The following is a 55,759-nucleotide window of genomic DNA, read 5'->3' on the forward strand; positions in this document are numbered from 1 at the left end:
TTTCGTTCTGTTGGCTGTATCAACCTTTCTGCCATCCAAACGGCTTTCGTTCTGTTGGTGGCACAATCAGTCTGCCAATCAGGCAACTTTCGTTCTGTGGCTGTACGTCGCTACCGCTCAAACAGGCTTTCGTTCTGTTGGCTGTATCATTCTGCCACTCGACAGCTTTCGTTCTGTTGGCACAATTTGTCGGCCTTCTGCCACTCTGAGCAACTTTCGTTCTGTTGGCTGTATCGGCCTTCACCACTCAGACAAGCTTTCGTTCTGTTGGCTGTCAGTATTCTGCCACCCAAACAACTTTCGTTCTGTTGGCTGTATCAAGCCTCTACCGCCCAAACGGCTTTCGTTCTGTTGGCTGTATCGGCCTACCTGCCCTCAAACGGCTTTCGTTCTGTTGGCTGTATCGGTATTCTGCCACCCGGACAACTTTCGTTCTGTTAACTGCCGTCGTCTACCACCCGGACAGCTTTCGTTCTGTTGCTGTATCGGCGTTTCTGCCACCCGGACGAGCTTTCGTTCTGTTGGCACCAATCGTAGCGTTCTGCCACTTAAACCAACAATTCTGATGGCTGTATCGGTAGCCACTGCCGCCCCGGACGGCTTTCGTTCTGTTGGCTGCGTCGGTAGCTTCTGCCACCCGGACAAGCTTTCGTTCTGGTAACTGTATCCGGTAATACCCTTACCCCGGACGGCTTTCGTTCTGTTAACAATCAGTACCTTCTGCCACCTGGACAACTTTCGTTCTATTGGCTGTATCCTTCTGCCACCTAAACAACTTTCGTTCTGTAACATCGGCCTTCTGCCGACAGCTTTCGTTCTGTTAACTGTATCGGCTTCTGCCGCGGACAACTTTCGTTCTGTTAACTGTATCGGTACTGCCACTCAAGGCAACCGTTCTATTGGCTGTCAATCATTAGCCACCGCGGACAACTTTCGTTCTATTAACTGTATCGGTTCCTACCACCTTGCAGACAACCGGTTTATTAAACACTATGTACCCTCGGGTCCACACAAAACACCACTAACCCTAAACTCTCATGTCCACACAACTTTGAGATCCACAGTTTAAAGACACTATAATAAAATAACTAATTTACATTTTCAAGGGACAACAAGTAATAATATTCCAGTACAAACTATACACACAAACTCCTTTCCTTAATTAATCCAGTTGTTTTTTTAAGTGTGATCAGCTTATTACCATCTCATCAGTACTTTACTGAAGTTAAAGAGAGAGAGTTGATTATTTAATTTATTTATTTCTTGGAGCTGTGTGTGCAGGGACAATCTGGAATAATCAAACATTAGTTTAATCATGATTCCTAAAATATTGATGCAATTTCCTCATAAGTATAACTTTTTTCAGTTTACCACACCTAAGAACAAACTATTCCGGGTGACTGATCTATTAAAACTATAGCACTTCCTTAATGGAGTTGTGTCCAGTTTTTTACTATTTTAAACTTGTGTCCACTAGTCTTCTTTTATGTAGTTTTAAAACCTATCATCCAGGTATGGGTAGTTGTGATCAACACATAATTTACTTAAAACCAAGTGCTTTGTATAGCTATAGTACTAGTCCAACCACAAAAATATATTAAACTTGTTGTCTAATTACACTAAGATTTGTAGTAGAATTGACCCAGATCTTCTTTGGCCATCCTGAAAATTTGAGATAAACTAAAGCTAGGTTTAATATGCCAAAAGGTTTACAACCACAAAGTTAAATAACCAGAAATTTTCTCTATATACAAATCACTTGTTAAGCCTCGCGGAATAACATGTACAGTTTTGGTCGCTTATCCAAAACAATACTGTCTTATTGGACAGTGTTCAGTAAAACCATCCATATTATTCTCCTGATGGAAGTTGTACAGTTCTTTAAATATCAATTATGTGGCCTACTTTTTTTTTGCTTTTTTGCTCTTTGCCTAAATCAGTGAAATCATCCTGCTGCAGTGTAAAGTTCTACAACAATTGTCTTCACTGTAATGCATATTTTCATGAAAACAAAGTGACAAGGAGATGGACAGAAATATTATCTTACAGGAATCAGTTAGGAGCATTTAATCTATTTACCAGTGAAGAAAAAAACAAAACAGAGTAAGAAAAGTTCTTTTGAAGTTTAAAAGACTATATGGGGATTGACAGAATAACATGATTTACTACATGAAAACAGCGGGATAAGAGGACACAAAGTTCTGTTTTGGTAGAAAACTGACAACCTGCTATGTTCTAGTTAAAACAATTCTATTTTACTAACAGATGATTGAGTTTCCATTGGTAGTAGTGGATCCTAGCATTTTAAAAATGTTTAAATGGAAAACTGATATCCTGGAAATTCCTCCACTCATCTTGAAGGTTAAACACAATTTATACAAAGTTCTGAGGATCAAATCCTACAGATACCCGACTACTGTCTATAGCTTCACTTAATATCAATAAAAGCGAGAGAACTAAACCAAGAAAACTTCCACTTATATACAAGCAGAGTGTGGACAGACTTCATTTGCTGGACCAATCCCTTATTAAAGAAGGATGTTCAGTATATTTCTTAACTTACTAGACTCAAGCTTCAAGTAAAATGTACAAATCTGTCATACAGAGAAAATCAGATCTGTTACAAAATATTCATATTCACGATATGTGAACTGAAGAAACCTATCTGATTCTGTCAATCTGGAGACCAAGAAGATGTTTAAGTTAAGAATAAAAATAGTTCTGTCCAATGTGCAGTTTGCAATTCCATTTGGATAACCTCTATACTTCAAATGCATATCTATGTTGTTTTGATTTGTTTTCAGTATTTCTGTATAGTGTATCTGGTAGTTACTCTCTCTACAAGGAAAGGTCACTGAATCAGTAGTGAAAACTTAAGTGATTAGTTGATAATTTTGATATTACATACATAATACAGTGTTGAATGGCACTGTAAAAGTCATCCTTTGAACACTGTGAACCCAACCTATGCACATAACATTAAGGCTTAGCTTACAAGCTAATAGCTGAAATAAATAAAGTAATATTCCTATGAATGTGATAGAGTGAGTATAACTATGCTAATAATACAACAGCACAGCACAGTTTTGTTCTAACAATTTCAAGTCCATCACATTTCCAATAACAGGGCTAATAGTAATACTAATGTACAGTGGCAGACTTAGAAGGAAAATTACTTGTGGCCTATTTAGTAAAGGTCAAAAACACCTAATTACAAAACTTTAATTTTTTTTTAGAAACCTTCTTTTGAGAACCCAGATCATTCATATAATAACAATGTCACTCTTTCATGTCCACTTTCAAATAAGGAAAAATTACACTGTTAGCAGTGTTACCACAGAGACTCAACCATTTAGTACCACAGGTCTACCAATAAAGTACAAAACATGTATTAAAATTATAGAAAACATACCACTAACCTTAAATTACTTATCTGGCTACTCCTTGTTTCTATCAGATAGTTCATTTGTTTGATAATTAATAGCTTTGAAGTTCTTTTCCAAATTTAAAAGTAATTATCTTACCTGTGTGCATTAAATATTTCATTAATGCATACAGTTAATATCTTGTGGTACAGTACACAATATTTAACAACACAGGGTAGCATGGAATCATGTAGTGGGATCATAGTCAGATGGGTGTGAGTTTCAGGATGGCCTGTTATGCATTTTTGTCACTTAAACAACACATTATGTCTTACTTATGTAATCTAGACAGCTATATGATGATGGGTCCCATCTGTTAGTTGGGTTAATATTCTAACATGTTTTGAGACAGCATGGAACCTATTGGTCCATTCCAGTTATTCCACTCTTTAAACTAAATTAAATTGTAACAGCCCTTATCAAGCTTTTTTAAACCCACTTAAATTTACTGCCTCTACAACATCTGAAAGCAACCCATTCCACAAGTTAACCAGCCTGTTAGAAAAATAAAACTGTCTTATCTGAAGATGACTACTTCCTTGCCAACATTTATATTTGTGTTCCCTGGTCCTACTGTCCTCATTGATAAGTATAATAAAAGTGATGCATCCATTACCTATACAATGTTAAACATCTCAATCAAAATAAACAATTTCAGAGATTTCAGCCTCTCCTTGTAAGACAACTCTTCCATTGCAGTTACCATTCTACTAACCCTTCTTTGAACCCTTTCTAACAATTCAATGTCATTCTTTAGATAAGAGCTACCATGAATGAACACAATACTCCAAATGTGACCAAACCAGTGAGTACAATGAAATTATAACCTCTTTAGACTTGTATTCAATATTTCTGTAAATACAACCTAAAGTCCTGTTTACCCTACCACTAGTAACAGCACACTTCTTGGATAGCTTAAAGACCAACCCACTTATGTCACTTAAAATTGAGTTCAAAAGCACCATCCCTAAGTGTTTCAAGAAGGCACAGCAAAGATTTAACTGCCTAATAATATTTCACACTACATGTTTTCCTGTAATAGATTATTAATATTACCATTAATCCTTTTAATGTAATATAGGACTACAGCAAGTATCATATCATATTCCCCTATGTATTGAAGTATTTTTCTTTTAAAATGCCATACACTACACTAGGAGGAACAGCCTATAGCCAGAGTTGTTGGACTTTGTCAGGGCAGTTTATTCTTCCTTCCCAAGCAAATCTGCTTAGTTAATGGCTTGGATTATTATTAAATTAACTGACATGATTATGAAATAAACCATTAAACATTACAAGAACGTAATGTTTGAATATGGTCCAATTTAAAAACTGAACCTAAATTTGGAAAACTGATTCTCAGGTTTGGAAGTTAGCTGGTTTTCCAATTGTTGGAAAATTGTTTACTTTTTAACATCCTGCCTAATCTTATATAAGTTAGTTTATTAAAACATTAACTAAACTTACACTAACAATGTAATTCACAGTATAATTGGTATTGACTGCAGGGAACTTGCAAGTAAATTACAGTCATCTCATTGACATGATATATGGTAATAAAAATAAAACTGCCCACTCTTGTTAAGGATAACTAGTTAGAAATTCAGGCATAGTTTCACATATTTTCCAAATTAATAAGTTATTTCACTTATAAGTAAGTACTTGCATGTTTCTTTCTTCAATCACTATAGTAGTAACATCCTTGAATAACTACAGCACAGATATCACACAGAACAAACCTTTTAAACAGTATGTTAAACATACAATTAACTGAACATAAAACGTTTTGCGTTCATATCTCATAATCATGCATTGAATGATGTATAGCAAAATACAAACATAATTCAGAACATTTACTTAATTATAAATAATTTATCAAATCAAACATTAACAAAGTCATTAAAATAAATGAAATTAACTAACATTTCATTCGCATAACATCATAGCAAAATTATCAAAAGTACCAACCATAGAAACACCGACTGTTAATATTATTGTTATTAGTAACTACGATTTTATCAGTTGCTACATACCTGTACAGTTCCATATACCCCTTCAAATAACTATCAAACTTAATCCACCGACGTCCTCCATACATCTTTCAAACGATTCACAGACAAATCTAGCATCAAAATAATCATTTGTTCCTGAGGTTATTAGTTACCTTTTCATAAAAGGACATTTCCTCAACCAGACTAGTAGCATTCGAAATTCATAACATCACATTTCAGCATCGTGTACTATTTATTAGCACTACGTTAGCTTTAGTTTGCTCCTAGTATACGCCATCTAGCCTTACTAATTTTTTCATTAAAAGTAGTTTTAATTAACTAATAGTAACATTATAAGGAATTTAATTACAATTAGAAAATATTTGAAAAGATTTTACTCCTACGCTTTTAGTCATAATTATATACACGTATATAACTTCTGAGTTAAAATGTAAAATAAAGCAGTTGAAAGCGAGATATTTTCTAACATCGTATATCTCTCGACGACTGATATTAACACAGGTATTAACACTTTTATTAATAAAATAGAAAGCAACGCTTCGATCCTCTTAGGTCGTCTTCAGGTTACCAAAGGGTATCATATGGTATATTAGTGTCTGAAGAAGCCAAATCAAATTGAATTTTTTTTATCTACTCACTAACTTCCCTGAACTGTTGTGATAGTACGATAGTTTTAATGTTTTTATTTGTTATTGTTTTATTCAATCAGTGTAATGTTATTACTAGACAGAAAGTACTTAACAAATTAAAATTTCAGCATACATAAAGTTCAATATAGTACAAGCACGTAATATATATATATTGTTTCCTTTAATTTAATATTTAAAAGTCAATATATATGTTATTTTTAACAGTTCTTTGGTTAGGTTAAATTTAAACGCTGACTAGTAGACCTAAAAACTGTTATACAAATAAAATTCACTGCAGTTTTTTTAAAGATTCCTTTTAATTCCACGAACGTAATTTTTACTATATTGTATACATAAATAGCATTTCATAAGGTATTTGTCTCTCTTTACTCAGTACAAATGACGAATTCCGGTATTGAACGAAATCTTTCTGGGTAGCGATTTATGGGAGATAAAGTTAAATCTAAAATGCTATTTTTTTTATAAACCTCAGATTTCGAACACCAATGGACAAATTAAAAGGGATGAAAAAAAAAAACACCTCAGTTAAACTGTTATTATAACAATTTTTAGGCCTATCGATTTTCAATATTTCTCTGGCCTTCGACTTTTAAATTGTAACTTTATAATTAAAAATACTGTTTTAATGGTGTGTGTGTGTGTGTGTGTGTGTGTGTGTGTGTGTGTGTGTGTGTGTGTGTGTAAAGCTACACAATGGGCTACCTGCAGTTTATTCATCACGAAATTTTGCGTTGTAAGTCAATAAAGAACTTAGTGCTAACACACTGGGGAACTAAATATAGTTAACATGAAAAATATACATATTCTATTAAATTATTAATTTTAAAACATTTTAAGAGAGTGAAAGAAATGTATGTATTTTATTCAAAAATTAAATATCTTACTTAATTTCTGAATACCGTGAAAAGCATTTTCTAAAGCTTATGTAATTACTAAAACTGCAAACAATTAGATACAATAATAATGCACAGCAGATGGCCCAATGATGCTTTGCTCTACAACAAACAAACAAACGTAAAAATGGAATCGTAGTATTACTTAGTGGTAGGGCCCGGGATGGCCAAGCGTGTTAAGGCGTTCGACTTGTAATCCGAGGGTCGCGGGTTCTCTAATTCCGGTCGCACCATACATGCTCTTCCTCCCAGCCGTGGGGACGTTATAATGTGATGGTCAATCCCATTATTCGTTGGTAAAAGAGTAGCCCAAGAGTTGGCGGTGGGTGGTGATGACTAGCTGCCTTCCCTCTAGTCTTACACTGCTAAATTAGGGACGGCTAGCGCAGATAGCACTCGAGTAGCTTTGCGCGAAATTCAAAACGAACAAATACTTGATAGCAAATAAATTCATGCCAAGCAAATGCGCGTTGTGTGGGCTGTGGGGAGAATCATCACATTACACATTGTACAGAACCCCAAACCCAAATGCTGCAATTGTGGGAAGAACACACGGCAAATTATAAAGGTTGCCAGAAATATAAATCCATAAAAACACACTTATACGAAAGTAAAAATCCCAACATGAACAAGCCGCCACCACCACGAACAATGAAGGAACCCACACCTACCACTCCAGCACCACAAAGTACAACTACACAGACAAACACATACGCTGCAGTGGTTAAAAATTCATCATCCCGACAGGAAAAACCATTACCAAGTGAAGAGGAAATACAAAACCACCTCAAAATACACAACCAACAACAATTGAAACAACATTGACATCTGCCATAACTTCCACCTTCTCGGAAATAATGGCAGAATATACAAATCCCACAAACACCAACAGTCTCACAGACATAATTGTTAAAATCATATTGAAAAACATACACAAGTTCTTGCCGCAAATTTTAACCTCCATCATAAACTCTACTAGACATGGATAACTTCACAGTTCTACACATCAATATCCAGGGTGCTCTTGCTTCCAAGAAACATGAGATTGAAGATACAACAAGCTCCATAAAACCTGATGTAATCATAATTAGTGAAACTCTTCTATATAACTTCCATAGATTTAAATTAAACGGCTACTCTACTATTAGACATGACAGGAAGGATAATGAGATCCAAACAGAGGTCTTTATTATTGTATAAGACTGAACTTATAGTTCAGGAACTTACTATCCCTTCCAGTAATGAATCTATAGTTATTAATGTAAAACGCAAAATCAGACAGACGTTACTGTGGCGGGCATCTGCTCTCGCCTAGTACAGTGTTAGATGTAAATCTATTGAATATATTGTATAATAGCAACTGTAATCTTATTATTATCGGCGACCTAAACAGTAAACATATAGCATTCAACTGTCGTTGCTCAAACGCAAATGGCAAATTACTTTATCAATTTCTGGACGAATCAAACATGACTTTATTAAACGATGCAACACCGACACATATCTCGTACGCACATGGCACCAGTGAAATACTGGACCTATGCCTGTGTTCGTCAAATATGAGTCGCAAATTCGTAAATTTTCATGTTGGTCACGATATAGATAGTGACCACCTTCCAGTTTGGTGTATCTTCAATCACCCCACTTAAATAAAATCATAGTGAGAGACCAACTGAACTACAAAAAAAAAGCTAATTGGCCAGTTTTCCAAACTATATTAAATGAAACCTTACCTCCCGAAGTTACTACATATTGCCGCGGACGCATCAGATATAGATGCATACTGTCATATCATCTCTGAGTGTCTAAAACATGCAGCCAACAGTTCGATACCGAAACAAAAAACTTCACAACAACTCATTCATGGCAACCACATAAAGATATAATACACTTAATTAAAACAGACGTATACTCCGCAGACAGTACATTCAAAATCGCAACCCCACACTTAAAACTCAGATAAACACAATAAGGAATAAAATACGAAACTTAATCAGACAACAGAAACAAGAAAACTGGGACACCTTCTGTTCCGATCTAAATCATAAAACTGATCCTAAACAATTCTGGACACATTTGAAAAGATTTACAAACACAGGAACAACAAACACAGTATATCCACCACTGGAACTGGATGGAGAAACAGCATACACTAACACAGAAAAAAGCCGAGATATTTAAAAACACCTAGAAAACACGTTCAAAACACATCATGAACCAGACATGAATAGATACTTTTATAATACAGTCACAAACTTTATTGACCAAAACAGAAGCATTTTACACCTAAATTTCCAGTCAACACTATTACACACCAAGAAAAAAAACAAAAGACTGGAGCACTCATCAACTGGTAAAACATATCACTGTTACAGAAGTAGTAACTGCTATTAAAAACACAAAACAAAGCTCCTGGAGAAGATGGTATTCAAGCTATCCTCCTAAAACAAGGCACTCAGAGATTATATGAACACCTAACAGCGTTATTTAATCTCTCACTATCAACTGGATATATCCCCGTTTCTTGGAAGGAAGCAATAGTATTAATGTTCAGAAAGAAGGAAAGCCAGCGAATAAACCAAACAACTACCGCCCGATTAGCTTAACCAGTTGTACTGGCAAAGTATTAGAGAGGATAATTAGTAATCGTCTGTCAGTTTACTTAGAAGAAAATTCAAAATTACCAGAAATTCAAAACGGTTTCGAAAAACCGCCAAACTACAGACCACCTGATTCGACTTACAGAATCAATTACCGACAGCTTCAACAAAAGAATGCACTGTAGCTTGCTTTCTCGACATTGAGAAAGCATTTGACACAGTGTGGCATAACGGCTTACGACATAGATGCTTGAAATGGCATTACCCCAGGAAACTATTCGCTGGCTGTCCAACTTCCTGGATAACAGAATGTGTAGTAAATGTAAATGGGGCCCACTCAGGGTCCTTTTCACCCGAAGCAGGAGTCCCGCAGGGAGGGTTGTTAGCCCTATATTATTTATCATGTACGTGAGTAATATGCCTCTGTCGGACCTAAATTTAGGTTATGCATCACAGTTCGCTGACGATGTAGCAGTCTGGAAAAGTGCCCCCACTCCGTCAATAGCAGCAACGAACCTACAACCAGTCTAAATAACATCGAAGAATACTGCCAGAAATACAGAATCAAAATTAATATTCCAAAACCCAAGTCATAGTATTCAGCAGACTGAATAAGCTGAAAAAGATCCACCAAAACTCTATATGAATGGATCACTTTTACTGACTGCTACTTCTGCAAATTTCTAGGTCTAACCTATGACTCAAAATTAACGTGGCTACCACATATTAAAAATGTACTGATACGAATCTGGAAAGAGCAAACTATGCAAGAAGTCTTTCAGGTAAAATCCAAGGAACATCACCAGACAACATACTTAAAATCTACAAAACGTACATTAGACCAACAATAGAATATGCATCACCTGCCTGGATTAACATAGTACCCACACATGTATAGAAACTTCAACGTATACAAAATTCTGTACTAACTTCAGCATACAAAGTACCACGTAGCACCTCAACCACATTCATGCACAAGTATGCAAACATAGATACAATAGCTGAAAGACTCTTGCATAATTCTCTAAAATATTTCAATAAGAATTGGCACAAAATGACTTAATGTGTGATCTCGACAGATATCACGTACATGATGTAAATGGTCCTAAATACCTCTCCCTTTTAACATATATTTAAGAAATGTAACACAAGCTGGCCACTATGCACTAGACACTTAGTCCTTGTTTCTTTTTCTTTTTATAATTATTATTTTCTTTTTTAATCATTATTATTATTATTTTTTCTTCTCTTTTTGAATTATTATTCAAGTATTGAATAATAATAATTATTATTACTTTTCTTGTGTGAGTGTTTGTGTTACTACAAGTAGTAGTAGCATTCTCTCAATCGAGAAAAAAGGGAGAAAATACAAAAAATATATATATATGAAAATACAAAAAAAATTAAATGAAAAAAAAACACAAAAAAACACCAAAAAACTTCTTGTTCGTCCATGCATGGACTGAGCCCTGAAATGGACCTGAGTATGATGTTATACTTTTACTCTGGCCCAAAGCTTTAAAAAAAAAACAAAAAAACCCTAAAGACAGACGCTATAATCGTTCGGGAGGGAGGAAGAGGTCAAATGTACCTGACCCTCCTGGGTATTTAACAACATCAATACCCAAATACCCACACAGTCAAACTTGGAAATAAATTCACATACAAATGTATTTATATTTGACAACAGATGGCAGCAGTTAAATCTATTTCGGCTTAGCTGTTGTGGTTCATTAAATCCAGGTAGAACTTAACAATTTAAGACAACATTGGACTTATTATAATGTTCGTCTCGGTTAGTTCCACTCTCTGAACTAAATTAATTGGAAAAACACAATAAGCTTTAACGACAGTCCCCATTCATAAACTTATCAAGCTTTCCCTAAAACTCATTTAAAGTTACTGCCTCTACAACATACAAAAACAGCCCATTCCAAATGCCAACCATCCTGTTAGAAAAATATGACAATCTTAGCTGAAGATGACTCTTAACTTAACAAAATTTATACTTGTGTCCCCTAGTCTTAAAATTCTCGCTATTAAATATGAGAAAAAAGATGTATTCTCAAGACGGCTGGTATGGGTATTAAAACTGTAATTGAAATAAAATTATGTGCTTTAACCTGAAAATGATCTAAGAAGGTCGAAATGTCGTTCTGTACTCTATTTTAATTACAGTTTTAATATCCATACCAGCCGTTTTGAGAATAAATGGTTTACTCAAATGGGTTTCTCGCCATCATGAATTATCAAAAAAAGATGATGGATCAACACTATCAATTTCTCTTTTCAATCTTAAACACCTCAGTGAAATCCCCCTAACTCTTCTTTTTCCAAGATAAAACAATTTTAAAGATTTCTGCCTCGCTTCAAATGAAAACCCCCCAATCCCAAGTACTATTCTAATAACCCTTCTCTGAACCCTTTCCAACAATTCGTTGTCTTTCCTAAAGTTAGGAGTACAAGACTGAAAACAATATTTCAAGTTTGGCCTAACCAGTGAGTTGTATAATGAAACTATAACCTGTTTAAACTTGTGTTCAATATTTCTGTAAATACAACCTAAAATCTTATTTGCTCCAACACGAGCAACAGCAAACTGCTTGGATGGATTTAGAGACTGATCAACTATTACACCAAGCTCCTTTTCTTTCATGTCTCTGTTAAGGTTATTCCCATCGAAATTTTACCTATAGCTCAAATTATGATGACTTACATGCACTATCTTTCATTCATCATAGTTAAAACCCATCTACCATTTATTTGTCCAACTCGCTAAATGATCTAAATCTTTTTTGTAAATCAGTAACATCCTCTTCACATCCGAGACCTTAATATCATCAGCAAATTTAAGTAACTTATTGACTAATCTTTATTCTAGGCCATTAATGTAAATCAAAAAAAGCAAAGGCCTAAGATTGAGCCCTGAGATACACCACTTGTGACATTAATCCAGTTTTACTGAATTCCATTTGTAACAACCCTCTGCTTTCTTCCATGAAACCATTATTATATCTAATTTGTTAATTTATGTTCCACATCTACAGATACATTTTTTTCAAGCATTTTATATGACATCTTGTCAAATGCTTTCTAAAAATCCACATACATCAAATCTACATCCTTACCCTTATCTCCTTATCCAGTAGCTTTTTCAAAGAATGTCGAGAGATTTATAAGGCAGGATTTTCCTTTAGTGAAACCATGTTGATTGTCCGATAAAATTCTAAACTTTATTAAATAACTTAGCAAAACATCTTTTAATAGACTCTTTAAAACTTTTTTCACAACTGATGTAAGGATAATTGGTCTGTAATTACTGCGATAATTTTATTACCTCTCTTGAAAAGAGGAGGTAGCTAGCATCCAATCCTCTGGTAATTACTCACTATTCAAGAACTGACAAAAAATAGCGGTAATTGGCTCACATATCCAGTCTTTAACCTCCTTTAAACCCTTTGGGGAAAATTATATGGTTCAAGAGCCTTACTGTTTTTTTAAACTTCCCAATTTTTCTTAACTAGTTCAGAATTAATGCGGTCACCTTGTTTGATCTCATTCCCATTTATAAACTGTTCAAGCTATGGATTACTGATTAAAGAAGCATGTTTTTATAATGATTTTAATTAACTTTGGTTGTTCAGAAAAGATTTGTAGTATTATTATCCAAAGTAAGCCATATAAAATAAAAGATTTTGAGCACACAGAAATAAATATATAAGTTTCGTAAACGTTATTCGAAAGGCAAAATATTCTTATGTTAAAAGCGGTAATAAACAAAGGTTCTCAGTTACATTGAATATTTTTGTTAATACGGAAGCGAAGTATATAATAGAAGGTAAGTATTAATAGTTTTTATTCTGTAGCAATTAAAAATGTTTTCATCGCATGTGACAGATTTGGAAACTTTATAAGTTCATACTAAAATTTTTTGTTCTCCCTATTAACATTTCTTGAACGAATTAGGTTGAGTAGGTGGTATATCGAATATTTTTATTTTTATCTTTTTTATATCAGAACCACAAGTTCTTGCGATTAAAACGTCGTTTTACAATTAACATATATTGTAACAACTAAGAATTGTGTTTAGAATTATAACTAGTTTTTTGGGTTTTTTTAGTTATTACTTTTCTTACAAATAAGTTCTTGTCCCAGCTTACTGTTGTCTATCTAATATCAATCTAATAGAATTATGCTTCTAGTGTATAAAAAATATTCGAATACTTCATGCTTAATACAAGTTTGGAAATCTTTATTGTTCATTTAAACAGCTGAACTTCGTGCAACTTTTTCAAAGTAAAAAAAAAAATGAATAAGAAAAATTAACTTGGTTTTATAGAGCTGTATTTCTTGAACCCCTTCTTTATATAGATTAATTGTAACAAAGGCTTGTTTGTAACTGTATTAAGGAAATAAAAATAATGGAAAAATAGAGAGTCGTAATTTTTCTATTAGCATCAGTGGTCGGTATATTAACTACGTTAGTTATGTGTATTAATATCGTTTTGAGAAATGGTTTACCAACATCTTTTGAACGGAGTCAAATTTATTCATCGAAACGTTTTCGAGTTATTGTAAACGAAGGTGTAAATGCTGAAAAATACTTCCGATGCGAGTAAGTGGTTAAATTTTTATATTTTGATCATTATTAATGTTTCATCAATACTGTTATTTAAATTTCATAAATAACAAATAATTCATGTACAATGTATAACGTTGATATTTTTAGGGTAAAGAACTTATGTCTGTGACTATAAAGATGTTATTTTATTCTTGGAAAATTTGACTTTAAATCGTAGGTTGGTGTTTAGATTTTGACAGTGAACGGTGAATAAAAGTTTGTGGATAGCCTTGGTCAGTTTATCATTTATATCACGATTGTGCTTTAGAAGCAAAGGCGTGGTTGAACTTTATAATTTTAATATTAGCATACTATTAATAATTTTTTACGCTGCCGTTAGTTACAAAGAGCTTGTCTTTTAAGTTTTAATGATGTAGGAACCAAGCCTTGGTTACGTAAATAAAATTTAAATCTACAGTATTCTTTGGTTTTTTAATTCCATGCACAAGAAACTACTTGATCGCATAGAAGCATAGATGCAGATTTATTAAAATATTATTTGTAAACAAAAGACTTAAGAAGTTAAAGTAAATGCTTTGGGGAATATCGTACATAATCACGAAATAATACTTTAGGAAACTGAAAATAGGCCTAAAGCTATTTTCATTTTACTAATAATACTAAGCCTAATTGTTAAAGCACTGTGATACTTTAGGAATAATTTAAGTTATTCAAATTTATTTATTTTTCTCAATATAATTTTAGTATCTGGACATACATCATATACGAGTTTTAAACGAATATTTCTCTCAAACTGAAGTCCACAAATTCTTAACTCGTTTCTGTTTGTAATTAAGCACAAAGTTGCACAATGGACTGTCTGTTCTCTGCCCATCACAGGTATCGAAACCATTTTTAACGTCATAAGTTCGCAGACATATCTCTGTGCCATTGGGGGCGTTTGTATGTGTGTGATAAGTCTTTTAAATTATAAATTTTCATGTTGTTATAATTGCGCATTTCGATATTGCAAGTATGAAGTATAATTGATACTGTATAAATAAGTAAAAATATAATTTTGAATTATTTATTGGGTTTTGAGAGTATCGAACTCATAACTTAAGAAGTTGAGTTTATTACACCGCTAGGAGCTGATCACACGTTGAAACCGGCTTCGCCGCAGAAAATAGAATGATTAGTTTCCTTTATTCATATTACGTTATGTCTGTATGCTGTCTTGTTGATTTCCCAAGTTTTCTAATCTGCACCTTAGGGTACTTTGCTTTCCAGCAGTTTCATCATTTCTGAATTTTGATGAGAAGTTTTCGCCTTACAGGAGCAGAGGAGGAAGATACCCCGCCAGTGGAGTTGTGTTAGACTTGATAAGGTGCTACTAATACAATAGTGTCAACTTCCTTGTTTAATTTTACTCTTGTAAAACCCAATACATACTTCCAGGTGATGGTCTTACCGTAAAGGTTACTTACCTTGCTTTCTTCCATCTATCTGGAGACCAACTACCCTGAGATTTATGTAATATTGGCTGTGAGTCAGTCACTCACAAATATTATACTGATGATACTGTCTATTTGTGGTTCATTACTTTCAGGAATCCGAAGTAGAACTTATTTTATGACTACCGGTTTTATCCTCGTGTTACTTCTGGGAAGATGTAATGAACTAACAGTTTTATAGAGTATAGTTACTCCATGTAACAAACTATCAGTGACATAAGATTTATTTCTGATGGTAACAAATGGTTTGTATAGCACTCGTCCACTGAAGTTTGTCTCTAGAACCATCTAATAGGTAATTCCCTTCTTGGTTGATGTAAGTGGGGTCATTGTAGAGCTGGAATGTCCATTTGAAAGGAGTATTGGCTCGATGGTGAACTACATAGTCTTTACACTGCAAGGTCATTATGAATAATTTTGCTTGCAAGCTTTGTTAGTATTCTACAGTGTGAGTGAGGTTTTGTGAAATGTAAAGGACATTGATGAAGAGTGGCTAAAAGTACATCCCTTGACCGTTCTTCAACTTATGTTTCCAGTGTTATCTAGTTGTGTAGCGATCATACTGATAATATGTATTACAAAATCCAGAAGGGAACAGCTGAAACTGGTAGAACATAACCATCCTTATACAGGAAAGAAGAAGGATAATTTATTATCCTTATGAAAAACAGTAAAATAATTTTCCATCTAACTGTTAAAGATATGCTAAACATTGATAGAAATAGTTTTTTTTTTTTCATTTAGCTTTAAACAGAACAAAAATGTAAAAAGCTGGTAAAACGCTTTCTTCAGTTTTGGTTGTTAAACAAAAGCAGTCCGAGTGCTGATGGTGGGTTCTATTGACTTTCTGTATAGTGTATTAATTTAAATGGACGACTATATGCAGATGGTTGTGTGCCTTTGCACGTAAATTGTAAAACAAGCAAAATTAGATTTTTTTATCAAACTTTTCTTTACCAGTTTTATATTTATATTGATATGTTGATTTTTAAACTTTTATTCCTCAGTGTAAGTTTAGAAAACACTTGTGAAATAGTTATGTTGTTTTAGTCTGCGGTTGAGAATGTCTTCTTTATTGTAGAAGTTTGCCGTTAAGTAAGAATAGTAAGAAGAAATAATAATTTTTTTTTATTACATCATGCACGGTGGCCACTCTGGATATATATTTCCTCCTGAGATGGAAATCGTTCAAATCTCATTAACCAGCAGGACCCATTGCCCCATTGAACATTTTTGTCCAGTCTGTCGACCTGGCATGGCCAAGTGGTTAAGGCAATCGACTCATAATCCGAGGGTCACGGGTTCGAATCCCAGTCACACCAAACTTCCTCGCCCCTTTAGCCGTGGGGGCGTTATAATGTGACGGTCAATCCCACTATTCGTTGGTAAAAGAGTAGCCCAAGGGTTGGCGTTGAGTGGTGATGACTAGCTGCCTTCCCTCTAGTCTTACACTGTTAGGGTCGGCTATATAGATAGCCCTCGTGTAGCTTTGCGCGAAATTTAAAACAAATAAACCAGTCTGCAAAACTGTTTGCAGGTCCATAACTTCGTTTGTAACAGCGTTCCTAATATAAAAACCCTAAACAAACAAAAAGTAGCATAAATAATGTAATTAATCATACTAATTATTGAAAGACACCCTTACTTATTTTACCTTATAACCATTTGATTTGGTCTGTTGTGTTCACTGATTTAAAATTACTCACTATGATTTATTGTGCAGGAAACTAACTTGAGAAACTGCTGCGCACGTGCATGTGAATTTTGATTTTGGACATTGTGTTGTCTTTCCTCTTCAGGAGGGAGAGGTCAAATGCACCTGACCCTTCCAGGTCTATAAAATCTAAACTCTGATAAAGATCTGCCAGGTGGTTAGGGCGCTTGACTCGCAATCTGAGGGTCGCGAGTTTGAATCCCCGTCCCACCAAAAATACTCACCCCTTCAGCCGTTGGGGCATCATAATGATACAGTAAATCCCACTATTCTTTTGGTAAAGGAGTAGGCCAAGAGTTGTTACAGAGTGATGATGACTAGCTGCCTTCCCTCTTGACTTTTACTAGTAAAGTTGGAACAGCTGGCGCAAATAGCCCTCGTGTATCTTTGCACGAAATTCAAATCAGGCCAATAAAGATCACAGACAGTTTCCTCTCAAGTATTTAAGAAATTGTTGCCTCTAATACAAAGAACATTTGTATTGAAAGTTAGCTTTAGTATATCATAACTTCAAGTAAATACTTTTGCAAATAATGAACCAGATTTGATAAAGCTTTTTGTTTTGTAGTCCATGTAAATTTTTATTTTCAATATTTTCTGTTTTATTTAATAATAAATCTCCAGAAGATTTCTTTAATAAACACACACATACGCTTTTGATAAAAAGTAGCTACTTTAAAAGATATACAAGTTGTTAAAAATCTCTCTCTCACTTTACATATTCGTTATTAATTATTTTATTTGTAGTTCAAAACATTAGTGCCTTCTTTTGATAAATTCTACTTACTGCAGATTCTTGAATATGTGAAAGGTTTTCCATGTTCATGTATTTTAGGCCCGGCATGTCTAGTTGGGTTAAAGCGTTCAAGTCGTAATCCGAGGGCCAGGGTTCGAATCCCCATCGCACCAAACATGCTCGCCTTTTCAGCCGTGGGGGCATTATAATGTTACAGCCAATCCCACTATTTGTTGGTTAAAGAGTAGCCCTAGAGTTGGCGATGGGTGGTGATGACTAGCTAGCTGCCTTCCCTCTAGTCTTACACTGCAAATTAGGGACGGCTTGCGTAGATAGCCCTCGTGTAGCTTTGCGCGAAATTCAGAAACAAACACATTTTTACTGTTTATATAAGTTTCCTTTCTTTTTAATACACATGCGTTGTACAACATGAGCGATCTGTACACGAAGTTAGGAAAATGCGTAAATTGGTAAACGTCAATTACAGACAAAAACATGAAATCGTATAGTTAGAATTTAAAATTTCTTTTTTTTTTGCCAATTGTCAAAGTAAAAGGCTTTTACTTACACTTCTTAACGATATATAAATACATACTGTGTTGTTGTTGGGCTTACGATGCTTGTGACTTGTTGATGGTAAATTTAATGATAAATGAATAGTATGCAATAAACTGTTTTCAAAATAATATATATATACGGAACCTAGGTGTAACAAATGCTTCACACTACAGAACTTATGAACATTTATGAACACTATATATATATATATATATATATATTGTTCTCCGATTCATCTTGTCAAGTCTGCTTAGGCCTGTTCAATTATATTGAATATTCTGTATGTAATTCACTTACATTTGTAGCACGAGTTACCGTAATCGTTTTGCATTCTTTCTTCAAAATATCCTCTGTTTCTTTTGTAAAAAAAAATGTACTCAGGCTGATTCAATTACTTTAGAACCACACTTTGATGAAATAAATTATTCATCTTATCTTGTTTTCTATTGTTAGTGTTACTGTAACATATTAACCATTAGGCCTATGACTTCTACTGTACTTAACTTCTCTCCAGACTTTTCCTTGCCTTAAACTTTATTCTCTTCTACTTTTGTTTTCTCACACTATTTATATCTTTATCACTTAATCGTTTGCCCGCCTTCTAGAAACCTCTATATTTTCGATATAAGTGTATTGCACGCAACGTTCGATTCTCTCAAAATCAATGAATTATAAACATAACTTCCTACAATCATCTGCTTTTATGTCTTATTATAACAAAAACTAAATAATAATGAAATATTTGCTCACAAAATAAATATATGAATAATATCTAATGTAGAGAGTCTTTCTTGTCATGACATCTATAACTCGAAACGTTCTTCATCAGGATCAAACTTTCTCGTCTTCCTCTGTGACAGCGTCAAGTATACGGATTTACAACGCTAAAATCAGTGGTTCGATTCCCCTCGGTGGACACAGCAGATTGCTTGATGTAGCTTTGCTCTAAGAAACAACTAAAAGTTAAACCCTTCTAAAACTCTTGTGTTATAGGGTTTCGTGTTTTTATGTGTAAGTGTATATAAGAATCTCTTTTTTACATAGTATTTTTACAGTGTCCTTTGGTGGTTTTTTAATTTTACCGAGTCATTCACACAGAGTGAGCTGTTTATTGGATATTGATAAATTCATCTGGGTTGTATAATAACACTGCACAACAAAGTTTTTGCTTCTTGAACACTGTTGGGTGTTCCTTATAGATTTTTGGCTGCTGATCACGAAAATCACATCCAAATTTGCCCATCACGTACCGTTTCATCGAAATCTTCAGTTTTGCTACAATGGAAAAACGATATCAGGGCAACTGGTATCCGTCAATGCTTGCTGACTACTGTTGGACACTGTAACGTGATGCACCGGACATTGAATACAAACGAAAATCAGGAGCAAAACACTTTTAATTATGTTGAACCTAATAGCGTATTGGAAACATAAACGCAATTAAATACGTTATTGCCGGTAAACAGTTAACTGTCTATTTCTCAGAGTTCCTACGTGATGAAGCAAAACAAAAACTATATTTGTGCATACCCACCAGGTACCTGCCACAATCAGCAAAAACTTTTCAGGAAGCAAAACTTTTCAAAAACGTTGTTGTGCAGTGTAACCTTTGTTGTGCTTAGAAGGAATATCTTGTTTCAGTTGGACTTGTGATAGATTTTAGATATCACAAAATATTCTTCATATTCTAAGCTGTGTGTGCGTTATAAAAAGTGGCATTTAGTCACCTAGCACTGATTGATGAGTGGTATGGTGCTGGTGACTGGACTGTGGCCAGTAGTTCAGAATTAGGGATGGGAGCAGATAGTCTTAACATCTTTGTTATAAATAAAAATGACTCAAGTGCAAACTTTTTTTTTTTCAGCATTACAAATGAATCCACAATATTTTTTTTGAAGTATCGCCGTTTTCAGCACTTTGTTTTCTGTGTTTGTTCGTTTTTTGAATTTTGCACAAAGCTACTCGAGGGCTATCTGCGCTAGCCGTCCCTAATTTAGCAGTGTAAGACTAGAGGGAAGGCAGTTAGTCATCACCACCAACTGCCAACTCTTGGGCTACTCTTTTACCAACGGCTAATGGGATTGATCGTAACATTATAACGTCCCCACGTGCGACGGGGTTTCGAACCCGCGACCCTTAGATTACGAATCGAACGCCTTAACCCACCTGGCCATACCGGACCTTTTGTTTTTTTATTATAGCTGAAGTAAAACTACAGTAATTTGATGTGAAAATGATTTACTAGTGTTGTGTGATTGGTTTACAAACTTTTAGTGGTTTCGGATTGATTATATCACATTGTAGAAGCTTAGTATAATACAAATTGGACTTAATCTAAGCACGTTCATTTGCCAAGGTAGACAGACATCCTACAGAAATCTTTATTTCCGTTTTCATCATATATTTTCTTTATTTTTGCTTAGAATAGGAAAAAAACAAAACAAAACTGTTTGACAGTTATAAATGTATGATAAACCTAATTTTTAGACAAATATTGTTACATTATATCTAAGTTATGGTGTTACAGTAATTATCAATACAGATGTGTGAAAATATAAATATTTCATAGCATCTTTAGGCAGGAGACTTATTTAGTCTTTATTATTGTGTTATTAGGACTTAATCGTTGAAATTTTTTTATCATCACACAGGATAATGGATATTCTCATGGAAATTCTACATATGGGTGTAGAAATTCAAGTTCGTCATTAGTCAAAATTAGTTATGTATATTGAACACTGTATTTTGTGAAATCACCATTGTCTCAATATTATTGAAAAAGAAGAAACTTTACAAAATATTTTTTCAGTGGCTCACTGTGATCCCTGCAAATATGCCAATAACCTTACTATGTTGAATGAAATTAACTTTATGGAAATAACATTTTTGATGCGATTTTCCCATTTGAAGTTATTTTTGGTTTTGACATTTAGGACCTTACATGATGTTCCAAAGAGAAATTCATGAGATAACTTATACATTTATTATGTATAACCCATTTCTTACACATAACGTGTTTTCCATCTTGTCTTAAATAATCTAGCCTTTAATGACAGAGTATTTAAAGTTCAGTTCTGACATATACAGATAAATAAAAAGCAGTACCACGCCAGTGTTGGTGGATTTCAATGATGTTACATTGTTTATTACCCTCTGAATTGAAGAATACACTCAAGTTTCATTTTACTTCTTGACAGCAATGCTGGTTGAGGTTTAACTGAGAGGGAGGGGCAAACGGTCTTGGATGTATTTAAAGTGAGTATGGAATAATATGTGGACTGGCGTTACACTGTACTGTATCTTTACAGGACACCCAGTAAAAATGTACGGTTCGTCAATCTTCTTAGAGCAGGGCATTCAACCCACTTCACCCCAATTTAGTTCCATTGTATTTTGACAGATGTTATCGAATAATTATCTGGTTAGCTGTTGTAACAGAATCCTTAGTATCGTTATATGTATCTAATACCTTACTTTAAGTGATTGTTCATATAAGATAAATCAGACAAATTCGGGTTGAGCTGTTGACCTCATATTGTCTTTTTCATTACTTTCCCCAAACACTAACACGTTTTGAGGTGTATTGGATGGTTGCATGTATTCTCCACTTAATACGGGATCAGTATCCAAGTGTGCTGTGCCCACTAATTCTTCCTGTGATTTCTGAGAGAACTGATTTCCCCAGTGATTATGTTTGTTCTTTGTTTTACACTTTTTGGGTTTTCTTACACGGTTGCTTCGGCCTAGTAATAGAGAGGATCTATTATTCTTCCACATAACCTCTGATAGTTTACCTTCAGTTGCGAAGTGTTCCTCCTTTGAAGATTTTTGTGTTGGACGTCACTTGAATGTTTTCTCCAGGAAAGGTTTGATTCACTTGTTGACTTGTTAGGAGTATTGTCAAAAGGCAAAGGTATTTTGTACAAAGACATCATTGACTCACTCTTCACGGGAACCACAAACACGGCCTCTTCTGAGTCAGAACTGGTAGAGACACTTTCGCCACCAATATGGTCAAGGTCATTCATAGAGAACCAACTGTTTGGAGGGGCGGGTGAAACATTTTACAGAGTTCTTCGGTGCGAACTCGGTATACGTGAAAGGGGATATTGTCATTAGACTGATGTCTTGTCTTCTGCACGGCCTTTTCAGTCTCGGGGCTTCCTTTAACATGACAGAAATCTTTTGCAGAATCAATACGAATCACCAGGTCCTGTACAATTTCAGAATTACTGCTCTTGTCACTTGAGTTATCTGGATATTTCCAGACTTTGTCTTCTGATCCAGAAAGTTCCATCTCAGAGTCATACTTATAAAGGACATCACCAGACCGCACATCTCCTAGGTAAGCATAGTGAAATTCAAAGTCGGCATTCGCAATTGTTGTGAGAGATCCGCCATACATTTCTTCTTCAGCTTCTGCACCACCACGGCTGAAGACATTGTCATCTGGTAGACTTGACTGGTAACTCAAACTGCTGAGATTATCAGAAAGAGTTGCATAAATGTGGGTGTCGGTATCTTTCCATGAATCTATTTGTATGCTGCTAAGTTTTGTTACATCATCCTTCTCTGGCTGGGGTTTAATATGTACAACCGTCTGTAAGTTGTTTGTAAGGTGGGATGGATTCAGCACTGTGTCTACTCCGTAGATACTTGGCAAAATGCGTTTCTTTGTCCCTGTTCTCCAAAGACTTTTCTTCTGTGCATTTGAATGTTGAGATTTGTTTTTCTTGCCAGGCGATCGACGATAATTTGTGATGATTCCAATTGGAGTGACTGATTCAAATGGACTTGGTTTAGTGTTCCCTTCTATGATATCTTCTAGGTACAATGGGTAATGTCTGTCATCTGTAAACAAGTTAAGAAATATATATATACACATAATCTTGTCTTTTTAAGGATTTTTTTCTCACAGTGATATTTCAGTTGCTGGCTCGTATTTAATTGTAATATTTCAGACTTTTTATAAAACTAAGACCTAAGCTAATAAACAGCAGCTTGTTCTGTGTTCTATGAGTGTTATTTTAGGTGTGTTGAAATATAAACTATTTGGAAAAAAAGATTAAAACAAGAGTAAAAGCAAAGACTATTATTAACTTTTGTGACAGAAACAGAAGAATGGGACAGATTCCTCTCTGAATAATAGCAGGTGACGTTTTTTATGTATTCTGTAAATACAGTCATTGTCGTTTATTGTAGCATTTTGCATTTTAAAGGCGCCATTTAGTATTTTATGTTTCCTTCCTCGTGTGGGTTGACTCTTGACACCAAAGAACGTTAGCCAAAGACGGTAAACAACGTTCTGAAAGCAGCATACTTGGACAGTTTGTTTTATAGCCCAGAAGGCTGATTTGTTGATCAACAGGGTGCTCCCATATTAAACTATTAGTTTAATAAGCTTTTATTATAGCACTATTGTTTTAATATTGTTAGTGCTTCGTATTCATGCCATATGGATTATTGTACTCTCCGATGTGGCATGGCATGATGGTTAGGGCACTTGACTCGCAGTCTACGGGATCGAAAGCCGTCACTGCACATGCCGACCTTTTCGACCGTTAGAGCATTATAATGTACCTTCAACATCACCATCAGTCTGTAAAGAACTGTTCAGGAGTTAGTGATTTTGGCAACATTTCGTCTAATCTATCACACCAGAATAGGCTCTTCAATAGTTTACTTGAAATTCAACAAACAAACTCTGTTGTTGTCAACACAATTTACAGTTGACATTAAACATAGTTAGTCAAAATGTTTTACCAGTCTGGTTGTTAATAGAAATGCATTAACAGTCTTGTTGTTAATAGAGATGTATTGCCAGTCTTGTTATAAATACAGAGATGTATGACCAGTCTTGTTGTTAATAGAGATGTATTACCACTCTTGTTGTTAATAGAGAGACGTATTACCAGTCTTGTTGTTAATAGAGAAACGTATTACCAGTCTCATTGTTAATACAGAGATGTATTACCACTCTTGTTGTTAATAGAGAGACGTATTACCAGTCTTGTTGTTAATAAAGAGACGTATTACCAGTCTTGTTGTTAATAGAGAGGCGTATTATCATTTTTGTTGTTAATAAAGAGACGTATTACCAGTCTTGTTGTTAATAGAGAGGCGTATTATCATTTTTGTTGTTAAGAGGGAGACGTATTACTAGTCTTATTGTTAATAGAGAGACGTATTACCAGTCTTTTTGTTAATACAGAGACGTATTACCAGTTTTATTGTTAATAGAGAGACGTATTACCAGTCTTTTTGTTAATACAGAGACGTATTACCAGTTTTATTGTTAATAGAGAGACGTATTAGCAGTCTTGTTGTTAATAGAGACATATTACCAACCTTATTGTTAATGCAGAGATATATTACTTGTTGTTAATAGAGACATATTACCAGTCTTGTTGTTAATAGAGAGACATATTACCAGTCTTGTTGTTAATAGAAACATATTACAAGTCTTGTTGTTAATAGAGACATATTATCAGTCTTGTTGTTAATAGAGACATATTACAAGTCTTGTTGTTAATAGAGACATATTATCAGTCTTGTTGTTAATAGAGACATATTACAAGTCTTGTTGTTAATAGAGACACATTACAAGTCTTGTTGTTAATAGAGACATATTACCAGTCTTGTTGTTAATAGAAACATATTACAAGTCTTGTTGTTAATAGAGACATATTATCAGTCTTGTTGTTAATAGAGACATATTACAAGTCTTTTTGTTAATAGAAACGTATTACAAGTCTTATTGTTAATATAGAGATGAGACATGCTTTTGCAGCTTTATTTGGATGTTTTTAGTTTTTCATTAAATGTTAATTTGGAAGTCATTCGTAGTACTAAAAGTGTTATTACTCTTTGAACACCAAAATATATATATTTGGGTGCAATTAATATTTTATTGAGTTACATCAACATGCTTGTCTGTTTAACATAACACAGTTTGTCATTACGTTAACACATAACTTTAACTACTAAAATCTTTTTTTTTTATACATACCTCCGAAGTCGGAAAACTTCCCACTTCGACGTTGAAAAGCATGTCGTAAGGCTGAGCGATGTTGTGGGTCAGTGAAATAAAACAGAAGTGGAATCGCTAATCCTTCTACTAATCTCAGCCACAAAATAATGTTCTCGTGCCATGAAGACCAAAAAGGCGGTGTCAGCATTGCGAGGATATTGAGGACCTGAGAGACAAACAGGAAACACTTTGGCATTAATTGTTAGAAAACGAGTTTTAGAAATGGTGATACGTTTGAAACTATTCTTTAAACCTTTTAAAGAAAAACTAGCTAAAGTTTGGAGAGAATTTTCATAAACGTGACGTTCGAAGTCGGTGTGTTTGTTTTGGAATTTCGCACAAAGCTACTCGAGGGCTATCTGTGCTAGCCGTCCCTAATTTTGCAGTGTAAGACTAGAGGGAAGGCAGCTAGCTAGTCATCACCACCCACCGCCAAGTCTAGGGCTACTCTTTTACCAACAAATAGTGGGATTGGCTGTCACATTATAATGCCCCCACGGCTGGGAGGGCGAGCATGTTTGGCGCGACTTGGGCGCGAACCCGCAACCCTCAGATTACGAAGCGCACGCCTTAACGCGCTAGGCCATGCCAGGCCCTTTCGAAGTCGGGAAATGATTGTGATTTCAATCAATAGCTTAGTAGCAGCATTTTCTGAAACGGAAATTACCAAATGAAGCCTTTATCGTTTCATTTCCTACACCTTTTCGTGGACTAAGAGAAATTAGTTAAGGACCTATGTTTGTGGTAGGCTTGATCCAGATGATATTCTAGTTATGGTGTTCTACGAAAGGCCTCCTCGGCAGTAATTTATGAAAGCATTTTTTATTGGAAAATTTAAGAGAATTCAGAAAATAAACACGCAGTTTTTGTGGTGATTTTTCTCACATGTGTTAAGCCTATTTATTTCTAATGCTTTGTCATTTTTTTAGTGGTTTAGTCCTCGAAATACAAGTTTTCTTCACCCAAGGACTTCTGGAATGTGCAGTAAATAAAAGTGATGCAAGATAATATATTTTATTAACATAGAAATTATACTACAATAATTTACGCGGAAAAGAATAATTTTATTGCGAAAGCTTAGTTTTAATTATAACACATGAAATGTTGGTAGAACTAACAATAGATATTAGCATTTTGAGTAATGAGTGTTAAAGAGTAAATAATGTTACGCTGCAAGTATGTGCATAAAGTTAGTATAGTCTACCTGAAAGGATGAAAATTACATATCTCAAGGAGTAGGCGTCACATATAAGAAACTGGTATTTCTTTTGTACAGTGTCTGTCTTCATCAGTGTGTCTTTGTCGTCGTCCATTTTTTATTATTCTATTTTGTAGGAGATCCTGAAAGACACGCCTCAGATCGGTTAGGCCTTATTTGTTTTTCATCCCGGATCTTCGCGGTGGCTTCTTCACGTGACCTCAGTCTGCGAAACCTTTCCCGCCCGGGACCTGCACGACCTTAAACGCAACATAATTCTTGTCGCGGTTACGGTCACGCGCCCACCCATTGTCTCTATGATTAACAAAATAATTAATGTCATCAGTGTCCCTGTTGTTAAGCGTTGAATTTTCTGTCGAAATAAAGAATCTTCTGAGTGACTTGCTAAGTTTATGGGAAAGTTGTCTGAAGTGTTTATTAACAATGTGTATCACATTACTGATTCCAATGAAGGCATTGGATTGTTGATTCTTCTGGAGGAAACAACGAGTCAGTCTGTTTGTTAACACTGATAGATATGAGATTGTTGATTCCTTTGGATGAAATAACGAGTCAGTGAGACCTCTAGCCAGATTCTTTTGGTATTAATAAACTCCAAGACACGTACTGGAAATATAGGTAATAAAGTATATATAGTATATAAAGTATATAAACATAATAAATGCTTTATTGTTTTGTAAAGACAATAATGTACCTTATCTTAAAACTATAGAGAACGTATATGATGTACTTATGTTAAAACTATAGTGTACCGTTGTAATAAAACTATATAAAACATATTATTTACAGTAGGTCTCTGTGACTTGTTAGCAGTAAATTTTGTTAAAGAAACAGCAATACAATCCAGCTGCTTTATAATTAAAACAAGTCAAATGTATAGTCAAGTATTCGTTACACTGTTGGTTACGACAGTTGTATCCATGTCTTTAAATAATTATTTATTTCGTCAGAGTTAACACAAATTGGTTCAGTTGCTTCAGAACACAACTGACAAGAAGAATTATACTTTTCCGCAATTATTACATTACAGTCTGTGAAAATTTCACTTGAAAAATCGCCACTATACGCTCTTTATTGATAAACTCACACTTGAGCAATCTAGATCTAAATAATCTATGTTTATTTATACCCTGACGAAAGTGAGAACATTTCACGCAATTATAAATATTCTGATTCAATAATACTCACTTAAAACATCGATAAAAACTCAGATAAAAAGCATGACGCAACAATATAGCAGTCTATAGGTCAGTATTATTGACTGTACATGCTATACAACGTATGATTAGTAAACAATTACATATGAAAATTTACCATAAATTCTCGCTTGTAAGCATAACTAAGTATGACACCTGCGTTATATAAACTATTCAAATCATAACGCTCGCATTAAAATAAAACAGTCGTTTATTTGTGGCAGCTACACGTGGTTTTGAGCACAGACAACTAATTTGTGCCGTCCCAAGGTATATATCCTCGCACACAAAATAATATAATCAGTATCCTAGGATATGACCTAATCCAAGTATAAGTCATTGATGAAGTAAGAAGGTTGGATTTTGCTCTGTTTTTAATAATTAAGTCATTTCTCACAAGATAACACATTTACCTTTATGTCCTCCAATAATAATTTATTGACTTTGTTAATAAGCTACAGAAAGTCAAGGCAACAAATATTGTATGTGTAATTACAGGTATCTTGATTAATGTAAGATTATCTCTAAATGAATTGCATGGTCCAGAATGTGATGGAGCATCCACCATGGCTGACGAAAGATTTGGTGTCAAAATCAAGTTCAAGATATGCAAAGCACGGCGTTATACACTCATTGCACTGGTCATTCACGTAATCTTGCTAATACGAAATATCCACAAAGTTAAAGGAATAACTAGTTTGGCTAAATCATACCCTAAACGTTCCGAACTAACATTTCGACCTTCTTAGATTATATTCAGGTTAACAAAGAGAGTTTGCAACTGACCATTGCCGAGCACATGTCTTAGGGGTGAGATTGTAAACATGTACGGGTTTGTAGGTGGCGTTGCAGTTAGATATCAGGCTATTAATTAGTACAGGTATAAAAGTGTTCCTTTATATTGGTTTAATTTTGGTTTTAGTTGCTGTATAAGTAGGGCTTCTTTGATTTTGCGTTTATTTATATTTGTTTCCCTACTTAATATCTGGGTGTTTTCTATGGTTATGTTGTGTTTATTTGATTTGCAGTGTTCAAAAATGTGTGAAAGTGTTGTTTTTTTTTGTTCTTTGAATCTGGTTTCTATTTTTCTGCTTGTTTCTCCAATATGGAAGTCGCGGCTATTGTTGTAATGTACTTTATAAATCATGTTGGTGTTGTGTTTGTCAGTGTAGTTTTTACATAGCATGGACTTTAGTTTTGTACCTGGTTTTTGAATAAATTTGGTGTTTACTGGAATGTTGTGTTTTGTTATGAGTTTTTTTTTTTTTCCAAATGTTGGTTATTTTTTTGCTGTTGTCGGGAATATAATATATGCAGCAGTGTAAGGTTTTATAGTTTGTTGTATCTTGGGATTTATTATTGTTTGTTTGTTGTTGATTGTTTTGTTGATATGGGTGTGTACGTATATTTTTTTCAACATAGTATGTGCACCCGATAAAATCTAAACCTAAGCAGTGGACAACTGTGTATTAATACTACATAAATAACTTATCACAATTATATTGTTTTTACTGTAAAGATACACAAGTCTTTAATTTTAAAACGTGATTTTCGTTTGATCGCAGCTGACAAGGTGTACTTTGGCAGTTGTGAACGCTCTCTATAAGAATGAGAAAAATGACACATTAGGGACATATAGGGAAGGAAGTTAGGGCTTGAACCTACCGACTTGTACACGTCACTGATTTGAGGTCATCACACAAACTCATTTAGGGTCAACCCTACATTTTCCCGCTTTTAAAGTGCCTTAGTTTCCTAAAAATTTTATTCTTTAACTAATTGAATATTTAGGTTGAAATTTCAACCAAAGTTCTGACCTCGGTGACCTCCTAGGTTGCTACGGACACGATTTCCTACATTATTTGTAACTAAAGTATGTTAGAATTGTTATTTTTTGTAATTAAGCACAAAGTTACATAGTAGGCTATCTGTGATCTGCTCATTACGGGTATCGCAACCCGGTTTCTAGCGTTGTATGTCCACAGACATGCTGCTGTGCCACTAGTGGGGGGCTTGTTGTAAGGTATACGATTTTTATACTAATGTGATAAAGCATATTTACAAGTAGCATTTTTATTTAGCCGCTAGATGGCAACAAGGACATAATTACTCTTACGTAATTAGTTCGAATAGTATAACAATGTTTAAAATGAAACATTGAAATCACGTTTGAGTCAGAGAAAGATGAAAGAATAGGTTTGGTTTGTTTCGAATTTCGCGCAAAGCTACACGAGTGCTATCTGCGCTAATTTAGCAGTGTAAGACGAGAAGGAAGGTAGCTAGTCATCACCACACACCGCCAACTCTTGGGCTAATCTTTTACCAACAAATAGTGGGATTGACCGCCACATAATAACGTCCACACGACTTAAAGAGCGAGCATGTTTGGTGAGATGGGGGTTCAAACCCTCAAACCTCGGATTATGCATCGAATTTCTTAACCACCTGGCTATGCCGAGCTGAGAAGAGAATAGGCTTACTGAATTTTAAGTTAGTGTATCAATCGCACGATATTTTAAACATTGTGGTTAATTTTGTCGAGTATCGAAAGGTCCTTTCCCCTAATTTTATTTATTTATTGTTGCAGTTTTGTTTCTATTACAGAATTAGGAAACATGTAATTATGGGTTCAATTACCTTCTTGGACTGGAGAAGGTGGTAAGGGGTATTTACAACCTTTTTATAGTTATTTCACTTTTTTCTTGTATTTAAAATATATGACAACTCAACAAATACTGTTTGTCTAAACGGTGTCTAAGTTGGTGAAGTTTTGTATATTTTTATATCGAACTGAACTCCTATGATCGACCACGCCCGGTGTGACCCAATTCAGCTCACAGGAAGCTGTTAGTTTTACATCTAGAACATGGCCAGAAACAACCAGAGAAGCAGACCGCCGCGATACCTATAAATTAAACTTCTAGGCTAATAACGGAAATAGAAGGCACAGAAAAGAAACGTAATATTTGGGGTGTCCGGTATTTTGCCACGGGCTGGACTCTAAACACTCATTCTATCAAAACTTAACGCAGTGCTCCAAGTATCTCTGTCGACTGTTAAGAGCAGATAAAATAACAGCATTTATTATAATCACTCTTTTAAAATGCTCTGTTATCATAAATTAATGGGTTGGACGTGCATATAACGGTTATTAAACCTTTATACCAACGTTTGAGTGACTGCATTAATTCCCGTGGATTACAACATCGTATGAATGTGACCTGATAATTATCGTATCATGATATGAATAAAAGCTTTCTCGATGTGATATCACTTTCAACTGATGGTGTATTATAAAGGTAATAGTCAATCCTATTTTTGGCCCAAAGCTGTTGTGGCGGCGAGTGCTGCTAACTATCTTTTATTTGGCTGGTATACTTTAACGCTAAGGACGGTTATACCTTCACATGTTAGTAAGTGATATGTAGTATCAAAATGTACCAAATGTAGTCCAAATATACCATCACATGTTGGTAGGTGATATATAGTACTAAAACGTACCAAATGTAGTCCAAATATACCATTACATGTTGGTAGGTGATACATAGTACTAAAACGTACCAAATGTAGTCCAAATATACCATTACATGTTGGTAGGTGATATATAGTACTAAAACGTACCAAATGTAGTCCAAATATACCATCACATGTTGATAGGTAATATCGTATCAAAATGTACCAAAGGTAGTCCAAATATACCATCACATGTTGGTAGGTGATATATAGTACCAAATGTAGTCCGTATATACCATCACATGTTGGTAGATGATATATAGTATCAAAATGTACCAAATGTAGTATAAATATACCATCAAATGTGCAATAAAAATGTGGTATTAAGTTTGTTGGTGGCAGTCTTCATTAGCTAAAACTATGTAGAACTGAATTTTATGGGAAACAAAATGTAGAATTAAAAATTTGGTAAGGAACGTGTAACACAATATTTAGAAATAAAAATGAATACAACATTTTGTCAAACAAAGAAAATAAATCTGTCGTATAACTTCCTGGTTTCACTTCTTCAGAACAAAAAAACTGGTTTCACTTCTCTGGAACAAACAAACTAAATCTGTCGTTTAGCTTCTTGGTTTAATTTCTCTTCAACAAACAAAATAATATCGTTTAACTTCGTGGTTTCACTGTTCGAGGACAAACAAAGAAAATTTATCACGTAACCTCCTGGTTTCACATTTCTAGAACAAATAAAATAAATCTATCGTCTTCATGGTTTTATTTCACTACAACAAACACATGCGTAAGTATTATCTTGGTTTTAGTTTGCTGAAATAGATAAACTGAATAATTTTGTTTAACTTCGTGGTGTCAGATTTTTAAAACAAAATATGTTGTTTAATTTCATGGATTCACGTATACAAGACAAACAAAAAGTATCTGTAACATCCTGGTTTCATTTCTCACAAATTACAGTTATTAATCTTTAACAGTAATTATATGCTTGTTCTGCAAATTATTGCAATACGCTACTTGAACTTTGTTCGTCTCATGGAGTCGAACCTCAGATTTTAGCGTAGCTAATCAGTAACTTCATGTGGCTCACCGGGGTGCACTTGTGTGATAAATGAACTCTTAATTGATATTAAAACTAGTGTTCATTAGCGTATTATAGTGTGGTCAATTTGTTGTTTATTGGTTTTAATAAAATGTATTTTTTTATTAAGCTTCTAACATTATCTGTGTACTATTAATAATTCATTGGTTTTACTAACACGTTGTCTTTATTAAGCTGTTAACATTATCTGTGTACTGTTAATAATTCATTGAGTTAATATACAGGTATAATTTTCGTTGTATATGCGCTTGGAGATAAGTGTACAGCATATGGAGACGAAGCTTTTCCTTAACAGAGACCAGTTTTTGTTTTGCATATTCTTTGGTCCTCGTTTAATTTTGATTTTTTTTTTTTTTTAGAAAAGTGAGTCGTGTGTAATGAAACGTAGTAGTAACAACCATCGCTACAAACAGTATGATGTAGAACTTAATTGGTAAAGAAAAAAAGCGGTAACAACAGGAGGCTCTGATTGGTCATTTGTTCCTGTTTTATAAAATTGATAAATAACTAGTACTGATCTTGTAGAAAGCTGGAATGCTAGCTTAGTTAGAGGGTGCCACTGTAGGACTATGGCTTAAATATCCTAATGAATTGAAATGGTAATGTATTGAATATTTATTTATTTTTTGTGAAACGCGAGGCTACACTGTGAGTTTTTGTGTTTTGAGGGGTATGGAAACCAAATTTTTAGCATTTTAGTAACTGCTGAGTCATCCAGAAGCTCATCTCAAATGAAACCGACTTTCAGTAAGCCTACGTAACAATATTCGTACTTCGAGGATATAGAATGTTTGGAAGAGGAACAAAAATTTGGTATCGGTATGTTTGAGTATCCAGAAGAATCTGCCGACTGCGGCCAGTTTTCAGTATTTTTAATCTCGTTACCATTGAAAAGAAAAAACGATGCCCAGTATTTTGAGGCCCTGGGCGCATTATAAGTGTGACAGTCAATTCCCACTATTTGATATCACCAGAGTATTCATCTATGTGTTTATATGCATGGTAAGGTTACTATGCTGCCATACTTAATTTTGATCTACTGTCTAAGGCGGCCAGTCAGCCACACTCTAACATCCATCAGATCCACTGTATAATCACTTGTTGTGTGTATGTTTTGTACTGTAACAAGTCAGACCATATGGCTAATTGAATAGTATTGGTATTGCTACCTCAGCTTACAATAACAGTTTATAATATATGTATATAAAGTTTTAACCGTTAGAGGACGCACGACGAAATGTTGGTGTTTAGATAATAATGGATCTACGGTTTCCGTGGTAACAGGAAACAAGGTAAAAGTACAGACTGTTGGATTTCAGTAAACAAAGGTATATTCCTTTTGTTGTTATTTAACAAGCTAAGTCCGATGCGTGCACGTGTTCATGTTTCTTTGTAGCTCTGTCGATGAAACTATTTATTTCTTTGTGACAATTATTATGTCTGTCTCGTTTGTAACTAATCTGTCGAAGCAACTGAATTTTAGAGACCTTTCGCGATATACCCCCCCTCCCAAAATTAATATAATATCCGGATTTACTCTACCTCTCCTCCACTCTTTGTACGAAAACCAGAAATATACACGGCTATGTGACATCAGAGATAAATCATTGGTTAGACATAAGAGGGAGTTGACGTTACGAAAGTTCATCGCCACGGGTAAACCATTACCTACGCAACTATAAAAAAGGTGGGATATGATGGTTGATTCATCAAGGATAAAACATTAGTAAGGACACTCGAAGGACTACAGGGGATATAGAAGTTGAATATTACTTTGAAATGTTATGTAGCCAGTGGGAAGGCCTAAGAGAGACAGGGAAAAATGTTGGAGGCTGGTTGGTACAGGTAAATCACGAGCTGGGACGCTGGGAGGCGTGAGAGTGACATGCAGAGGTTGGTCAGTAATGGTAAGGTACTAGCTAGGTCGCTAGAAGACTTCAGAGTGACATGGAGAGGTTGGTCAGAAATGGTAAAGCACCAGCTAGGCCGCTAGAAGATTTGAGAGTAACTGTTCAGTGGCATTAACTAGGCCACTGGAGGGTCTGGAAAATTAAATAGGGTTTTATTTTAAAACAGGTTTGTATCAACTTATACTATATGTCGAATAATTTATATAAATATAATATTGTCTGTTCTATGTCCATGTGATTACTTGGCAGGATATGGATGGTATCGAGGTTCATTGGATCCATGGAGAGATACAAAGAAATTCTCAGATTTGCATTTTCCAGGTTTTATAGATGTTATTGCGTTTTTTATCACTACTTCGCCTCCTGGTAATGCACCTTAACCAACTTTGGTTTGAAGGTTTGTTGGGTCCGTGTAGAGATACATGCAAATTTGCGGTTTCAAATTTTTTGTTTTATAGTTTCTATGGGTAATTTTTTTTGCAATTACACATAAGGGAAGCAACTTTTCATGTCCTAAGATAATATTTCATTAATCAGGAATTTACATTATTTCAGTCCAACTAGTGTGTAAGTAAGTTATGTTACATCAAAGTTTTTATTTCAGAGCTACACTTACACGATATTGTTTCTTTTTAATCAAATAAAGATTAATTTTAGACCGTATTATGTTTTGTCTTTTGTTACAAAACTTTTTAACGAGTATTTTTATTGTATTATTTTCCTAGCTGACATTGGTCAAACTTGTATTCGTAGCTGACCATTTATAATGCAATTTTTCAAGTAGACATTGGTTGAATCTGTAATTCACAGCTACCAACAACAATAAGGATTTCGTTACCCAATCTAAGCTTATTGGGTTTTCACTTCATTTACGTGAATTGTACATACTATATATAAGAAAGTGATATACAGTACAGTTATCAAACAGAGATATGAAGGTGTGTTATACAGGGTTGAGTACGTAATACTAAAATGATCTCGAATATTGTAGACAAACACAGGCTATATGACATCACAATTGGAAAGCTTGGGTCAGAACTGTATTTTGACATTCTTTGGCGTTTTGTAGGTAATGTGATACCACCGAAAATTGATCACTTTGGAGAAGATTGTGTATCAGTATTGGTTTTGTCATATCACTGTTTACTACATTGTACAGTAAACGTGTCACAGGATAGTGTCGGTAATTAACAATGCTATTGCTTTAATATTATTGTTCACTACATTTTTAAGTAAACGTGTCACAGGATAGTACAGTAATTAACAATGCTATTGCTTAAATATAATTATTTACTACATTGTTCAAGAACATGCCACAGGATGGTATCAGTAATTATCAATACTGTTGTTTTAATATCTTTGTTCAGTAAACGGGTCACAGGATAGTATCAATAATTAACAATGCTGTTGTTTTAATATCATTTATCAGTTAATGGGTCACAGGATAGTATAAGTAATTAACAATGCTACTGTTTTAATATTATTGTTCATCATATTGCTCAGTAAACGTGTCACAGGATAGTGTCAATAATTAAAAATGCTACTGTTTTAATATCATTGTTCACCACGTTGTTCAGCAAATGTGCCACAGGATAGTATCAGCAATTAACAATACTATTGTTTTAATATCATTGTTCAGTTAACGGGTCACAGGATAGTGTCAGTAGTTAACAATACTACTGTTTTTAGTATTATTTTTCACTACATTGTTCAGTAAATGTGTTACAGGTTGGTATCAGTAATTAACAAAACTGTTGTTTTAATTGTTTTAATGGATTATCAGGTAACTTCCGTTATGTGTTTCTCACTTAATTGAAATTTTCAAATACTTAAACCGTCTAGCACATAGACTCCGTTAAACAACCGATACTAAGTGTATAAAGTATTTGGTTTTTGCTCTTTTATGCATTTAAATTAAATCGGGAAACTTGGAATGTCGGGCATAAGTCTTTCCAAGATTAGACAAAAATGAAACAATGGGAGGTGTAAAAACCGTATAATTATATTACGTAGGCAACTATGTGTTAATATCATACCATCTACAGTTTTTAAATATGTCATTTAGTCTTAAAGAATTAACTACTGTTTGTTGACGTACCTTTAAACAATCGTTATGATGGCGTGCGCTGGTGTAACAATGTTTATCTTCTAAATAATTCTTAAACCTTTCCTGTTCTGCGCATGATTAGTCATCTAACTTTAAAATAGGAGTTACTTATTTTCTAAACCAGTGCTGCTGTCTATTTCGTGATGGTAATTTGCTTTGCTTGAATTATACAATCAGGGCTTTCCTTGCACTTAAACAAATGGTATTGTTTAATTGTTTAAAGTTAAATTCAACCAGCGCGTACACTTCTATAACCGAGGGAACCTTATTTTACTGTGTAAACTACTTCACCATTCGTGACATGCTATGAGACGTTCTTATTGTCCTGGGTTAGGAAAAGTTGGATAAACCCAGGGAAACATAGGGTGAAATTATTAGTTTATTACACTATATTGATAACATATTAGTTTGACTATCGCGCATGTCTGTTTCGTCTTTCGTGTCTATGTGTGTCTGTTGTTGTTTCTAAGTTACGTAGTGTGATAAGGTAATTATTAATAAAACCTTTGGTTATTTTCACGATTAACAGCGATTAACTCTTACAGTTTTTGTACATGACAAACCTCTAATACTCAGATCCACACTTTGGCCTACAGTGTTATGGACTAATCCTGTTGACTGATAATGAGGTCAGATGACCTGTCAACGAAGCTCACACACGTCATCAAAGCATCGTCTGACGTCAAAGTAATAAGCTTATATAATAATAGAACCAAACACGTTATGTTGTGAGCGAAACTAGGCCTAATCACATTAATATCAGTTTATTCTATTTAATACAACTTTTCGTAGTAAGCTAGGCCTAACTTTCTCTTATAGCGACTTGACTATTTAACTTGTACATGTGAATGTGTACCTATCTTTATGAAAAACTTAAGAATTCGGTTTTATAGCTATTTTGAAAAGTACCAAAAACAATAATAAAAACTTTAAATATAATTTTCATAAGGACGAGCACAGACTTTATAGGTTTATGGATATTAAAACCTTTATTAATTCACGCTGTGTTGTTTGTGACTTTCTTGTCAGCCAACTCCTCCCACAGCTTAGGTGCTAGAAAATCCAAATTTGGGCAGACTCGGCGTAGCCCAGGTGTTACTCTTCTTTGTATGGCGTGGGCCATCTGCCTTTACTTAATTTGGGTGTCAAGGGAGTTCAATCACTCCCGGAATGTTACTCAGGCATGATGGGTGTCTTGGAGCAAGTTCGCTTAGCTCGAACCTGGACTCGCTAGGGATTCCGGGGCGCTGAATCTGTGTTCATACCCGACTGCCCACCCACAAGCCAAATGGATCATTCAGAAGTGTTCAGTTGTGATGGACAAGTGTCCTAACGTTTAAATGGAGTTTATAAAGTCCCTTGAGCTAAAGTTAAAAGTAACTGATGTTAATTGGGTAAGCTTCTTTAGTTCATTGGGGCTTCTATGAATCATAATGGCCGTGGAGCCCCTCAGGGTTCTAGTATTTGTATTAGAGTTAGACTATATCAACAGTGGTTAGAGTTAGTGTAACTATTTTATGTGAGTTCAACCAGGTCATTAAAAGTCCTTTTTTTTCTTTTTTTACGAATTTTCGTATAAACTATGAATGGATAACACTGTCCTGTGTCTGTGAATACTCTTTTGTACAAATAAAGGACTAGAAGAGGCGGACGAACCATTCGTTATGCTTAATACCGTTTATCGTAATTTTCTAAGTTATTAGATGTTCCTACATACTACATAGTTAAGTTAAACATATTAATATTTAATATGAAAGAATATTGAACTAGGCTTAATGTATTGTGTAAATCAGAATGAAAAGATAGCACGTCTTACTAGTGGACTGATAAATATGTAGTGTAAGATGTATTACCAGCTGCAGAACTAGATACATGAGGTTTACAGCACGTTTTACTAGCTACAGGACTCTAGATACATGAGGCTTATAGCACTTGCTTCTAGTTGTAAGACCAGATGCATGAGGTTCATAGTACGTTGTACCAGCTGTAGGACTAGATACATCTGATTCAGAGCACGTTCTACCAGCTGTATGACAAGATATATGTGGTTTACAGCACGTTTTATTACATGCAGGACTAAATACATATGATTTACAGTAAATTGTACAAGCTGCAAGATTATATACATGTGGTTTACTGCGCATATCACCCATGTTAACAATGTACCTACTAGTCTGATATTTATTCAGACATGTTGACAGTGTATGCAGTAGTTTGATATTGTATCAGTAATGTTGACAGTGTATGCAGTAGTTTGATATTGTATCAATAATGTTGACAGTGTTTCCAGTAGTTTGGTAATGTGTCAGTAATGTTGAGAGTGTATCCAGTAATTTGATGTTATATTCAGTCATTTTGACACTGAATCCAGTAGTTTGATGTTATATCAGTCATGTTGACAGTGTATCCAGTAGTTTGATGTTATATCAGTTATCTTGACAGTGTATCTGGTAGTTTGATAATGTATCAGTCGTGTTCACAGTATGTCCAGTAGTTTGATAATGCATCAGTCATGTTCACAGTGTGTCTAGTACTTCGATGTTATATCAGACATGATGACAATGTATTCAGTAGTTTGATGTTATATCAGACGTGTTGACAATGTATCTCGTAGTTTGATAATGTATCAGACATGCTGACAGTGTGTCCAGTTGTTTGATGCTATATAAGATATGTTGACAATGTATCTCGTAGTTTGAGAGTGTGACCAGTAATTTGATGTTATATCAATTGTTTTGAGAGTGTCACCAGAAGTTTGATGTTACATCAGTCATATCGAGAGTGTGACCAGTAGTTTAATGTTGTATGAGACATGTCGACAATGTATCTGGGAATTTGATGTTATATAAGACATGCTGACAGTGTGTCCTGTAGTTTGATGTTATATCAGTCATCTAGACAGTGCATATAGTATTTTGATAATGTATCAGACATGTTGACAGTGTCTCTAGTAGTTTGATCTTATATTAGAGATGTTGAGAGCGTGTCCAGTAGTTTGATAATGTATCAGTCCTCTTGACAGTGTATCCAGTAGTTTGATGTTATATCAGTCAATTTGCCAATGTATCCAGTAGTTTGATAATGTATCAGTCATCTTGACAGTGTATCCAGTAGTTTGATGTTATATCAGTCAATTTGCCAATGTATCCAATAGTTTGCTAATGTATCAGTCATGTTGACAGTGTGTCCGGTAGTTTGATGTTATATCAGTCATCTAGGCAGTGCGTATAGTATTTTGATAATGTATCAGACATGTTGACAGTGTCTCTAGTAGTTTGATCTTATATCAGAGATTGTGAGAGCGTGTCCAGTAGTTTGATAATGTATCAGTCATCTTGACAGTGTATCCAGTAGTTTGATAATGTATCAGTCATCTTGACAGTGTATCCAGTAGTTTGATAATGTATCAGTCATCTTGACAGTGTATCCTGTAGCTTGATGTTATATCAGTCAATTTGCCAATGTATCCAATAGTTTGATAATGTATCAGTCATGTTGACAGTGTGTCCGGTAGTTTGATGCTGTATCAGGCATGTTGAGAGTTGACCAGTAAATTGATGTTATGTCTGTTATTTTGAGTGTCACCAGTAGTTTGATGTTACATCAGTCATATCTAGAGTGTGACCAGTAGTTTGATGTTATATCAGGCATCTTCACAGTGTGTCCAGTTGTTCGGTAATGCATCGGTTATTTTGTCCAAGAATTTTGTTCCTTTATTTTTATTTCTTTTGCTCATCTTTACAGAAATGTGATCCAGGAGTGTTTGGATAGCGTAACAAAGAATCTTTCAATATAAACATTTCCACATTTAATAGCCCCTCACCATCCTCTATAGCATCACGCACATTTAGCGAAACATCCGCTGTTTCTTCACGGAAGATTCGGCTTGATGTTGTAGTATAGGATGATAACCGGTAGGCGGAGCTTATACGTCACAGTACAGTGAATGTCCACTTCATCATGGTATAAAATTGAAATTATTTGGTAAGTTAATTGCAGCCGTACATTAGATATACACATAACGATTTAAGGAACGAATACGTTATAAATATACTTTATAAACAAATGAAACAAGTTTACCCTGTCGTGTAACAATGACGTCATCAGGACTACGTATAAATGGTCACTGAGAGTGATGTTAACCTTATATGAGCACTGATGAAGCTTACAGTAGGTAACATAACGTGTAACACAAATTATCTTATTAGCGTTAACACGCACTATATTTTAACAAATTTCTTGTTTTCTTACAATTTACACTTGTTAAAAATGTATCTCAGGACGGCTGGTATGGATATTAACATTTTTACCAATATAAAGCAGAGATCATCTAAACCTGAACATTTTTGCTTGAAGTGGGTTTCTCGTTACGAATAAAATATTAACTTCGTAACGCCACCCACTGGCACAGCGGCATGTCTGCGGATTAACAACACGTGATAGGCAGGCACAGACAGCTTATTATATAGCTTTGTGCATAATTAAAAAAACCACAATAACTTCGTGACAATTGTTTAACACTGTTTCCTGCACCTTAACTATTAGAAATCGTATATTAACACATAGCTGCAAGTCGTTTGTTAGTACGTCTTAAGTTATTAGGTTTTCTCCAAGAAAGCTGTTCCCACGTAATGTTCTTATAAATACACTGCTGGCCAAAATCTTAAGGCCAGTGAACATAAAGAAAAAATATGCATTTTGCGTTGTTAGACTCAACAACTTATCTGAGTAGAGCTTCGAAAGATGAAAACAAGAAAAGGGAAAATAAAAATTAAAAAAAATTAGCATTTGAAAGGGAAAATGTAAACACTATGGAATTAGCCTAAATACTAGCTGGTCAAAAGTTTAAGACCATACTGAAACGAAGCGTTAATCAGTAAACACGTAACGAAATTTAGTCATTTGTGTTTAAGCATTAGCTTTGTCAACATTTCATACTGACATCTCCAGTGTTACATTGGGTAAAAACATGGCAAAGGCTAGAACGTTGACAGAGTTTAAACGTGGCAGAATTGTTGAGCTGCAAAAGCAAGGTTTCTCTTAATGTGCCATCGCTGGTGAGATTGGGCGTAGTAAAACTGCTGTTGCAAATTTATTAAAAGACCCTAAGGGATACGGAACGAGAATTTCAAATGGTTGGCCCAAGAAAATTTCGCCGGCGTTGAGCAGGAAGATTTGACAGATTGTCTGGCAAGACACCAGCTGATCGTCGAACCATATTAAGACCCTTACGGACGCAGAATGCAGTTTAAGAACAATAAGACGGCATCTACGAGAGAAAGGCTTTAAAAAACCATAAACGTCTTCAAAGGCCACGCCTCCTTCCGCACCACGAAACAGCTCGGTTAAACTTTGCTGAGAATCACCAAATATGGGACGTAGGTTTTGTTCTCTGGTGAGAAAAAAATTAACCTGGATGGTCCAGGTGGCTTCCAACGTTACTGGCACGATAAGGATATCCCACCGAAGACATTTTATACACGACAAAGTAGAAGAGGTTCCATCATGATCTGGGGTGCTTTCTCCTTCCATGGAACAATGGAGCTTCAAGTTAAAGAGGGGCGTCAAACAGCAGCTGGCTACATTGGCATGTTGGAAAGAGCATCCTTATTGACTGAAGGCACTCGCTTGTATGGAAATGACAGGATCTTTCAGCAGGACAACGCTGTAATCCACAATGCGCGCAGGACAAAGGACTTTTTCATGGCGAATAACGTGATTCTTTTGGACCATCCAGCGCGTTCGCCTGAACTGAACCCCATTAAAAGTGTTTGGGGTGGATTGCAAGAGAAGTCTATAGAAGTGGACGTCAATTCCAAACAGTGCATGATCTTCGTGAAGCCATCTTCACCACTTGGAATAACATTCCAACCAGCCTTCTGCAAACGCTTATATCGACCATGCCAAAGCGAATGTTTGCATTTATTCGCAATGATGGCCGTGCAACTCACTAATGAGACCTCTTGTTGGGCATTTCCTACCCTGTTTAGGAGTTCTTTTTCGTATGTCCAAAAGTATTAGGACAAAGTAAAATTACATTTCAAACTACTTTCAAACAACAATAGAAGGTAAATCACAGGTGAAACATCAACATTTTACTGACATTCATATTTAGTACAACAGAAATTCACTGGGAGTGGTTAATTTCAACAAACAGTTAATACTGTTGTTGTGGTTTTACTCCCTATGTCTCTAATACACTACCATAAAATTTCTTTCTACGTTTTTCAGGACTTCAGTATGTATATTTCCTGTGGATTTTGTGGACCGTCACAGGTCCTCGTTAATGTGAAATACCAAAGAAAATAGGGCGCTTTGAAATAGATTTGTTTCATTTTAGCGTAATTTGTTTACATTTGATGGAAATAAATTATGCAGATTTTCTATATGAGAAATTGGAAAACATTTCAACAGAGCAAATTGGAGATATTTTTAACGTGTTTGATGCTTGTCTTATTGCTGAGTGTAAAGCAACGCAGTGAACTATCTGCGATGTGCCCACCGAACTCTGAATTTGAACATTATAAACCCTTAATCCACTTCTGAAAGACCCTTAAAATTTTATATTAAAATTGTGGAAACTGTTGTCATGGTTACTAGCCTATACAACTCCACTAACTCGTATTAGTAATTAGTGGATTGTACACCACACTATGAAGCAGGACTACCTTGAAAACGGTATCGAATCTCTGTCGGTGTTTGGGTAAGAAAAGTTCATACCCTGGAGGGTCAGGTTCTCTGTGACCTCTTCCTCCTCCCCGTACTTATGTTCTTGACGGATTGGTATTTATAATTGTAGAACTGAATATTATTTTGATCCTTTTCAGGGCAATGTTCCTGTATTGTGGCTCATATATAGTGATTATTTTATTCTATCAGCAGAATGTCAAGTTTGTTGGTGGCATTTTTATTATTATTTAATACATATATATATGTATATATATTTTTATTATTTTATTATTATTATTATTTAATATATATTTTTTATTTATTTTTATATTTAAAATATAAGTTAACTGGGGAGAGGTATTTAGGACTAGCTTCATTATGTATGAGGTACCTGTCTAGTTCGCATAGTAATTCGTTTTTCATCCAATTCTTATTAAAGTATATTATTGTAATATGTAGGAGTCTATCTGGTATGGTTGGTATGTTCGAGTATTTGTGAATGAACTGAGATGATATAGTTCTTGGAACTCTGTATGTAGTTGTGAGGAGTGTGTTTTGGATTGTTTGTAGTTTAGTTTTAATTATTTTATTGCTTACAGTTATCCATACTGGAGCTGCATAATCTATTACAGGTCTAATATATGTTTTATAGATTTTTAGTATGTTATCTGTAGATGCTCCACTGTTTTTACCAGTTAGACTCCTAGCATAGTTAGTTCTTCGCCAGACTTTATTTTTAATTTCGTTCACATGATTGATCCAAGTTAGTTTTGAATCATAGGTCAGACGTAAAAATTTTGCCGATGGGGCAATCTGGAGTAGTGTGCCATTCATATATAATTCTGGCTGTTGCTTTTTGTGTTTTGTCAATTTCGTAAAGACTACGAGTTGTGTTTTTGCTGTGTTTATTTTATTCTATATTTTTGACAGTATTCACTTATTCTATTTAGTTGCGGTTGTATGTTAGTGGCTGCTATCGTGAGTGTTGCGGCACTTTTCCAGACTGCCACATCATCTGCGAACTGTGAAGAGAATCCATGATTTGGATCCCTCAGTGGCATATTGTTTACATACATGATGAAGAGTATAGGACTAACCACCCTCCCTGAGGGTCACCAGCTTCAGGAGTAAAGTATTAAGAAAATGGTTCTTCAACATTTACTCTACATTTTCTCTTTTCCAAAAAGTTAGATAACCAGCGAATAATTCCTCGCGGTAGTTCCATTTCATTCATTCGGACTGAAAACGGTAGTAGAAATGTTCCTTTGTTTTTGAATTTCGCGGGAAGCTACACAAGGACTATCAGCGCCAACGGTCCATAATTTAACAGTGTGAGACTAGAGGCAAGGCAAATAGTTAGCTTCACAACCGGCAGCTCTTGGGCTACTCTTATATTAACGAACAGTTATGGCATAGTTATTACTATAGTTATTATAGCACCCCCACGGCTGAAACGTTGAGCATTTTTTTGGAGTGACAGTGATTCTAACCTGCGATCTTCAGATAACGAGTCAAGCGCCCTAACCGCTTGGACATGCCGGGCCCGTAGTATAAACGAGGATAGAAACTACTAGTAATAAATAAATGTTTATAAAAAGTGACGATTAAATAACTGGATTTAGAACTCGTGTTGCATGACATCGAAAAATTACTGTTACAGATCCAACTATATTCTGTGTGTAAGTGTCTGAAGATTATTATATAACTTCTAGTATAGTCCATGTATAACAATGTTTGAAGATTATTATATAGCTTCTAGTATAGCCTGTGTGTACCAGTGTTTGGATATTAAAATATAGGTTCTAGTATAATCTGTGTGTACCAGTGTTTGAATATTAATATATAGGTTCTACTATAGTCTGTATAAATCAGTGTTTGAATATTAATATTTATGTTGTAGTATAGTCTCTGTGTAACAGTGTCTGAATATTAATATATACATTCTAGTATAGTCTGTGTATAACAGTGTCTGAAGATGATTATATAGATTCTACTATAGTCTGTGAATAACAGTGTCTGAAGATTATTATATAGGTTCTAGTATAGTCTGTGTCTAACAGTGTCTGAAGATTATTATATAGGTTCTAGTATAGTCTGTGTATAACAGTGTCTAAAGATTATTATATAGGTTCTAGTATAGTCTGTGTCTAACAGTGTCTGAAGATGATTATATAGGTTCTAGTATAGTCTGTGTATAACAGTGTCTAAAGATTATTATATAGGTTCTAGTATAGTCTGTGTCTAACAGTGTTTGAAGATGATTATATAGGTTCTAGTATAGTCTGTGTATAACAGTGTCTAAAGATTATTATATAGGTTCTAGTATAGTCTGTGTCTAACAGTGTCTGAAGATTATTATATAGGTTCTAGTATAGTCTGTGTCTAACAGTGTCTGAAGATTATTATATAGATTCTACTATAGTCTGTGTCTAACAGTGTCTGAAGATGATTATATAGGTTCTAGTATAGTCTGTGTATAACAGTGTCTAAAGATTATTATATAGGTTCTAGTATAGTCTGTGTCTAACAGTGTCTGAAGATTATTATATAGGTTCTAGTATAGTCTGTGTCTAACAGTGTCTGAAGATTATTATACAGGTTCTAGTATAGTCTGTGAATAACAGTGTCTGAAGATTATTATACAGGTTCTAGTATAGTCTGTGAATAACAGTGTCTGAAGATTATTATATAGGTTCTAGTATAGTCTGTGAATAACAGTGTCTGAAGATGATTATATAGGTTCTAGTATAGTCTGTGTCTAACAGTGTCTGAAGATGATTATATAGGTTCTAGTATAGTCTGTGTCTAACAGTGTCTGAAGATTATTATATAGGTTCTAGTATAGTCTGTGTCTAACAGTGTCTGAAGATTATTATATAGGTTCTAGTATAGTCTGTGTGTAACAGTGTCTGAAGATGATTATATAGGTTCTAGTATAGTCTGTGTATAACAGTGTCTGAAGATTATTATATAGGTTCTAGTATAGTCTGTGTCTAACAGTGTCTGAAGATGATTATATAGGTTCTAGTATAGTCTGTGTCTAACAGTGTCTGAAGATGATTATATAGGTTCTAGTATAGTCTGTGTCTAACAGTGTCTGAAGATGATTATATAGGTTCTAGTATAGTCTGTGTATAACAATGTCTGAAGATGATTATATAGGTTCTAGTATAGTCTGTGTATAACAGTGTCTGAAGATGATTATATAGGTTCTAGTATAGTCTGTGTCTAACAGTGTCTGAAGATGATTATATAGGTTCTAGTATAGTCTGTGTATAACAGTCTCTAAAGATGATTATATAGGTTCTAGTATAGTCTGTGTATAACAATGTCTGAAGATTATTATATAGGTTCTAGTATAGTCTGTGTCTAACAGTGTCTGAAGATGATTATATAGGTTCTAGTATTATCTGTATGCACCAGTTTTTGGATTTTAATGTCTAGGTTCTAGTGTGATCTGTATGTACCAGTGTGTGGATATTAGTATCTAGGTTTTAGTGTATACTGTGCATAACAGTGTTGAGATATTAATATATAGTTAGTAGTATAGTCCGTGTGTAACAATGTCTGAAGATTATTATATTAGTTCTGGTATAGTGTGTGTGTAACAGTGTTTGAAGATGATTATATAGGTTCTAGTATAGTCTGTGTGTAACAGTGTCTGAAGATTATTACACGGGTTCTAGTATATTCTGTGTGTACCAGTGTTTGAAGATTAATATCTACTTTCTAGTATAGTGTGTATGTTCCAGTATTTGAATATTAATATATTGGTTATAGTATAGCCTGTGTATACCAGTGTTTGACGATTAATGTATAGGTGCTAGTAAAGTCTGTGTGTAACAGTGTCCAAAGAAAAACAGTGTGTTTTGTGGTTTGCTATAACATCATTTACTAGGGCAGATTAGCCAAGTAGCTTGGAAAGTTTAATAAAAGCAATGTAAAAGTTTTGACCTTAGAGCATTTGCACACATCCAACAAGATGTTGTAGTTGGATTAACAAAGAACCTTAAAGAAATTCCAGGGTTTTTTATGATTATGTCATGCAAATGAATAAACATAGATATGAATAGGCCTTACCAGGAATGGTAGGTGGTTTACAAGGTAACACAGGCACGATACGGCTTCTACAGTGGTCCTTCGAATGTCAGAGCTTGTCTGCTCGGTGCTGTAAGGCCGACGAGACTCTTGCCGACTAGGGCTGTGCAGTGGCCGCGTGCTTTCACTTGAGCTGCTCGTCACACTGCTACTGGTGGTTGTCCCTGTGGAGTTCTCAGTTCCAGTTAACGGGTCAGAAAAATGCAGCCTTCGATGGCGAGCTTGGCAGTGATTCACCTCCAAGTCGAAGCAACAAACCAGCACAGTTATCATTAGAATACTGTGGAGACAGATGTTGAAGAGAGAAAACCTGTAGTCCCACCCCAGGGGGTGGACAGAACAATGGTACTCTTGGTGTTTGTGGGGAGAACGAGCAAATACAGCCGCGACACCGACAATCACAGCGATAATAGCAGTTACTGTTATGTGATATATAATTTGATTTCTACGGACAGTGAAGCGATATTTATATGGCCAGCGAATGGTCAAAGCTCTGTCCACTACAAGAGAAGCTAGTGTAAAGATTTGAAATGTTCGAGTTGCGGTCAAGCCCCATAATATAAAACTACAAGCTGGACCAGCTCTTGGACTGAAGAGATTCAGGACAGCAAAGCCAAAGGCGTAAAGAGCGGTCACTAACTCTTGAGTGCCAACGGCCAGTAAAAACAGGTCCACTGTTCGCCAACGTCGCTTATATGTGTGAAAGATGTACACCATCCATAAGGATAAGACGGCCACCAGGGTGAGCAGGCCGACGCCGCCAACCAACTATAGGCCACGGACTTCATAGACGAATCGTTAGATCTTTGCTATTCTTAACCGTAGAATGCGGAACATCCGGGCAAATAATAACTTAAATATTAAGTACACCAATTCAGCCTCTGACATTAAAAACAACAACAACATTGCCTACATCTCCTTCCCACCCCCCATTTCTCCTCACAAACACACGAACAACTTGACCGAGTTTAAATGTAAGCAGTTACAGGTGTCGCATTAGAACTTGTTTCTTCAATCGCTGCCAGTTCTGTGCCAGCTACCTGGTCAAGTTACCACAGCTAATATTCTGGGGTCGCTGCCGTCGCTAGAAAATTTGCTATCCCCACGGAAATGGCCCAGTCACCGGAAATCAAACACTCCGTTTCTAAAGGTTATCAAGAGTTTTCTCCTCTGCAGCTTTTTCCGTCAGGGTTAATGACGGAAAGGACAGGAAAACTTGTACTTTAAAGATCCTTAAAGCCAGTAATATAATGTTATAGTGTACATAAAATGTTTGTTCACACCACAAACTAAACAATAAAAACCTTACCTACACAGTGTCGTACACTAACACTAGTTCACACCATAAATTAAACAATAAAAACCTTGCCTACACAGTGTTGTACAATAACACTAGTTTACACAGAAACTAAACAATAAAAACCCTACCTACACAGTGTTATACAACAACACTAGTTCACACCATAAACGAAACAATAAAAAACCTTACCTACATAGTGTTGTGCAATAACACTAGTTCACACCACGAACTGAACAATAAAATCCTTACCTATACAGTGTTGTGCAATAATACTAGTTCACACCACGAATTAAAAAATAAAAACCTTACCTACAGAGTGTTGTACAATAACACTAGTTCACACCAGAACTAAGCAATAAAATCCTTATTTACACAGTATTGCACAATAACACTAGTTCACACCAGAAATTAAACAACAAAAAACCTTACCTACACAGTGTTGTACAATAACACTAGGTCACACCAGAAACGAAACAATAAAAACCTTACCTACACAGTGTTGTGCAACACTAGTTCACATCACGAATTAAAAAATAAAAACCTTATCTACACAGTGCTGTACAATAACACTAGTTCACACCAGAACTAAGCAATATAATCCTTATCTACACAGTATTGCACAATAACACTAGTTCACACCAGAAACGAAACAATAAAAAACCTTACCCACACAGTATTGCACAATAACACTAGTTCACACCAGAAATTAAACAATAAGACCTTACCTACACAGTGTTGTGCAATAACACTAGTTCACACCAGAAACTAAACAATAAAAACCTTACCTACACAGTGTTGTACAATAACACTAGTTCACACCACGAACTAAACAACAATACCTTATCCTACAGTGCTTACCATACATTTACAACTAGGTGACGTCATATCACCATGAAACGGCTCCTTTCACTGAATTTGTTTAAAAGTATGTAATGAACTTCAGTAATTTTATATTATTTTAGTAACCAAAGAAACCCACGTTATAAGTTTAAAATGTCCACATATTTCGGATAACATGCATGTGGTATTTTTATCTTGAGATTATATATCCTAATATCCATTACGTGACGTTGGTTACCCAAACCAAGTTTCTGCCCATATAGAATGTTCCCATGTGGATGGAAGTTTACACTCTCCACTCTATGCTACCTATAAACACACTGTATGGGAAACAAGACCCTACACGTTCAGATAAATGTTCCGTCCACGAACTTTGCACGCTCTGCACTGTAAAGCGGAACACTTAGTTTGAAAACATCACCGTGACGTGAGGCGGATCACGTGACTTGTTAGACCTGTTTGTTCATACACAGCTTTTTACGCCTCTCATCCCCGTTACTCAGTTCTGTAGGTTTTGTTGCACTGTTCACCTGGAACAAGAAATGTCCTCCAAAGTTCGTGAGTATATACAGTACTGTGCAAAAGTGTTAGGACATGAGAATGTTTTGTCATTTTTTTTTTCCATTTTAAGGGACTAATTCTTCCATGTCATTACATAATGTACATTTTAACACGATGGCAATGTTTCACTGATCCATATTGACAATTGAATGAGCCATGTTGAGAATACTTATCTTTGTTTATAATTCCCACATACTTGTACCAAGGACATGTTATAATGGTTTTGTTTGAATGAACATATTGATCAAATTTAGGGTCTGAAATAATTGTGATGATATCCTGTGTCTTAACTATATAGAACGAAGCTAACAAGAAATCTATTTGATAACACTCCACAAGTAAACCTTGATAAAAGCCGTGTTAACACTACGTATTATGTTTTGTTGTCATGCCACAGCCCAAAAAGCGCAGAGAATTGTTAGTAGCACAGAGAGTTTACATAAAAGCTATACATGGTGCTGGTTGGACTCTTAGATAGATTACTGCAGACTTGAAATGTTCCCCAAACACTGTCAAGTACACCATATATTGTTAGACCGAGACAGGTAAATTTGAAAATAGGAAAGGAAGAGACAGAACACCTAAACTCATTGATACTGATGTTAAGTATCTTTGTTTATGTATCCTTCAGAGCAGAAGGAAGACTGGTACTGATCTTAGGCATAAGATAAACAACCATGTACCAAATGATAGAAAAGTGTCCGGACCTAAAGTATCTAGAAGACTCAACAATGATGGTATATTTGGTCGTATAGCAGTTAAAAAAACCCTTTACTTTGATCTTCAGATGTTGTCAAGACACTAAAATTTGTTAAAAAGTATAAAACTGGAGTGTTAATGATTGTAAAATGGTGGTATGGACGGATAAGTCCAAGTTTGAAATATTTGGTTAAAAACATAGGTTGTTCATCCAGCGGAAGAAAGGTGAAAGATACTTATATCAATGCATGATACCGACCGTGAAGCATGGAGGAGGTAGTGTGATGGCTTAGACGTGTTTTTTCTACTGAGGCAACAGGAGATATTTACAAAATAGATGGAATAATGGACCAGTGCATGTACCATCAGATACCGATCCAGTAGTTTGCGTATTATTGATAAATGTTTCTGTTACCAACAACATAATTACCTAAGAAATTACTTATCCAGGAAATAAGGTGCTGGGGTCCTTTAAATGATACAATGATCCCCACAGAGCTCTTATCTCAACCTAGTTGAATAGATATGAGATTTGATAGTTACTCGTAAAAAAAGAACTTTATGATAGTGTATTAGAGACGTTTGAAGTAAAATTTCAAAGGGCACGTTGATTAAATATGTTACAACGATGTCTCTAAGACTGTCTGCAGTAGTTAAAACAAAATATTAACTGTTTGCTGAACTCAACCACTTCAAGTGAGTTTCTTTCTGTTGTACTAAATATGAAGATTAGAAAAATGTTGTTTTCACTTATGATTTACGTTCCATCATTATTTGAAAGTAGCCTGTCACTAGGGTATGGAACCCTTTAGTTTATATATATAGTCCAATACATGAACCAGATAAAGTTTGTCACTAGGTTTAGTTTATGTGTGTGTGTGTATAGTTCAATGCATACACCGGATGAAGTTTGTCATTACGTTATGAAACCCTTTAGTTTATGTATATATATAGTTCAATACATACATCAGCTGAAGTCTGTCACAAGGTTATCTTACCATTTACTTTACATTGTTCAATACATACATTCGTTTATCAACTAATACGTATTTGATGAAAATTAAAAAAGGTTATTGAAAACTATATTTTCCTATTTATTAAACCTATGCTATTTACATGTTTTGCGAAGAGTATTCATGTCCTAAATGCGGAAGAAAACTGGACAATAGTTAAGACGATGGAAACATTATTCTAGTCCTTAACTTCAATTTGGATTAATGTATTAATGACCAAGACGTGTTATAATAATACACTTTGTTTATGTATTTTATTTAGTTTTAAATGCTATAAACAACAAGTAACAACAATATGTAAGAAAATGTCACACTTTTAATAACATTTTACATGTCACGTGATTGGCTAGATAATGGAATGTTGATATTATAACTAGCGACATCTACCAAATAGGTTACAAAGTAATTTTTGTTTGCTTTTGTTGTTACTACAGAAATTTTATTCGTGTATGTTTCTTAATATCTAGGCCCCCCAGTGGGTTCGTGGCATGTGTGAGGACCAACAAGGCTAGTAGTCTGGTATCGGTCCTCGTATAATGGGCACAGCACAACTAGCCCATTGTGTAATTTTGTGCTTAACTAAAAACTAGATTTTTTATTGTTGTTGCTATTATATATACATATATAAACACTAGTTGGCAGAATCACGTGAAACGTTTATTGTTAGAAAGCTTTCTTTCTCTGATTCATAACGAGAGTTAATTAGTAGTAATAAAATAAATGTAAGTTTGTGATAGACTAACAACTAGGTGAGGTGAGGTTGGGTGAATAGAACTACTAACCACAACAACACAACGTCATACGGAAATCATGCTTTTTGTAAAAAAAGAAAAATCGAGGGGAGGGGAAGCGTATGATTTACTCAACTAACGACCCGGGTTCGAATCCCCGTCACACCAAACATGCTCGCCCTTTCAGCCGTGGGGGGAGTTACAGTGTTATGGTCAGTCCCACTATTCGTTGGTAAAAAGAGTAGCCCAAGAGTTGGCGGTGGGTGGTGATGACTAGCTGTCTTCTCTAGTGTCACGCTGCTAAATTAGGGACGGCTATGCAGAAATCCCTCGTGTAGCTTTGCGCGAAAATTCAAACCAGAACTAACGACCAAAAATATATATGCCTTTATACACACAATAGCACTATTTAACAATAACGTCATCAACTTCATAACGCTGTTTTAATAATATATAATGAAACAATATATGGATGACATTGACATCTCCCTATGCTCACCTATCTAGAGATGACATTTTTATGTAATCATAAACTTATAGACTCTTTTGATACATTCATGACACATATTTACTTAAAATACAAATGGTTACGTATAAGGTGAGTTATTGTTTTAATGCAACCAAATGTTCAGATTAAAGTAACCGATAGAAAGAAATAATAAATGAGCGATAAACACAACCATAATTATTAAAGTATAGAATGTTCAATCTCACAGAACACACAATCTTCTTTTGATAGTATGTTCGTTAGTTATAATGATTGTATTGGCCAATTAGATTCCCGAACTTTGGCTTAGAATCTATATCTGATGTGAACTAAACACGTTAAAGTTCTATAACGTCACCTTACTTAGTACGTCACAGAAACTGATGTGAACTTACTTACTCATTAATAAATCTGTATTTTATGATAATTTTAAACATAAAGAGAGAAAAAATCCAAGTTTTTAAATGTTCGTTTTATTTCGTCAGTGACTCCCTGTGAGACAGCTGTAAGTCTTCGGACTTACAACGCTAAAATCCTTGGTTTGCCTCCCCACTGTTGACACAGCAGACAGTCCAGTTTAGCTTTGCTCTAAAACGAATATTTCATCAGTTCTTTTTTAATAAAAAAGAAAGTAACTTCGTATATATTTTAAACTATTTCACCGAATCGCAAAATGAAATTGTCTTTGTGAAGCGCGTAACATAAAACGGCTTTTTTAGTAATAACTTGTAAGATTCACGGAATGATCCCAGCTTCTGTAATGATGCATTTCATACTTTGTTATCTGTGTTTGGATACCAGAGTGCTTGGAACTTTCTTTTCATGTTTCTGGCCTGTTTAACCCAAAGAAACTTGACGCAGAATCGTTATTTCTATTAAATATTTTTAAGCTTCCCTCAGTTTGTGACATATCCAGGACAACTATGTTGTACTACCTCCAAAGAAATGGTAATTTTTCCAGGAAGTTATCTTAAGTTAAAATGGACGTTTATGATGACCAGACTCTGCAAAAATGTACAAAGAGCTTACTTTAAACAACACTAAGTGGACACTGATCTGTCTTGACAACCGTAACTTTAGTTTTCGGTTCAGGTGGACTTAAAAGTTGTGTTAAAATTTGATTAATAATAGAAAGGCATAGCACTTCTTGATAGGCCCAGCATAGCCAGGTGGTTAGAGCACTCGACTCATAATCTGAGGGTCGCAGGTTCGAATCTCTATTACACCGAACATTCCCCCCCTTTCAGCCACTGGAGCATTATAAAGTGATGCTCAATCCCACTATTCATTGGTAAAAGAGTATCCCAAGAGTTGGCAGTGAATGGTTATGACTAGCTGCCTTCCCTCTAGTCTTATACTGCTAAATTAGAGATGGCTAGTGCAGAAAGCCCTTGTGCAGCTTTGTGCAAAATTCAAAATAAACGTTTTGATTAAAAAATAAAACACTTTGTAGTTCATTTCAATATTGACAAAACTCATTCCTTTCTCTAAACTGACTGATATTATAGCTACATTTTTCTCTCGAAGAGACGAGATCCAGTTAGTCTAAAGATCATTACAAAAATATGCTAAAACTGTTTGTTTTTTTTACAGGAAAGCCACATTGGACCATCTGCTGTATCCAACATGGGGAATTGAATCCCTGATTTTAGCATTGTAAATCCATAGACTTACTACTATCCCAGTGGGGGACCTGCTAAAACTTCAGCCTGATCTAAGAGAACAGATGCTGCTGGGAGGCCAAATTGTTAACTATTTTAAACACTGGTTTTTATGTCAGAGACCACATATCAATAAGTAACAGCTTTGTAAAAGCCTTATTCTAAAAGTTAATGTTATCTAGGAGACCCAATATCATTAGATAACAAGTCCTTTTATCTAGGAAATAACACACTATATGAATCTGTTCTACATAGAAGGCCATGTGCAACTAGATAATAAATTTATTCTGAAACTCAGTTCTATAGAAAGAACTAATGGCTTCTTAGTGATACATTTCTTACAGTCCTCCACTGTTACAGCAGTAAGTCTATGGATTTATATTTTACAATGCTAAAATCAGGGGTTCGATTGCCCTCAGTAGACTCAGCAGATGTGACTTTGCTGTTTTCTTACACACACATTTCTTATAAAACTTCTATGAATCTCAGTTTTGTATAGAAAGTAATTGCTAGTAGGTAATACATTTCTTATAGAACTTGTCCAAAACTTGGTTATATAATGGAACTAATGGTTTCCAGGTGATGGATTTCTTACAGAACTTCTGCAAAACTCAGTTTTATATAAAAATGTATTGCAGGTAGGGGATACATTTATTATAGAATTTCTATGAAACTCAGTTTTATGTACAAAGTATTAATTACTGGTAGTTTATATACTTCTGACAGAATTCATCTTAAACCCAGTTCTTTACAGGTTACTAATTTCTAACAGGTCACAGAACAAAAGCAAGTTTCTCTGTAATTTAGTTTTATTTAGAAAATCACTTGCTACTGGATAAATCCAAGTAAAACTAAAATATCTAGTTAAATGAAAAATAGATTAAAATGTAGTAAATAACCAGTGAATTTTAAAAACTACATAGAATGGATTTAAAACAGTTATTTTAAAACTCTAGTAATTTCAAATACTTATATTCAATTATTTCATGAATTTTAATGAAATAA

General features: G+C 34.9%; 1 protein-coding gene across 1 annotated transcript; it reads right to left on the minus strand.

Moving 5' to 3' along the window:
* Positions 1–22,687: 22,687 nt before the first annotated feature.
* Positions 22,688–48,191, minus strand: LOC143228495 (uncharacterized). Its single transcript, XM_076459746.1, has 3 exons — positions 47,445–48,191; positions 25,673–25,859; positions 22,688–23,514 (listed from the first exon to the last, which is right to left on the minus strand). Exons 1-3 carry the CDS (start codon positions 48,177–48,179, stop codon positions 22,688–22,690), a joined length of 1,749 nt encoding a protein of 582 aa, XP_076315861.1. The 5' UTR covers positions 48,180–48,191.
* Between the last annotated feature and the right edge of the window lie 7,568 nt (positions 48,192–55,759).

The sequence above is a fragment of the Tachypleus tridentatus genome, chromosome 10, assembly GCF_004210375.1.
Source record: "Tachypleus tridentatus isolate NWPU-2018 chromosome 10, ASM421037v1, whole genome shotgun sequence".
In the NCBI taxonomy this organism is placed as follows: Eukaryota; Metazoa; Arthropoda; class Merostomata; order Xiphosura; family Limulidae; genus Tachypleus; species Tachypleus tridentatus.

What these genes read in the sequence shown, in the direction of transcription:
- LOC143228495 (XM_076459746.1), bottom strand. Translation starts at nt 48,179, where the DNA reads ATGGTGTACATCTTTCACACATATAAGCGACGTTGGCGAACAGTGGAC. An exon ending in TAAACCACCTACCATTCCTG is followed by an intron (nt 25,860 to 47,444) that starts GTAAGGCCTATT and finishes TTTGTCTCTCAG; the next exon opens with GTCCTCAATATCCTCGCAAT. An exon ending in GAAGTTTTCCGACTTCGGAG is followed by an intron (nt 23,515 to 25,672) that starts GTATGTATAAAA and finishes ACTTGTTTACAG; the next exon opens with ATGACAGACATTACCCATTG.